Raw genomic sequence first — 72,089 nt, 5'->3', positions numbered from 1 at the left:
ACAGCCTTTATGGGGAAAAATTCGTCATGAAGATCATGACCAGGAATTAGGTGACACATGGGCTAATATTACTGTTGCAGATGCACGACAAGTTGGTGGTGCCAAGCCTGAACCCCTGATAGCGGAACTACCTGGTAGGATAGTAGATTACATGAAGACAATAATGCCTGCGATACGTGTAAATTGGGATAAGTTATCTGCATGCAAGCAAAAGAAAGAAGAAACTGTTTCAGATTTCTTCACCAGATTTGAAGAAACATTCATTGACCACAGCGGTCAAGATATGACCACAGAAGGTGGTCAGAGATTGTTTGTCGATAAATTTGTGCACAATCTGCTTCCAGACTTGTGTAGAAAATTGAAAGATTCAGAAAGCTCTTGGGCAGTCTCATCTGCAGCCCAGATATTAGCTACCGCACAGTACTACGAGAATAGAGACAAAGATGAGAAAGTAGAGAAGAAAACTAGAGAACTCAAAACGAAGGTTTTGCTACAGCAAGCCTATCCTCCACGTGGTGGTGGTAATGAAAAATAATAATGGTCCGAATCACTACCGGAACACTTTTCAGCAGCCTCAGAGAAACTTGCAGAGATTCGATTACAATCAAAACCGCGTAGGTCCCAATCAGTGTTTATACTGCAAACAAGAGGGTCATTACAAATATGACTGTCCTGCCCTGCCACAACGAACAAACAAATTTTCTGGTGTAAGAGGTCGTGGTAGTCAGCAAGCGCCCAGAGGTAGAGGGCGTGGAAACACCCCTCAGGACGCACGTCCCCTTCCACCACAAAACTCTATGAACAGGTTTGACCAGCAAAATAACGTATCTGACAGGACAGCTCAATACTACGTCGATGAGTATTACACAGAAAATGAGCAGTGGGAGAATAACGATTGCTAGGACGGCCTTAGACAAGGAGAGGGAGTTGTTTCAGTTCCAGTAGATCAGAGTGGACCTTACGTTGAGGTGATTACATCGGGTGTGTCAGAACCTTTTCTGTTGGATACTGGTGCTACAAAGAGTTTTATTATGCACTCCAAACTCCCTGGCGCACCTTTGTCTGGCGAAATGAACGTTTCCGTAGGTTTTTCTGGCGCCCCGGTTAGAAATCCGATTTCTGACCCTTTATCTCTTTCTGTTGGTCCTTGTGAATTCGAAGCACCCCTTATTTTGACAACAGGTTGTGGTGAAAATTTGCTAGGATTAGATTTGCTAAAAAGATTGTATGCGACTTTGTACTGTTCTCCCTCAGGAGTACAACTGACTTTAGGTAAGAAAGTGGTTTCTCCCATATATTTGTCGAGAAATACGCTTCCAGCAGAATTGTCACTTCTTCCAGATATTCTTTGGGCTACTGGTCCGAATGATGTAGGTCTTTTAGAAATTCCACCATATGTTGTAACATTGAAGTCGAATGTCAAAATGCCACGAATTCCCCAATACAGAATATCCAATGAGGGCGAAAAAGCTTTGCTAGCGATTGTTTACGAGTTAATTGAGAAAGACGTAATTGAGGAAACACGAGGAAATGTTTGCAATAGTCCTGTTCTGCCTGTTTTAAAACGAACTGACCCTTCTCAGCCACCTGTGTATAGATTCGTGATTGATCTTAGGGAAGTAAATAAGATAGAGGTGCCACAATTCCCAGTTGTCCCCGACATTACAACATTATTGACTATGATTCCAGCATCCGCATCCTGGTTTTCGGTGATTGACCTGAAGAATGCTTTCTTCAGTATCCCGATTGCTGAGGAAAGCAGGGATATTTTTTCCTTTAGTTTAGGTGGTCGCAGTTTTCGCTTTAAACGCGCTCCTCAAGGCTACTGTGAGAGCCCCTCAATATACAGTCAAGCTCTGAAAAGCCAGCTCGACGCGATGGTTTTGCCCAAAGGTTCCACTCTCGTACAGTACGTGGACGATTTGCTCATAGCCGCGGATACTGAGAAAATATGTAAAATGGCCACATTGGCACTACTGCGTCATCTATGTGATCTACATCACAAGGTGTCACTTTCCAAGCTCCAATATTGCCGACAAGAAGTGACCTACTTAGGTCATCTCTTATCGAAAGAGGGAAGGAAACTGACCCCAGAAAGAATTCAGGCAATAGCAAAATTAAATGTGCCAAGAACGCAGAGAGAAGTACGCGCTTTCTTGGGCATTACATCGTACTGTAGACAGTGGATTCCAAATTTTTCGTTATTAGCCAAACCTTTATTGGCACTAACGTGTACTACAAATACACCCAATCCCATTCCTTGGTCTGATGAGTGTCAGAAAAGTTTTCTCGAATTGCGCACAGCATTATGTTCGGCCCCTGTGTTAGGTAACCCCAACTACAGTAAACCTTTCACATTATACGTCCACGAGAAGGAGGGTTGTGCATTGTCTGTGCTGACTCAGTTATACGGAGATAGACAACGGCCATGCGCCTATTTTTCGTCAACTTTGGATCCGGTAGCACGAGCATTGCCAAGTTGTCTAAGGGCCACAGCAGCAGCAGCTGTGTCTATTCGACAGTCTGCAGGTCTAGTAATGAATAATACACTAATCGTGATGGTTCCGCATGCAGTAGACACATTGTTAAATAGGACCAAGACACAGCACTTAACTAGTGCTCGACTGTCCAGTTACGAATTGACGCTACTAGCAAGCCATGTGCACATCAAAAGGTGCAGTACTCTGAACATAGCCACATTGTTACCAATTGCTGAGGAATCGGATGCTTCAGAACAGCACGATTGCTTCCTCAGAACGGAGGAAGAGACGAAAGGGAGAGTTGATCTATTCGATACTCCTCTCGCTGAATGTGATGGTACATTATGGGTGGATGGTTCATGCTTTAAACTCCCAAATGGTAACGTGACTACAGCGTATGCTGTCACAACTCTGCACACAATCGTTGAAACTGCGCGAATACCACATGGTTCGGCTCAAGCCGCCGAACTCGTGGCGTTAACGAGAGCATGTGTGTTATCAAAAGGAATGAAAGTGACTGTCTATACCGACAGTCAGTATGCTTTTGGAGTGGCTCATAGTTTTGGTCGATTGTGGAGAGAACGTGGGTTCCTGACTTCGCATGGAGCTAAGATTCAGCACGGTCAGTTGGTGAATGAGCTTCTTGAATCACTGACGTTGCCCCTGAAAGTAGCAGTTGTAAAATGTAGTGCACACAAGAAAGTGATCGATGATGTTGGTCGTGGAAATGCATTTGCTGATGAAACTGCTAAAGAAACGGCAAAGAATGTGATGAGCCGAATGTATGTTGCGAGCCCAGAAAGATGGACTGGTGATGTTGGAATATGTGAAGACACAATAGAAAGTGTGAAGTCCATCCAAACTGAGGCCACGGAGAAAGAGTTAAGCATGTAGAAAGAAAGTACAGGGAGAATGGATGCAAATGGTTGTTGGATTGAATCGACAGAGCAACAAAGATGGATGTTACCCGATGCATATGTGCCTGCAGTGGTTACAATGGCTCATGGGATGGCCCATATCAGCGCGAAAGGGATTTGCGAGTTGTTGGCCCCAGTATGGAAGAATTCAGGGATTCCCAAGTGTGCAGAGAATGTTGTCAAGAATTGCATGGTATGTCTGAAACACAATCCTGGTAGGGGAACCCCAACTCCAGCTGGTCATTTCGCACCTCCTACGTATCCGTTCGAGGTTTTGCAGCTAGATTTCATACACATGGAGAGGTGCAACAACTTAAAATATGTGCTCGTGGTTGTTTGCGCCTTCTCAAGGTGGGTAGAAGCCTATCCCCTAAGGGACAATACTGCCTTGTCCACAGCGAAAGCCCTTGTGAAAGAGTTCTTCCCCAGATTCGGAATGCCTAGAATGGTCTGGTCGGACAACGGAAGTGAATTTGTGGGTTGTGTGATGAAACGAGTGTGTGAAGGGCTAGGCATTAGTCAGAAGTTCCACGCTGCAAATCACCCCCAATCAGCTGGATTAGTGGAATGTTACAATGGCACGCTTAAACTTAAATTGGCCAAAATCCAAGCGAGCACGGGTCTTAAATGGCCCGACGCTCTACCTTTAGCACTCCTATCCACCAGAATGACTGTGCATTCGCGAATGAAACTCAGCCCCTATGAAATAATCTTTGGTCGGCCAGCCAACATATGGGGAGTGCCTAGGCCCACGAAGTTTAGCGAGCTGCAACACCCCATTTTGCTCGACTATCTGTATGAATTGACGGCTAAATTGCGTGTTTTATATCAACAGGTCCACAACACCTTGCCTCCGGTTTCCGAGACACCGGGTCACTCCATTGACCCTGGCTCCTGGGTTCTGGTCAAGAATTTCCAGAGGACAAGGAACGACCAGCCCAGATGGACCGGACCACACCTCGTCCTCCTGTCTACAAGGTCGACCGTTAAAGTGGAGGGGAAGGCCAATTGGGTCCACGGGATCCATTGTAAGAAAATACCTTTCCCTCTGCCACATGACCAATGGGTCCGGACAGGAGGCACTGACTCAAAGCGCACAACTGATGAACGCGTAAAAGAAGCTAAACGTGATTGTGACAGTAAGAACATTTTTCAAGAAACTACGCCGCCATCAGAACAATTGAACTCTGTGGAACCTGAGCTACTATTTCCGGACCAGACAGCACCCGGGAAAAGACGCTATAATTTGCGACCGAGAAAAACAGACTAAAGTAAAAGTGATTTATTTTTTGATCCGAGAGAAAAACCTGTGGACTAATAAAATAATAAGTTTTTCCTTCCAAAATGCTATTTTGAAAGTGCAGATTCTCCCATCTAGGTAACTTGCTTATTTTTGGGTTTTTTTGAACCGCCATCCGGGTTCCGCTGCTAGGGTCGCGGTTGATAAAAGACTTTTGGGTGCAGCTGACAACAATAGGTTGCTGGTTCCAGTTGGTCGAAGGGAGCCACCCTAGACTGACGGAAGCATCCTTTAGCAGAAACAACCTACCGCCGCGGGCAGCACCTTAGAGAGGATGGAGTTTCCTGATGTGGAGAGAACTGCCAAACAAATGAACTTTAAGCAGAGACTTTTGAAAACAATGAGAAAGAAAATTTTTATAATGATGTGTATTTTTATGCTATTTAGCGTAATGGTGTTTTTGATAAGCTATGTTTTATTCTCTTCTCATATGACATTTACGCCTACTACATCGCCCATACCTCCCCCTACCGTTTCCTCTCATTCTTTCCACTCTTTGCCTGACCACGAATCAAATAGGAGATTAGAGTTCATTAATAACTCCTTCGGTCAGCTATTACACCAACACCAACTTGTAATGAACACAACCAACTGTTGGGTGTGTGGTCTCATGCCCCACACCACGGATAGAGGTATCCCCTATTTGGTCCTGCCATTTAGTCACAATGGGTCAGTATGGGCATATAGGACAATGTTCATATATGCACGAGAAATCCAACCCCTACGTTCTGTAAAAGACAACCTCAAGACTAGCGCCCTAGTGAAGGGTATAGTTGACATGATCAAGGAAGTGACTTCTTACGAAGATACCCCGGATGATGAGATACTTGCATATGTAGGTTGGAATGTGACCGGATATGGTACTACATTAAGTGAGAAACAGCAAGCCAAGAGATCGTCCCCTATCTGGATCGTACCCCATCAGGGTCACCTGTGTCTGCAAGGTATTGGTAGGAATACCAGAGCTCAGCTAGGGAAGAGTGTCTGCACAGAAACGTATGTTTTTGGATCTCAGACTTCCCCTGCCTTTTTAGCCGCTAAGGGTACTTATTTCATCTGCCACGATAGAGCCTATACATGGTTGCCCCCTGACTTCTCGGGCTCATGTTTTGTTTCATTCCTGTTACCTCCCACCTACACAGCAGCGGCGGATTACCATCGGACAAGGGTAGTTAGAGGTGTTTTGAGTAAAGAAGACACTGCGGGTCAAGAATTTGGTGACTTTGCAATGGGTATTCTGCCGTTCTGGGGAGCCATGGTTAACAGCAGAAACATAAGGCAATTGACAAGGGTAGTTGAATCCACCGTGATTGAAACTGCCGGTGCCCTTAGTAACCTGACTGCTGAGCTCCAGTCGGATCGACTGATGACCCTTCAGAACCGGGTCGCTTTGGATGTAATACTTGCGGACCGGGGTGGAGTATGCAAATTGATCCAGTCCAGTTGTTGCATTTTTATTCCAGATAATGCTCCAACAGTGTACGGGGCCATCTCCAAACTACATAAGATTTCCGAATCTATTCATGTGGATAAAGGAGATTGGTCATTAATGGGATGGTTCTGGGGACTGATATCTGCCTGGGGATGGAAAATTCTGATGGTCATTGGGATGGTCTTAGCCATTCTTTTCCTGTTCTGTCTATGCATACAGTGTGCTCCTGCAATATGTGGCCTCTGTGCTACATCATGTGTAAGGAAGCCTGTGTCAAGACATGAGCTCAGCACTAGAATGATGTTGCAGCAACATCTCAATGACTTTAGGAATATAGATCTGGACTCAGATTAACATGAGGATAGATTAATTGCCTATGTAAGGGCAAAAGGAGGGCCTGTGGTTCTGAAAAATGTGGATCCGTAATAGTACCGGACTCGAGAATAAAAACTTCGTCGAAATAGGACGAATTTGGTATCAAAAGACCGGAAATGACGAGTACATCAAGTACATGTATTTTCGGTATATTCGGGTGACAATTTCACCTCGAAATCGTCCTTTACCTTCTGAACCCTTAGTTGCATGTTGCCCTCTACATAGGCCTTAATCCAGTCGAATTTGATTCCACAAGGACACATACTCCTTAATCGACTTCTTCCTGACCCCAGTACAAGTTAGAACCATTGCCCCAGGCCGAGCTCGTTAGGTCAGTTCCCTCCCAGTGGCCAAGCAAAATAGTATCTAGGCCCAACCGGCCATAAAGCCATTTCAGCACGCACACCTGCCATATCTCGCTCACATCTTTCTCCACTCCTTTTCCTCACTTATTTTATGGTGGGGAGGTGACCATTTTTATTAGGGGTCCAGCGATATCTGATGAAATGTTGGGCCTTGCCGGATGATTTGTTATGGGCAGCACGACGTGAAATATGTACATGTCATCATGACTCTGCTTTCTTTTTGTAATCAGTAACCATAAATGGAATACCACGCACCCAAGGAATGTTTCGCCAAAGGGTAAATATTGTGTATAAGAAGAGAAGCCTAACTTTGTGAAAGTGTGCAGTCTCCTGAATATACTGGTATTGTACTTCTAGGACCCTGTCACCTTGGTTGCAGCCAATAAACGAATCTTTGACTTCACCTGGAAGACTCTGAAGTTTCTGTGGGTCTGACTCAGGAGAACCCGAGGTCTTTGGTGTGTTGATCCCCTGGCACCGCTGGGTTACCGGTTCGGTACCGGTTCCTAAAAACCCAGTACCTCAATGTGGACAAGCTCTAAAGGCTCTAGAACATGATACAATATTCCATTTATTTTAGGATTTGTATATGGGATTCCAACAGACATCCAGGTTCCTGACGTTCATGGCTGCAGATTCATGGTCATCTGAAAGAAGAACTGGGTTTTTAGGAAGATTCGAAGTGCGGCGCAGACCAAGACTGAAGGAGCGCCACGTCCGGGTGTCAGCGTGGTGCACCTTCCTCTCCATGGAGGGTAGGCCCGCCTCAGTACGGCTGCAGTTGGATCCAAGGAGGCATGAAGAGGTAGCGGTTGCATGAGTAGAGCATGGGTGTTCCCACGCAATACCCATGGATTTTGAAGCATTTCCTGATTTCCCATTACCGGCATTCCGAAGCACACACGGATACAGAAGAACGCCTCAAGGGGTTGTCTCTGTGCAGTAAGGTGCCCCTTCCTGCACAGAAACAATTCTACATTCAACGCGAGCATCCTTGCACCATGGTTCAAGGGTGCCGGCGCTGGCACTAGGCTCCCCATTGTGCGCTAGTGATGAGAAATTGTGATACATGTTGCCCCTTCCTGCCCATTTCCTGTAACACAGAGCAGCACAGCATGGTGACTGGCTGTGCTGCCCTGCATTGCTTTTTGGTAAGGATGCCCCTAAGTGTGGGGCCCCCTCAAATCAAAGGCATGACCACCCCATCCAGGCTACCTAGAAAAAAGGCAGAGGTGCTCTTCTCTCACTTGTCTTCAGAGAAAGCTGGTTTGCCGTCTGTTAGAAACCAGGGGCTCATTTACAAGCCCAGTGCCCTGCCAAAAAGTCACTTTTATTGACACTCTGGTGGCGCACTGGGCTTACTGATACCTACGAGGCCACGTAAATCCACCCTGCGTGGCTTTTCAAGGCCTTGTGGATATGGTGTGAGGCAAAGCAACGCAAGTCACTGCACTGCCTCACAGTGGGATGGGGTCACGCCATGGGCATTATGGTGGGTGTACCTGTAGGAAAGTGCCCCTTTTTGCTTGGTTGCCCCCACTTTTTGCCTAATGTTTATGTACTTTGACTGAGTGTGCCCTGGCTTCCTGCCAACTAGGTACCCATGGCATATGTTCTTTCTAAGCCAAACTTAAGACAGTTTTAAGACAGACTTAAGACAGACTTAAGACAAACTTAGGACAGATTTAAGACAGACTTAAGACAGACTTAAGACAAAATCCTAACTTTACTACTACTAAATGACTTCTGTGAATACCAAACGTAGTAAGTTTAGGATTTTGTCTTAAGTTAGTTCTGTGAATCGGGCCCTATATTTTTATTAATTCCATGATCAGTCTTTTGCCTAGTTTTCTAGCAAAGTTCGCTAATGCTGCCGTTGCTTTTGCAAATAAAAGTTTTCTGGCTAAAGTGGCGTGTGACCAGGAGCTATTATGTTCGAAGAGGACCCGCAGATATGAGAATCTATTGGTGAATTCAACCTTGCTGGTATTAATAAAAATGTCTCGACATTTTACACTAATGTTTCCACATTTCATGATGTATGTTTTAGTAGTATTAACTTGGAGACCTAAGTTGGTCACAAAGGTTGAAAAGCTGGAGACAGCTCTGTGTGCGCCAAGTTGTGTACGAGACATTAAAACAGCATCATCTGCATACGACAATGCTGGATTGGACGATTGTCTATGTATGGGAAATCCTGGCATTCGCTGCCTAAGACTGGACCTAGGTCATTAATATACCACTGTAAAAAGGAAAGGGGCTAACACACACCCATGTCTCACCCCTTCCTGACTGGAAGCTTGGAAGTGCACTCTGCTAGGCTTCCGTAGCGGACCCTAGCATGTGCGTCTTGATTTAGCTGCCTCAGATAGTTTATCAGTTGCATTTGAACACCCAGTTCCTCTAAAATACTCCAGAGTTTTTAATGTATAACACAATCAAATGCGCAGCTAAGATCTATGAATGCCAGGAAGAAGTTCCCTCTTTTATCTTGCGTATATTTGTAAATTGATACTTGTATAGTGCACTACTCACCAGCAAAGGTCTCAAGGCGCTTGTACGAATACCGCTGTGGAACCCATCCTGGCTTTCCCTGTGAGGTGTCCACTCCTGGGCACCCCCAAGGTGGAGGCCAGGCATCCTTAGCGTTGTGGTGGCTGTTGTGGAGAATAAAGCAAGCTATTGCCCAGAGTTGCAGAGTTGCAGAGTGGGACTCCATGATTGGAATAGGTACCGAGGCGAGAATTATCAGGTCCGTGGAATTTTGAGCCCAAGACCCACCGAGGCGGGGAATTGAACCCTGGTCCCGGGCTAGACCTCTGCATCAGGGTCTGCCGCTCTAACCATTGAGCCACACTTCTCCACTTTTGCCCCTGTTCGATAGTATCGAGTCCTTGTCGGAACCCGTATTGCAATTCCGAGATTACGCCAAGGTCCTCAGCCCACGTCTGCGGTCTAGTCAAAAGAATTCGACCGGCCACTTTTACAAAAGAATCTAATAGTGATATTGGTCGGTAGCACGTGGGATTGTGACAGTCTTGCTTCTTAAAAAAGGGATCAATATCGAACGTGACCAGGAAGGGATAAAACCTTGTTGGCAGCAGGCTTTCAAGACTAATGTTAATAATGGGCCCCAATGTAGGGTATTTGTTATATAGGTCTACGGGCAGACCATCTGGACCTGGGGCTTTACCTCCCGCTCTTGCCTTTATTGCATGGATAACTTCGTCCACCGTAATGTCAACATTAATTGGAGAAAAATTAGATGGTTCTGGGTCTGGGACTTGTCTAGAGGTTGCCAGAGGAGTCACCCGAGCATTTTCATCACACAAATTTGAAAAGTGGTCCACCCATAGGTCCTCTCCGATGGTTATCTCAATTGTTGGTAGGTTTTTGATGCTAGAAAAGGCGCGTTCGCAGCTTTCCAGAAGCATGTTTTGTCTCTAAGGGGCATATTATCAACAAATAGCGATATTTATCGCTAAGTAGGCTTAGCGGCTATTTTTGTATCGCCGCGCATCACTGGATTTTATCGCTGAGATAACGTGCTATTAGCAACGTTTATCTCAAAAGCGATAAAATTCCCGGCGATAGTGGCAAAATCCGTCAATATCGCTGGAAATCCAGCGATATTCACACATTATCGCTAACAGGGACTTAGCCAATATATCCACCTCCCATTGGATATAATGGCTAAGAACTGGTCTGGGCAGGTGTTAGTTTTTGGAGATATTCGCGCTTAAAGCGAATATTTCCATCGCTACGCCTGTGTTGCTAATAGGCGATAGCGATGTTAGCGACTCCTTTCATTCACTAACAGGTTGGGTACGCCCACTTTGCATGTCATTAGCGATAAATATCGCTGACATGCAAAGCGGGCCCCAAACCGCTCGCTATCGCCTGCAAGCTGTCTCTAACTGCTGTTAGCGACAGCTTGCTAATAGGGCGATAGAATCATCGCCCCCCTTGATAATATGCCCCTAAGTTTGGATGCTTCTTGTAGAGCCCGCCGTGATTCTTCTCTTAGAGCATCCTTTCGTTCTTTGAGGGCGCGTCTAGATGCCTTTCTAGCCATCTTAATTTCGAGCTGGTTTCTAACAGATTTGTATGTAGTGTTTTTCAAGGCCGTATGGGCTTTAGAACGCTTTGTATCAAACCACCCAGCTTTTTAATATGGGGTTTTGCATTATCCACGCATAGATTCTTCTTAATCTCGGAGGATATTCCTGAAAAGGATTTCAAAATATCAGCGTTCGCAGCGGTCTCATCGAGACAGACTGCAAAGTCTGATTTACAGTTAGCGAGAAGTGTCTTCGTAAATTCTGTAGGATCCAACCTAGACCCACGGATAGAGTATCCGTTGATCTTGTTTAAGACAAAAATCCTTAACGAGGTGTTCGGATAGGTCTTTTATGTTTAGCACATTACATGGGAAATCCAGGGTGGTGCTTAGGGGAAAGTGGTCACTTAATGCAACAGGGTGGGTTTTAAAATGATGTAATCTGGTAGAGTGTCTATCTGAGACCAGAACGCAGTCAATAAAGGAGCACGTCCCATTGAAAGTGCAACTCAATGGGACTATGGGGGAGCATAGTTCATTTGCAAGTCCAAGATCAGATGAAAACGTGATCAAGTTTACATGGTCCCCAAGTGTTGAATGAGAAAAGTGGGCAGAATAAATCCCATCGTCAGGCGTTAGACCACATACACCTCAGTTGGGGTACGGACACAAGGCAGAGTTGAAGGTCCCCCAAATTACACACATACCCTTATACATCTCGTTACGCATAATATTCAGGTCCCTTTGTAAATTTATTATGAACCCTCAACCCGATCTATGAAAGTTCAACAAGGCAGTGCGAGCTCCGTACAACCTTATGGGAAAGTCGCGGTTGGAATTTTAAAGATTAAGGTCACTTAGGAGAGGACTTTGAGCAAACGCTTTCAAACTTAGAAGGTTCTAAGGCCAGCACCCACGTGAGCACCAGACTACTTGTGTTACCTCACCCAGGGAAGCCGGGTGCATAGGGGTCAAGTGGTGTCGGGAATCTTCATTGTTTTTAATGGCGATCCGCTGCAAAGTGCTGCTGCCGTGAAGAGGAAAAGTGTCCGGTGTGATCCAAGCCTGGATCGGAGATGAGAAGAACCTGAAAGCAGAGGGGACAGAGTCTGGGTCACTTTAGGGTTACCAGGGGCTCGATAGGCAAATGCCCACGATGTCAGGTGTTTCAGGTGAAAAGAGGTGAAGCTTGACTCTGCAGCCACGGGGACCAGGAGACGTTGACGATGACCAAAGTCCTTATGTGAGCTGTCCCATGATGGATGTCAAGTGCTTGGGGGGAGGGGGGGGAGGGGGGGTCAGTGTCCGGTATGGAGACCAACAAGCCTTGGGAACTGCAATCCACGCAGTCAGAGAAAAGATGCTTCGGTGAGGACCAGCAAGGTCCTGGGGACTCCCCAAATGTTGGGGAGTCAGGACACATCTGGAGCAACCAGATAAGCTCATTGAAAGTTACAGTACCCTTCTCAGGGACCCACAGGTCGACGGGCCAGAGATCGCGAAGGGACCTCAAGAGGAATCACAAAATACCAGCCCACAGAACACTCGTGGAGTTTAGGTCGGTAATCTTTGGTAGAAACACTGCTCGGGGTCAGGACTACAAGTAGCCCAAAGCGCAGACTCAGGGATTGCCAAAAAGCATATGCTGTTGCAAATGAGCACGGTGTCCAGGGTTACGGGTTGCACAGTCCTCCACGAGGGCTGCGGGTCTCAGGTTTGCAGAGAGCACTAGTCGACCTCGCAGAAGCTTGGGAGCCCACCTCCTGTGTTGCAAAATCTTCTGAGTCCTTCAGGAGCTGCGTAGATGCAAACTGGTCAGATGCATTAAAGGTGCCTGCCTTGCAGGGCAGTAACTCTGTTACGCCAAGGGAGAATCTTCAGTTGTCCAGCAAAGTGTAGATCGTCAAAGGATACTTGGATTCTGTAGCAGAGTTTAGTCCAAGTAAAATCTAAAGTCCTTTAGTCAGGGGTTCCTACTTTATGGCCAAGGAAGGGGTGGGACAAACTCTGGGGACCCTCCTAGGGAGGGACAGGACAGAGAGGTGGCTACACCCAAGTCCTTTGTCCAGTTTTGTGCCAGAGCAGGGGCTGAGTGCCCCTGCAACCGGTTTGAGCTGGACTATGCACAGGGACACCAAATGTGCCCCCAGTGCTGACTTCAAAACACTCTCAGAGTGCACCCACCCAGCCCCAATACACTAAAGCCTGTCTGGGAGGTGGTCACACCTCCCTGTGACAGGAAACCTACTATCATGCCTTCCCCTGCTCGAGCTTGGCTCAGCAGCAGGAGGGCAGACGCGTGTCTGTGGCTGGCAGCATCCATTTTGTGATGCCAGGGTCGAGAAAACTGGTACCGGGTGTACTGGTGTAGTCATATTTCTCCCTCTAGGAGGGTGGAATCATTTCTCCCACACCAGTTACCGGTGTGGAGGTATGATTCCAAGGTGTTTGACACCAAACACAACATGTTTTCAGCCAGCCGTTTTAAAGTTAGCATTTATCGCGAGGTTATAATGCACTTAAGAGTATATGATTGGCTGCATCACAGACCAACCCTGGAGAACAGATTCCGAAGATTGCAGAGGAGCTCTGCTCATGCAAGAGCCCCTCTCACACAAAACCCGGCACCCTGCCTTCAGGACTGATGAGGCCTGCATAGGGGTGACTGATAGGTGTATATATGCAGTGATATAGGATAGATATAGTGAACCTATATCTAAGTAAGGGGTGCATGCACCACCTTACACAGGCTGCTGTAGGAGACCTGTGGTGTCAATTTGAATGGTCTCTCAGGGGTGGCATAATACATGCTTCAGCCCCTGGGAGGCCTCTGGGGTACCCCTGCCATGGGTTCATAGGATACCATATACTAGGGACTTATAAGGGTACCCCAGAATCCAATCTGTAGTGTACCTAAAGTACATACAATCAATTTAGGTAGAAAGCAGACAGATTGGGGTCCTGTTTAGCAGGATCCCAGTCAGACTAAGTCGAAAACCAGCAAAATACCAGGAAAAAAGTGGGGGTAACCATGCAGTCAGATTCCACCTTCCTACAATCTATCCTTGTGACGTTCACTCTATGGGAGACATATGAGCATACACCTCCCTTGCTCCTCCCATGAGATGATAATACCGCCCGGGAGTGAACTGTTTTATAGCCGTGTGGTAAAGTACCATACGAGCCGCTCCTGGGTATTCTTATCCGATTTTGGTTGGATGGTTGATAAAAATATCCCAGAGGCATAACTTTAATACCCGCAATCATGGGAAGTATGACATTACAACGCATGCTTTTACATCGCATTGCTTTACAATTCATTGCCAGCTCTAGTGAGAATCTCTTGAGTCAGGTGCGATGTCTTAAATGTCAGTTCTATACCGCCCCCTGCAGGTGTTTTGTAATCTCTACCGACCCGCCCAGTGGGTCCCATGATTCTTTCGCCTGAATTGGGAGGCGAGGAACATTGGCCAAAACTATTGCATATGGTGGTCCCTTCCCTCGTACGTAATACACACTCAGCTGTATCACTGTGCACAATATGTCACTTGATCACTTTTCACCTTAAAACTTCACCTTGTTGACAGGTTTTTATTGAAGGATGGGTCTACATAAACGATGTAATTTATATAAAACAACTTATTACCCATTGACCTGTGTTCTTTCGTGTGTTCCTTATGGATACCATTGGTTTGGTGTTACATTTTGAGGACCATATATAAGAAATAAGATCATTGAATTACTTGTACAAGACATTAGCTCCGCATAGCTGACAGAAGCATTGTTTTTGCGTTCGTGTGGTGTGGCAGCAGGCGGCAGCTCACGTCCAGTCTGGAACCCTCTGTGTCTGGGTCGCTTAAATGTGACGGTCGACTTTGGGGGATTGTCCCGGTGCTAAGGCTGCCGGGGCCCTTAGTTTATTGTTCTTATTTTTTTTCATGTTATTCAAATATCTATTAGGGGGAGTTGGACCTTGTCTCTGAGTCTATGGTCGGGCTGTCTATTGCCCCTGTCTTTATTTGTGGTTCATTGTAGTAAACCCCCCCTTCGTGTTTGTTCGGCGTGCCTAGGGGACAAGCTGCTACCTGGGACCCTGCTGGATTAAACGTATCAGTCCTATAATGGTCAGGATATATCCTAAGTGGTTGTTCAGCCCGTCTTCGATAGCTACCACCCTGGCTCTTGGAGTTGATAGGGCATCAGTAATTCATTTTTGTAGCCCGTCTATTTTAAGTGATAACTTGTTGGAGTCCTCAATCTGACTATTTATTTGAGTATTAGATTTGGGCAGTCCTCTTCTCCCATTATCCGACCTAGGGGCATATTATCAAGAACGGGGTTAAAACTATTGCTGCTTTAGCGGCAGGAAACTGACCCTAAAGCGGCGATAATGGGCTTGATAATATGCCCTTGTGAATTCCCACTACCTCTGATAAGGTCTTACTGCTCGCCCACACTACCACAAATAGAGAGTAAGGTTCTGTCTACTTTAACCTCTGCCCACCTCTGGGGTCACCTGGACTCTGTACACACTATGCCCTACTCTGGTATAGTGCATACAGAGCCACTTCCTACACTTCCCACGCAACACCCGTGGCATTAGACAAATTCCCATATTTTCCATGAGCTGATAACCTGGGAATGCTTCAAAAGCCTACGCCTCCCCGGGGGGTCACAGGCGTTGAGTTTGTGAAGGAAGGTGTCCCTTCCCCGGCAAAAACAACCTGCTTTTAAAAGAAGACACCCTTGCACTATCAAGCAAGGGTGCCTGTGTTGCCTCATGGCAACCATGTGTGGGCTAGCGCTGTGGAAGCGGACAGGAACGTGCTGTATTGTTAGAAATGGGATCCCTGGCTGGCCAGGGCTTTCGCCAAAGTCAGTCAGAGACCACGACCCCCAAGTCAGGGCAAGGGAGTTACACGCCAAGATAACCCCTGCTCACCCTCTAGGTAACGTGGCGCGAGCAGCAAGGCTAAACTTGGAGGCGATGTGAGTTAAGTATTTGCGCACGCACCCCAGCGACAACACCCAAGGCCCACCACAAAGGAAACTCCACACAAGGGTATATAAAAATAGCCTTTGTATTACACCAAAACACATTAGATAAAACACACACTTTACAATGTGCCAACAGGCACGGGCAGAATTTACAAGGGATGTTTACAAGACAGGGCCACCTGGACCACTGTCAGGAATAGCACTTTTAGAAATAGCACTTAGAACATAGAACATAGAATGTAAATCACTGTAGCACACAACCAGTAACTACTGGTAACCAGGACCTCACTAGCACCACCTGCACTAGGAGAAAAACAACCACCTAAGTATCACAATACCTGTAGGGGTGTAAGAACATAACACATGATGCATAACGTACATTCAGCGGTGTAAGGAAGGAAAACACATGATGCACCAACAATACATTCAGAGGTGTAAGAACAAGGCACATGACGCATAAAAACACATTCAGAGGTGCAGCAAGGAACAATTGCGCAAAAATCACCTTAGGCACCACATGTGACTGTCCCTAGGCCAACTGGCCTCTCTAGGGCTAGGACGCCCTGTGTCCCAGTGTCAGGGGCCTAAACGTGGCAGTTGCCCACAAAGTGCGGGGCAACTGGTGCAGACAATGGGGCCACACGTTGGAGCCTCGCAGGCTCTGACCAAAAGGAAATGTCCCCTAGAGCCTCTGTGGCTCTACAACCAAATGTGGGGTCGTTGAAGCCCCCCTCTGGGGCTCGAGATCGCTGAGATGGCCCCCTGAGCCTCTCCTAGGCTCTTAATTCAAGGAAATGGCGCCACGAGCCTCTCGGGCTCTGAAGACAAATGCGGTGCCTGCCTTGAGCCTCTCGGGGCTCTACGTAAAGAAAACTGCCGCCGTGATGCTAGAGCCTCGTGGGCTCTCAAGAAGGATGTGCCCCGCCGTTGGAGTCCCCCTCCCGGGGACTCGGGAATCGAAGATGCCCCCAAGAGCCTCGTGGGCTCTCTACACAAATGGGACGCCTTGAGCCCCTCGGGGCTCTGAGCCAACTGCGGCGCCCTGAGGAGCCTCTCAGGCTACAAAGAAATGATGCCCCGTCACTGGCAGAGTCCCCCTCGGGGACTCAGACTCACAATGGCCCCTGGAGCGTCCCCCTGGCCCGTTAACACTCACCGGGCTTGGTTGCGGGGAGGCTCCGACGTCGCGGCGGCTCTTGGGCTGCGAGGCTCCTCTTCAGCCTCCTGGCTGCACTCCGGGGCTCTCCCTCGGTCCCGGGAGCCCCGTGAAGGCCGGCTCCGCTCTCCTTCTGTCCCGAGGCCCCGCCTACAACCAGGCGAGCCGCGGGCACTTCCGGGTCGCGCTGCTGAGGGCAGCCAGTAGCAGCGCGGCCCTGGGGACGTGAAGGCGGCACTTCCGGGTCGCACTAGGCAGCGGCCCGGCAACGATTTTAATGCCCCTGGGCTGCGGCGGTGATTTTCGAGGGGCAATGCCAGGTGGGCACCGGCTGGTTTTTAAATAAAGAATAGATCGAGGTGGGCACTCGATCGGGGCAATCAAAAACGGCCACAGGTACGACGTGGGCAGCCGCGAACAAGCAGCAACACGCAGGGTGGGCACTTGCTTTCCTCACTCGAAATGCAGCGTGGGCAGCCGCTAGAGACAAAATAAAGCACTCTTAAGCGCTGGGGCCCCAAGATAAAGCGCTCCCAGGCGCTTCAGGGAAATGAAGCGCTTCCAGGCACTACAGGGAAAGTCCAAAGCGCTCCCAGGTGTCCTCAGCAGGGCAGAGTTCCAGCAAAGTCCTTAGGTAGGCAGGGGGCAAGGCTGGGCCCAGAGCCAGCTCACTGGGTCTCCAGGCAGGGAGGCAGTCCAAGTGGCGGTCCTCTGGCCCAGCAACAGCAGCAGCAGCCCCCTCAGGATCCTGGAAGAGAACAGTTTGTGTGGGGACACAGCCCCATTTTTATACTATGAAAACCTTTGTCTGAAGGTGCAGGGTGGGGTAGAAAGCAGTCGCAGCTGGTTTTGGAGCACCCTTGATTGCTCAATCACCCCTTTCATTCACTAGGGAGGCTAGGGTCGTTAGTCGCACCACAGGGGGTGGAACCAGTATTGTGTGGGGAAAAGCCCAGCCCCATCCAAGACACAGGTACACTCCTCCCCAGCCATCAGCATGCTAATCTCCACTCTCACCACCGGCAAGACCCATCATGACTCATGGAGCCTGGCATCCCAGCCAGCTCCAGCCAATCACACGCCAGCACCCTCACAGCACACGTACAGCCATGTCTAGAAGTGGCACTTCCACACTAGACACATACACGCCGCACATACTGTTGCGCAGCATTCACTCCCACGAGTCCGCACATACCACACTCGAGCCTGCACTCCCCACACATCAGGAACTACCAGGGACACATACATTCCCCATGCATTCCTATGGGCGGGCAGGCCTATCTCATCACATGCACTCGAAGTGCGCACGCACTTTCCACTGGGACACAGTGAAAGTGAGCAGAACCCAAAAATCACCATCACCAGGTCACCATTAAAAGCAAAAAGTCTAGGGGTGAACCTGCCAGAAGGGCCAAAGTCCAACATGTATCTTAAAGATACAGGACATTCCTATCTTTTTTTTCACGCAGGTCATCACAGTAGGAAGCCTTGAGGCGCTGCCCGACGCTAAAATACAGTAAATGAGGCCCTGTGTCTCTAGTTGGCAGAGCTGTGCACCCTGTCAAAGTAGGGACCACAATCCTAGTCAGGGTAAGCTCAATACGAATCACTGACAAAATATCGACCTACAGGAATATCGATGCAGAAATATCGAAGGCAAGAATATCGACATCCTATCTACAACATCGTAAGTACGAAAATATCGAAAAAAAATATATAGATGTTAAAAATATCGGTGATAAAAATATCGTTTTTTTCTGTAAAAATATAAATGTAAAATAAAGTAAATAACACTAATAAATAAAATAAACATAGTTAAACATATCTATTAACGTTTAAAATTAATACATAAAACATATATAATAATAATACATTAATTAAACATACACAGAAAGTATATAGAAAAGGAGAAAAGGACGAGCAGTGAGTATTCTGAACTCTGACACTGGGAAAAGGAGGAGCAGAGAGTATATAATATATACACACTTAACAATAAGTTGTAATAATTATTTTAATAGTTTATAAATTAATAAAAAATATAAATTACAAATACATTTACAAACATAAACATAAACATAAATAAAAAGTAAAGAATTATGTTTAATACATTAAAAAAATTAAATATACCTTTAATATTTTTAAAATTAATAATATACTACATTATCTAAATTTATACAAAAAAAATTAAATAGCTAAATAAATAAAAATACTATTCAAAATCCATAAGTAAAAAAAATACATAAATAAAAATGTAGGATAGCATAAAACTTAAAATTACCAGAGAGCACAATAGTAGAGAAACCGTTGTATAAGCGTAGGGGTAACAATTACTATTCCAACTCCAGAGAGTGCAACAGTAGGGAAAGCGTTGGATAGCGTAGGGGTAAAAATTACTATTACTCCCCGGGCCCTGTGTCCAGTCCTCAGGCCCCCTGTCCACTCCCCAGGCCAAGTGTCCAGTCCCCGGGCCCTGTGTCCAGTCCTCAGGTCCCGTGTTCACTCCCCGGGCCCTGTGTCCACTCCCCGGGCCCCATGTCCAGTTGTCAGGCCCCGTGTCCACTCCCCGGACCCTGTGTCCAGTCCTGGGGCCCTGTGTCCAGTCCTGGGGCCCCGTGTCCAGTCCTCAGGCCCCGTGTCCACTCCCCGGGCCCCGTGTCCACTCCCAGGCCCCGTGTCCAGGCCTGGGGCCCCGTGTCCACTCCCCGGGCCCCGTGTCCACTCCCCGGGCCTGTGTCCAGTCCTCAGGCCCGTGTCCACTCCCCGGTGCCCGTGTCAGGCCCTTTGCCCTCCATGCCAGCCTCCTCGCCCTCTGCCCTCGGCGCTGACGTCTGTGTACACAGGGCTCTGGCCGCCCTCTTGGGTTGGACTTGGACCCGGTGACAGGGGTCAGTGTCCGGCGCTCGAAGCTTCTCTTCACTTCTGGAGCCGCGGGGACGAGCGAGAGGCCGAAGACTGAGGACTGTGGAGTGCGAGAGAGAGAGAGCGGCTAGAGGCGAGACCCAGAGAGCGCCTGGAGGCGAGACCCAGAGAGCGCCTGGAGGCGAGAGAAGAGTCGACACCAGGTAGGAACCGTGGAGGGGGGCTAGGGGGGCTGACGGCCAGGCAGGGGAAGGGGGCAGGCTAGAGAGAGAGAGACTAGACATTGAGGAGTCCGAGGACCGAGAGAGCGCCTGGAGGCGAGAGAAGAGGCGACCCCCGGTAGGGACCGTGGAGGGAGGGGCTGAGGGCCTGGCAGGGGAGGAGGGGGTTGGGGGGGCAGGCTAGAGAGGGAGAGACCAGAGAGTGAGGAGTCCGAGGACCGAGAAAGCGCCTGGAGGCGAGACACGAGGAGCCTAGAAAAGACGAGGCGACAGCCGGTAGGAACTGTGGAGGCGGGGCTGGGGGGGAGGGGGGCACGGCCAAGAGAGTTAGAGACCAGAGACAGCGCCTTGAGGCGAGAGAAGAGGCGACACCTGGGAGGAACCATGGAAGGAGGGGCCCGGGGCCAAGAAACAGGCACCCAAGGGGATCACAGGGGAAGAGACGACCGGGGATCAGAGGAAGAGGCCGGGGATCAGAATACTGTCGTCTCGTCCTTTTCTCCCAGTGTCAGAGGTCAGAATACTCACAGCTCCTCCTTTTCTCCCAGTGTCAGAGTGCAGCATACTCACTGCTCCTCCTTTTCTCTCAGTGTCACAGTGCAGAATACTCCCTGCTCCTCCTTTTCTCCCAGTGTCAGAGTTCCAAATACTCACTGCTCCTCCTTTTCCCAGTGTCAGAGTTCAGAATACTCACTGCTCCTCCTTTTCTCCCAGTGTCAGAGTTCCGAATACTCACTGCTCCCCCTTTTCTCCCAGTGTCAGAGTTCAGAATACTCACTGCTCCTCCTTTTCTCCCAGTGTCAGAGTTCATTATACTCACTGCTCTTCCTTTTCTCCCAGTGTGAGAGTGCAGAATATTCACTGCTCCTCCTTTTCCCAGTGTCAGAGTTCAGAATACTCACTGCTCCTCCTTTTCTCCCAGTGTCAGAGTGCAGAATACTCACTGCTCCTCCTTTTCCCAGTGTCAGAGTTCAGAATACTCACTGCTCCTCCTTTTCTCCCAGTGTCAGAGTTCATTATACTCACTGCTCGTCCTTTTCTCCCAGTGTCAGAGTTCAGAATACTCACTGCTCCTCCTTTTCCCCCAGTGTCAGAGTGCAGAATACTCACTGCTCCTCCTTTTCTCCCAGTGTCAGAGTGCAGAATACTCACTGCTCCTCCTTTTCCCAGTGTCAGAGTTCAGAATACTCACTGCTCCTCCTTTTCCCAGTGTCAGAGTTCATTATACTCACTGCTCGTCCTTTTCTCCCAGTGTCAGAGTTCAGAATACTCACTGCTCCTCCTTTTCCCCCAGTGTCAGAGTGCAGAATACTCACTGCTCGTCCTTTTCTCCCAGTGTCAGAGTTCAGAATACTCACTGCTCCTCCTTTTCTCCCAGTGCCAGAGTTCAGAATACTCACTGCTCCTCCTTTTCCCAGTGTCAGAGTTCAGAATACTCACGGCTCCTCCTTTTCTCCCAGTGTCAGAGTTCATTATACTCACTGCTCCTCCTTTTCTCCCAGTGTCAGAGTTCAGAATACTCACTGCTCCTCCTTTTCTCCCAGTGCCAGAGTTCAGAATACTCACTGCTCCTCCTTTTCCCAGTGTCAGAGTTCAGAATACTCACGGCTCCTCCTTTTCTCCCAGTGTCAGAGTTCATTATACTCACTGCTCCTCCTTTTCTCCCAGTGTCAGAGTTCAGAATACTCACTGCTCCTCCTTTTCTCCCAGTGTCAGAGTTCATTATACTCACTGTTCCTCCTTTTCTTCCAGCGTCACCGGTGGACTCGGTGTAGCCATGCACCCTTGTGTGGCGGTCACGGTTTTCCTGCTCCTCGCAGTCTGCTCAGGTAACTACAGGTTTAAAGAGGATTCTCCCACAGCTGCTTCCTTGTCCTCATCCTGCAGACGACCATGTGTCATCTCACAGTCCCTCTCACCTCTGTCTCCCTTGTATCCCTACCTTGATTCGCTCCTCTCTCAGTGCCCTGACCCAGGCATGCCAGGGCTTGGTGGGGCCAGGGTCTAACACATGAGATGGGGCCCTGCACAGCAAGAACATCCCGTCCTCCAGGGAAGGTGAGTCCTGGCAGCTCCAGGACCCGGTGACACGAGGGAGAGGAGCCTTTCTGGCTTCTTGAACCGTGACCAGTGACCAGTCAGGGCAGGCTTGGCCTCATCGTGACCAGTCAGAGCAGGCTTGGCCTCACCGTGACCAGTTAGAGCAGGCTTGGCCTCATCGTGACCAGTCAGGGCAGGCTTGGCCTCATCGTGAACAGTCAGAGCAGGCTTGACCTCACCGTGACCAGTCAGGGCAGGCTTGGGTTCATCGTGACCAGTCAGAGCAGGCTTGGTCTCACCGTGACCAGTCAGGGCAGGCTTGGCTTCACCGTGACCAGTCAGAGCAGGCTTGGGTTCATCGTGACCAGTCAGGACAGGCTTGGCCTCATTGTGACCAGTCAGAGCAGGCTTGGGTTCATCGTGACCAGTCAGGACAGGCTTGGCCTCATTGTGACCAGTCAGAGCAGGCTTGGCCTCATCGTGACCAGTCAGGGCAGGCTTGGCCTCATCGTGACTAGTCAGTGCAGGCTTGGCCTCATCGTGACCAGTCAGGGCAGGCTTGGCCTCACTGTGACCAGTCAGGGCAGGCTTGGCTCCACCAGTCAGGGCAGGCTTGGCCTCACTGTGACCAGTCAGGGCAGGCTCGGCTCCACCAGTCAGGGCAGGCTTGGCCTTACTGTGACCAGTCAGGGCAGGCTTGGCTCCACCAGTCAGGGCAGGCTTGGCCTCACTGTGACCAGTCAGGGCAGGCTTGGCCTCATCGTGACCAGTCAGGGCAGGCTTGGTCTCACCGTGACCAGTCAGGGCAGGCTTGGCCTCACCGTGACCAGTCAGAGCAGGCTTGGCCTCACCGTGACCAGTCAGAGCAGGCTTGGCCTCACCGTGACCAGTCAGGGCTGGCTTGGGTTCATCGTGACCAGTCAGGGCAGGCTTGGCCTCACCGTGACCAGTTAGAGCAGGCTTGGCCTCACCGTGACCAGTCAGGGCAGGCTTGGCCTCATCGTGACCAGTCAGAGCAGGCTTGGCCTCATCGTGAACAGTCAGGACAGGCTTGGCCTCATCGTGAACAGTCAGAGCAGGCTTGGCCTCACCGTGATCAGTCAGAGCAGGCTTGGCCTCATCGTGACCAGTCAGGGCAGGCTTGGCCTCACCATGACCAGTCAGAGCAGGCTTGGCCTCACCGTGACCAGTCAGGGCAGGCTTGGCCTCATCATGACCAGTCAGGGCAGGCTTGGCTCCATCATGACCAGTCAGGGCAGTCTTGGCCTCATCGTGACCAGTCAGGGCAGGCTTGGCCTCACCGTGACCAGTCAGAGCAGGCTTGGCCTCACCGTGAACAGTCAGGACAGGCTTGGCCTCACCGTGATCAGTCAGAGCAGGCTTGGCCTCACCGTGATCAGTCAGAGCAGGCTTGGCCTCACCGTGATCAGTCAGGACAGGCTTGGCCTCATCGTGAACAGTCAGAGCAGGCTTGGCCTCACCGTGATCAGTCAGGACAGGCTTGGCCTCATCGTGACCAGTCAGAGCAGGCTTGGCCTCATCGTGAACAGTCAGAGCAGGCTTGGCCTCACCGTGACCAGTTAGAGCAGGCTTGGCCTCATCGTGACCAGTCAGGGCAGGCTTGGCCTCATCGTGAACAGTCAGAGCAGGCTTGACCTCACCGTGACCAGTCAGGGCAGGCTTGGGTTCATCGTGACCAGTCAGAGCAGGCTTGGTCTCACCGTGACCAGTCAGGGCAGGCTTGGCTTCACCGTGACCAGTCAGAGCAGGCTTGGGTTCATCGTGACCAGTCAGGACAGGCTTGGCCTCATTGTGACCAGTCAGAGCAGGCTTGGGTTCATCGTGACCAGTCAGGACAGGCTTGGCCTCATTGTGACCAGTCAGAGCAGGCTTGGCCTCATCGTGACCAGTCAGGGCAGGCTTGGCCTCATCGTGACTAGTCAGTGCAGGCTTGGCCTCATCGTGACCAGTCAGGGCAGGCTTGGCCTCACTGTGACCAGTCAGGGCAGGCTTGGCTCCACCAGTCAGGGCAGGCTTGGCCTCACTGTGACCAGTCAGGGCAGGCTCGGCTCCACCAGTCAGGGCAGGCTTGGCCTTACTGTGACCAGTCAGGGCAGGCTTGGCTCCACCAGTCAGGGCAGGCTTGGCCTCACTGTGACCAGTCAGGGCAGGCTTGGCCTCATCGTGACCAGTCAGGGCAGGCTTGGTCTCACCGTGACCAGTCAGGGCAGGCTTGGCCTCACCGTGACCAGTCAGAGCAGGCTTGGCCTCACCGTGACCAGTCAGAGCAGGCTTGGCCTCACCGTGACCAGTCAGGGCTGGCTTGGGTTCATCGTGACCAGTCAGGGCAGGCTTGGCCTCACCGTGACCAGTTAGAGCAGGCTTGGCCTCACCGTGACCAGTCAGGGCAGGCTTGGCCTCATCGTGACCAGTCAGAGCAGGCTTGGCCTCATCGTGAACAGTCAGGACAGGCTTGGCCTCATCGTGAACAGTCAGAGCAGGCTTGGCCTCACCGTGATCAGTCAGAGCAGGCTTGGCCTCATCGTGACCAGTCAGGGCAGGCTTGGCCTCACCATGACCAGTCAGAGCAGGCTTGGCCTCACCGTGACCAGTCAGGGCAGGCTTGGCCTCATCATGACCAGTCAGGGCAGGCTTGGCTCCATCATGACCAGTCAGGGCAGTCTTGGCCTCATCGTGACCAGTCAGGGCAGGCTTGGCCTCACCGTGACCAGTCAGAGCAGGCTTGGCCTCACCGTGAACAGTCAGGACAGGCTTGGCCTCACCGTGATCAGTCAGAGCAGGCTTGGCCTCACCGTGATCAGTCAGAGCAGGCTTGGCCTCACCGTGATCAGTCAGGACAGGCTTGGCCTCATCGTGAACAGTCAGAGCAGGCTTGGCCTCACTGTGATCAGTCAGAGCAGGCTTGGCCTCATCGTGACCAGTCAGGGCAGGCTTGGCCTCACAATGACCAGTCAGAGCAGGCTTGGCCTCACCGTGACCAGTCAGGCCGGCTTGGCCTCATCCTGACCAGTCAGAGCAGGCTTGGCCTCATCGTGACCAGTCAGAGCAGGCTTGGCCTCACCGTGATCAGTCAGGGCAGGCTTGGCCTCACCATGACCAGTCAGAGCAAGCTTGGCCTCACCGTGACCAGTCAGGGCAGGCTTGGCCTCACCTTGACCAGTCAGGGCAGGCTTGGCCTCATCGTGACCAGTCAGGGCAGGCTTGGCTCCACCAGGAGGGAGGCGGATCATAGGTGCCTGGTCGGTTGATGGAAGGTCATGAATTTGTTTAGGTATGTTGTTCCTTCGTTGTGCAGGGCTTTGTACGCGTGTCAGCATCTTGAACTGCCATCTCTTCCGGATCGGGAGCCAACAGGTACACTGAAGCAATTCCCCTAAGGATAACCATTACACCTGCTGTGGCCAAGGCTCTCCTTGGTATTTTTACTATGGTTGGCTTTCCGGAGAAGGTTCTATCAGACAGAGGTACAAACTTTATGTCTGCATACATGAAACACATGTGGGCTGAATGTGGGTGACCTTTTGGTTCACTACACCATACCACCCATAGACAAATGGGCTTGTTGAAAGATTTAACAAGACCCAAATTGGTGAGCTCCCTGAAAAACTCAGAAGGAGATGGGATGTCCTGCTACCCTGTATGCCTTTTGCTTACAGAGAAGTGCACAAAAGGGTGTGGGATCTTCCCCCTTTGAACTTTTGTTTGGACACCCTATAAGAGGACCCCTCTGCCTTGAAGGAAGGATAGGACAGACGGCTCAAGGATATAAAGCAGGACATTGTGGATTACGTACTTGGGCTTTGTTCAAGGATAACTGAGTACATGAAAAAAAACTAAATAAAACATTGAGGCCAGCCAAGAGCTCAGAAGCTCTGGTATAATCAACAGGCTGCCATGGTTGAGTTTAAGCCTGGGCAATGAATTTGGCTCTGGAAGTTGGTGAAATTTGATAACTTCCCATTTCATTAAAAACACAGAAATCATGCAAGAATGACCACTCCATCACGCAATGCCGTTATCTACTGTAACCACAACCCTTTGGTAAATCACCTTTACATGTTCCAAAGCATAAAACCAATTCACTAAAGTGAACTTTGAAAAACATCAGGTAAAGAAAGAGGTGATGCTTTTGGGGGCATCCCTTACCTAGGGGGAGGGCAAGCAGATGCCTTGAACACAAAGAGCACATCATGCTGAACGATTTGGTGGTGGTCGCAACCTCCTAGGACCACCAGAAGCAAAGTTATGGGCAAAAATACAATGCCAACCAAAGGCTCAGGAAAGCATTATGGGGCGAGATTCTAGAGTTTAATGAATATTATAGTATTAGCTCTCAGCTGAGCCTGAGTGCCTGCCCCTTGAGCAATGTTTTGATATTGGACACTATAATATTCACTGCACTGTAGAATATTGTCCCATAATGCTTTGCAGGGCCTTTGGTTGGGATTGTATTTTTGCCCATAACTGTGCTTGGTGTGTTCCTAGAAGGATGGGACCACCACCGAATCGTTCAGCGCGATGTGCTCTTTGTGTTCAAGGCATCTGCTTGGTTCTCCCCCATAGGTTAGGGAAGACCCCAAAATCGCTGGATTTTCGTTTTCACTTTTGTGAGATGATTATTTGTATTTTAGCATATAATACTAGAGTTACTTGTGAGGTTTCAGTTTTATAAATTGTGGTGAGACGGAGTAGAGTTGCGGAGCGGAATTCACAGAGTTTTTGATCAGTTCCACTGAATTCTGTGTAGTGGTACTCTGCCAACTATGCCCACCCTTAGTAGAGTTCCAGATAGGGCAGAAGATGTGGATTTTGGAGTCTGTGACACATAATTGCCTCCAGGATAAATGGACTGGGCACTACCCTATCCCTGAGAGAGAATAGGGGAGGTCACATATTTGATTGACCTTGGCACATGTAAAAACCCCACCAGGGTGATACATGTAATTGTCTTCACCCCTACAATGTCAGGGCTAATGCCACCATGCTCATGCTCACAGATGAAGAACAGGAGGCAGAGAGTGAGCCTCTCCCCGATCTACACTCTCACAGCCCTAAAGATGGATCCCGTTGATGGAGTGGCCTTTTCAGACACCCTCACAGCCCAACGGCAGACTGATTTCAGGCGAGGCCTCAACCAGTTTGCTGAGCTCTTTCCTTTGGCTCTTGAACAGATGTACACGTGATGTGGTAACACTGGTGGCAGCCTACACATCATAAACAAAATATACAGGCAGCCTGATCATGTCAAGGAAAGCATCAACGCTGAGGGAAGCAACATGCTGGCGTTGGGTGTCATTGAACCCTCAGAGAGCCCCAGAGCCTCATAGCCAGCCCACTTGTGTTAATCCCCAAGCCTCATTCCCAGGGTGGAAAAAAGAAATCAGGTTTTGTGTGGATCTCAGGGGCCTCAATGCAGTTACCAAGACAGATGCACATCCAACCCCAAGAGCTGGTGAGCTCATAAACAGGTTAGGAGCAGCAACATATCTGATCACTGTGGATACCCCATCAGGGTACTGGCAGATAGGTCTGACCACTGGAGCAAAAGAACAAATCAGTGGTTTCCACTCCAGATGGGCACTTCCAGTTCACTGTGATGCCCTTTGGTTTGAAGAATGCCCCGGTCACCTTTCAGAGGCTGGTGAATAGAGTCCCTGCTGGATTGGAAGCCTAGAGCGGCGCTTATCCTGATGAAATTGCTGTCTTTAGCTCCACCTGGCAGGGTCACCTGATCCACTGACAAAAGGTACTGGAGATCTGAGAAGTGCAGGGCTCACTATCAAGGTAAGCAAGTGCCAGATAGGGCAGGGCACTGACGTTTACTTGGGCCACCTTGTTGGTGGAGGCCTGGTACAGCCCTTACAGCCCAAAATCCAGACCATTCTGGATTGGGCAGCCCCAACCACCAAGACCCAAGTCAGGGCATTCCTTGTCTTAACTGGGTACTAAAGGAGCTTTGTGAAGGGGTATGGGTCCATTGTGACTTCCCTCACAGAACTCACCTCCAAGAAAATGCCCTAGAAGATTAACTGGACAGTTAGTGGCCAAAGGGCTTTTGGGACCCTGAAAGAAGCAATGTGCTCAGCACCAATTCCAAAGGCTCCAGATTATGCCATGCAGTTCATAGTGCAGACTGATGCCTCAGAGCCGGGGGTAGGAACGGTCCTATCCCATACCAATGATGACGGCCAAGACCAACCTGTTGCTTTTATTAGCAGAAGGCTTGACCCCAGGGAGCAGCGTTGGAGTGCCATTGAGAGGGAGGCCTTTGCTGTGTTTTGGTCCCTGAAGAAGCTGAAACCATACTTGTTTGGTTCGCACTTCCTTGTCCAAACTGACCGCAGACCTCTCAGATGGCTCATGCAGATGAAAGGGGAATGCCCCAAACTCTTGAGGTGGTCCATCTCCCTACAAGGAATGGACTTTACAGGGGATCACAGACCTGGCACTGACCATGCCAGTGCAGATGGCCTTTCCAGGCTCTTCCACTTAACAGATGAAGGGGCATTTTATCAACAGATTGCGATAATTATTGCAAAACGCGCTTAGCGTGCTTTTTATAATCACCGGCTTTCGGTGGATTTCATCGCCGTGGTAGCGCGTTATTAACAACGCTTTGCTCCAAGGCGATATGAAATCCAGGCACAGCCTTGAGATCATGCTTTATCGTGAGAAAACAAGAGATAATTTTCCAGCGATACTGAAATCCTTGCTAATAGGCATGTTTGGACTTAGCCTTGCGATAAAGGGGGATTAGCGCGGATTTCATTCCGCATCACGGGTCCGGTGCAGCTGTGTTAGCGAGTGTTTGTCATGGTGTTGTTTGAAGGATCGCCCCCTTTGCATGTCATTAGCGATAAATATAGCTGACATGCAAAGTGGCAAAAAAACGGCTGCTAACTCAAAGTAACAAGCACTAATGCTTGTTAGCGAGTCCTTGTTAATAGTGTGATAGAAAAATCGCCATTTTGTGGCGATATGTGCTGAGAAAAGCGGCGATACTTCTCTTGATAATATGCCCTGAAGACTCTGTAGGAAAAGTTTCGTCTCGTCCTCTTTCGTTTGGAGGGGGGTCATGTAGGAAAGTGCACTTTTGACATGGTCAGCCCCGTGAATCGCCTGATGTGAATTGAACAGTAAGTGCACTGAGGCCCTGCTGGCCAGGCTCCCAGTGCAAGATCTCCTTTTACAACACACAGTACCATGATTGGCACAACTTCAGCTACTCCTGTGAGTCCCTAGTAAGTGGTAACCCTGGTACCGAGGGCGTGGGGACTGAAGAGGGTCCCCTGGGGCTGCAGCACTGGTGGTACCACCCCAGGGCCCCCTCACCTGGTGACCAGCCTGTCTTCGACAGAGGTGGTCGCTCCCTTCTGGCCCCTGGCATCTCCTCGCTGCTGAAGCTGTGATCCAGTGCCTGTGCCCCCTGGTATCGTAGCGCTGTGCTCCACGTTGCTGCTTTGTTAATTCTGAGTTTATATCGCCTGTGCTGACCTGCGCTTTGCATTGCTAGAACTTCTGACTGTTGTTGTTGACCCCGGTATAGTCGTGTTTACCTTGTTTGTTACTGCCATTTTGTTGTGTCCCCAGCCCGTCCCTCCCCCCACGCTACCGCCTCCCTGCTGCCCTCCCACGCTCCGCCCCCTCCACTCTCCATTTGAGACAGATGTCTCAACGCGCAGCGTCCACGCGCAGCGGTCGCGCCGAAGGTGCGCCAAAGGTAAGCCCGTCTACGACCGTCCGCGCCGGGACCGCACCCAGCGCCTGTCCCCCTGGTCCCCGCTACATCCAACCCACTAGAGTCACATATGATGCCACAACTCTCCTCGCCCTCAACCCCGGACGCACACCACAATGCTGCGAGGCCACCCCAGGACGTACCCACGGCCCATTCGCCTGCCTCTCCTGCAAGTTCAACCGCTTCAGGACCCTCACCAAATCAACTTCCTCCATACACAGCTCCGACTCTAACCACCTGAAGTGCTTCCTGCTGAACACCCGCTCGGTCCACAGACACGCAACTGCACTCTGGGACCTACTCGACACTGCGTCACCGGACATCGCCTTCCTTACAGAAACATGGATGAACACATCATCAGCACCCGACATCGCCATAGCCATACCGAACGCATACAAGATTATCCGAAAAGACCGTACCAATCAAACAGGAGGAGGCATCGCCATCATCCATAGGAACACCATCAAAATAACGACAAGCTCCGACGATAATCTTGCAACCGCCGAACATCTCCACTTCCAGATCCACACCGACCCTAGGACCACACTTAGAGGTACCCTCATCTACAGGCCTCCAGGAACCCGCACTCATTTCAGCGATGACATCACTGACTTCGTCAGCCCACATGCCCTCGCCACCGAGAACTACATTCTCTTAGGAGACCTCAACTACCACCTTGAAAACAAACACGACAGCAACACCTCCACCCTTCTGGACAACCTGGCCAATCTCGGACCCAAACAACTTGTTAACACCCCCACCCATTTAGCCGGACACACGCTCGACCCTATCTTCACCTCCAGCAAGCACATTTCCTTCGACCGCACCACAGCTCTCCATTGGACGGACCACAGTTGTGTTCACTTCAGCTACAAAACCACCTTGACCCACAACCACCCACAACCTATTCCTCGGAGAAACTGGAACAAAATCACCTCCGACCAACTCCTCACATCACTCAACCAAAACCCTCCCACCCCCTCATCGGACCCAAACCAAGCGGCCACCAATCTCAAGCAATGGATCACCCACAGTGCTGATGAATTAGCACCCCTGAAAAAGCACCAGATCAAATCAGGCAGCAAAAAGGCTCCCTGGTTCAATGATGACCTTAAAAAATCCAAGAATCTATGCCGCACCCTGGAGAAAACATGGAGAAAAAACCCAATCACCGACAACATGGCCTCCCTCAAGGCAGCCACCCGCAAACACCACCAACTGATTCGATCCGCCAGGAAATCAGCATTCAAGGATCGTCTAGACAACATCACCCACAACAGCAAGGAACTTTTCAACATCGTCAAGGAATTCACCAACCCCACCGCAACATCTAACGACATCACTCCCTCCCAAGACCTCTGCGATGCGTTATCCTCCTTCTTCTACAACAAAATTGCCGACATTCACAACAGCTTCAAGAACACTCCCAGCGATCAACCCTCCCCACCCCCCTCAGATCCCACACCGCCAACTAACAACCTCAGCGCCTGGAACCCAATCACTACTGAAGACACCATCCGCCTAATGAACTCAATCCACTCTGGCTCACCAACCGACCCCTGCCCCCACCACATCTTCAACAAAGCTGACTCCATCATCGCACCCCATCTCCGTGATGTCATCAACTGCTCGTTCAACTCTGCCACCTTCCCAGAAAGCTGGAAACACGCCGAACTCAGCGCCCTCTTGAAAAAACCCACAGCAGACCCCTCTGAACTTAAAAACTACCGACCCATATCCCTCCTCCCTTTCCCCGCCAAAGTTATTGAGAAAGCCGCCAACAGCCAGCTCGCCGCCTTCCTTGAATCCAACAACTCCCTCGATCCCTCTCAATCCGGATTTCGAGCCAAACACAGCACCGAAACCGCCCTCATTGCAGCGACAGACGACATCCGAACACTACTGGATAACGGAGAAACAGCAGCCCTCATTCTACTCGACCTCTCCGCCGCTTTCGACACAGTCTGCCACAGCACCCTTATACAACGCCTCAGCAACATCGGCATACAAGGAAAAGCCTTGAGCTGGATCATCTCATTCCTCGCCGGGAGAACTCAAAGAGTCCGACTTCCCCCATTCAACTCAGAAGCCACTGAAGTCATCTGTGGAGTACCACAAGGATCATCACTCAGTCCCACCCTCTTCAACGTTTACATGAGCCCACTCGCATCCATCGCGCGCCAACACAACCTCAACATCATCTCTCACGCCGACGACACCCAGTTAATCCTTTCCCTCACCAAAGACCCTAACACCGCCAAAACCAATCTTCACGAAGGCATGAAAGAAGTAGCCGAATGGATGAAACATAGCCGCCTAAAACTCAACTCAGACAAAACGGAGGTGCTCATTCTAGGATCTTCCCCCTCTGCCTGGGACGACTCTTGGTGGCTTTCCGCCCTGGGCACAGCACCCACACCCACAGACCACGCACGTAACCTTGGCTTCATCCTAGACTCCTCTCTCTCGATGTCCAGACAAGTCAACGCAGTCTCATCCTCCTGCTTCAACGTACTTCGCATTCTCAAAAAGATCTTCCGCTGGATCCCCCTCGAGACAAGAAAGACTCTCACCCACGCACTGGTCACGAGTCGACTGGATTATGGTAACACACTATACGCTGGAATCACAGCAAAATTACAGAAAAAACTCCAACGCATCCAAAACGCATCAGCGAGACTCATATTGGACATCCCTCGCCAAGATCACATCACCGGACACCTAAAAGACCTCCACTGGCTTCCCGTCAACAAGAGAATTACGTTCCGTCTTCTCACCCACGCACACAAGGCACTCTACAACCTAGGACCCGAATGCCTCAACACTCGACTGTCCTTCTACACACCCACCCGCCAACTAAGATCGTCAAATCAAGCCCTCACCGCAGTCCCGCGCATCCGAAAATCCACCATGGGTGGCAGATCCTTCTCCTTCCTAGCTGCCAAGACCTGGAACTCACTCCCCACCCACCTCCGCCATACTCAAAACCACATCTCCTTCAGAAAAGAACTTAAAACCTGGCTATTCGACAAATATTGAACCCCTTCCCCAAGCGCCTTGAGACCCTACGGGTGAGTAGTGCGCTATACAAATGCCCGAACTTGAACTTGAACTTGCCCTCTGTCACTGCGGGCTGCGTGTCTTGTGTAGGAAAATCTGAAGAGTCAAGGCGGGGCTGTGTGCCACACCTCCCGTGAACTGCATAAGATATAGATAAGTCACCCCTACTGTGGGCCTTGAGCCCTAAGGCAGGGTGCACTATATCCTATGTGTGGGCATCTCAGCATGAGCAGATACGCCCCTCCAATGTCCAGTCCATTCCGTGACGTTGTAAGTGAACAGCGACGCCGTAGAGAGTACAAGGGCTGGATACTTGTCAACACGACTTCACTAGCTCCATGATGGCGTCTCAAAATTCTAAAATGTTTGGTCTCAAACATCTTGGGCCTGATTCACAAAGGTAAAGTTAGACCAAGAGTCTAAGTTTCTTTCGACCTAAATCTAACTTAGACCAAAAGTCTAACTTTAGTAGTAGTAAACGTAGTCTTCATGTCTACACTTAGACGATTGGTCCACGTTTACCTTTGTGAATCCGGCCCCTTTCATTCTCACTGATGCCAGTGATGGATTTATTGATAAATTCACATCAGAGACCCGTTTGACGGGGGTCACTGAAAACCTACTGAGCACTGGTGTGGTCCCTGACTGGTTTTCGTCAGCCTGCCACCACCAGGCACGGTTCTGACCGCACGGGGTGAGGGCCCGCGCTCTCAGAGGACAGAGGCAAAGCCTACGCTGGGCGGGGGTCTTTCACACCTCCTCCAAGATTGGATGGCCTTCCTGGGAGTGAAACCTCAAAGACAACGCTGCCTTTGAAATACAAAATAGGAACCCCCAGACAGTAGGGGAGACCAAGCCCTGAGGTAACGGGTTTTTAGGAACCCGTTGGTGCCAGGGGATAACACCCGAAGACCTCTGAGTTCTCCCTTGTTCCGGACCACAGAAACACGGAGTCTTCTAGTCGCAGTCAAAGATCAAGTTTTATTGGTAGCTACCAAGTAACACGTGTCCCAGAAGTACACCACACGGATAGTAGGTTCTCGGGAGACTGTTCGTTTTTACAGAACCAGCCTTCTCCTTATATACAAAAATAATAGCTTCGAGCAAGAATTCTTGAGTTTATGATATGGCTATACACATATTTCTACAATAATACAAAGAGCGAAGTCATGTAAGCAAGCCCATATTTTAGATGTCCAGTTCGTTGATAGATTACCCAGTTAGGCCCGGAACTCCCATCAGATATCGATGAAACCTCAATAAAGAAGGGCACCTCCTAGTCATAAAACTGGCCATAAACAAGGAACGTGGACAGGTGCATGTTTGCAGAAAGCATGGTCTGTGTGTAGTGAATGGTTTGTGGAATGTTATGCATTGATGCTATCGTATTCGGCCACTGGGCGAGGAGCTGCCCAAACAGGTCTGGCTGAAGGCAGTGGAGTCAGTTGGGACAGGTCAGGGGGAAGTCAGGGAAGGTGGACGTGTCCTTTTGGATCAAGCTCGACCTTTAATTGACTTATCATGAGGGCAAGGCACAAGATGGATGCTGCTTACAAAATGGAGTTTAAAGGGTCGGAACGGAAACTATGATTTAGGGGTGTTGGCAACCTCCGATCATGACGCAAATGCATAGGGATGATGTCCTAGTCATTATCGGTTTGTCGATACTAAATTCGTCATGGTATGTTGATGTTTTGTGACACGGGTATTGGACCTCGATATCGGGATAACAACAGGGTCCGGATTTTCAGAACCACAGACCCTCCTTTTGCCCTTATGTAAGGCAATAACTCACGTTAATCTGAGTCGAAATCGGTATGGAGAAATTCGTGGAGATGCTGCTGTAGCATCATTCTGTTACTCCGTTCGTCCCTTGACACAGGCTTCCGTACACAGGAAGTAGCACAGAGGCCACATAGTGCAGGAGCGCACTGTACACATAGGCAGAACATGAACAGAAGTGCTAAGATCATCCCAATGAAGATCAGTGTTTTCCATCCCTAGCCGGTGATCAGTTCCCAGAACCACCCCACCAAGGACCAATCCCCTTTCTCAACGTGAAGGGAACCAGATATTTCATGTAGTTTAGAGATGTCCTGGTACACTGTCGGCGCATTATCAGGGATGAATATACAACAACTGGATTGGATAACTCTACACACACCACCACGATCGGCGAGTATGATATCTAGGGCAACTCGGTTCTGAAGGGTCATAAGTCGATCCGACTGAAGCTCGGTTGTCAGATTTCCAAGGGCTCCGGCCGTTGTAATCACGGCGGATTCAACTATCCTCGATAACTGACGAATATTCCTGCTGTTCACCATAGGACCCCAAAATGGCAGAAAACCTTAGGCGAAGTCAGCGAATTCCTGACCCGCGGTGTCGTCTTTACTCACGACACCCCTAGCTGTCCTTGTCCGATGGTAATCTGCTCTGGCCGTGTAGGTGGGAGGCAGCAGAAATGAGATGAAACATGTACCTGAAAAGTCAGGGGGCAACCACGTGTAGGCTTGGTCGTGGCAGACGAAATATGCGCCTTTGGCTGCTAGGAGTATAGGGGAAGTTCAGGAAGCGAACACATATGTTTCTGTGCAAATGCTCTTTCCTAACTGTGCCGTGGGATCCCTACCAATACCCTGTAAACATAAATGACCTCGGTGGGGCACTACCCAAACTGGGCGGGATTTCTTTGCTGCCTGGCTCTTGATCAGGTAAACCCCATGTTTGGTCACGTTCCAACGGGTGTAGGGACCGAGTTAATCTTTGGGGATTGTCAGATATGTGTCGATATCCCTACTCATATTTCTTATCCCTGCAATTAGTGCCTTGTTACTGGAATCGCTCTCAGTGGAACGGGTCGGGTATGGTTCTATGGCGAATAGGAACATGGTCTGGAAAGCCCACAGAGAGCCATAGTAACTGAATGGCAGAATGAAGTATGGGATCCCCTTATCGGTTGTGTGTGGCATGAGTCCGCATATCCAACAGTTCGAGGTGTTCATTATGGACTGGTGTTGGTGTAGAAGTTGAATGAAGGAGTTGTTTACAAATTCGAGTCTTCGGGCAGACTCGTGTTCAGGTAGAGGGTGAAAGTAGTGTGGAGAAATAGTAGTAGGAGGTGGTGGCTGGGTGTCATTCAAAAAGGTAACTTTAAATACGAATAGTGTATAACCAGTCAAAAACACAACTATGCTACATGACATTAAAACACATATTATCAGGAATCTTCTTTTGGACATTATCGTGCATAACTGTTTTTCAAAGTTCGTGAGTCTGATAGGTCTCTCTACCCTAGGAAACTCCATCCTCTAGTTGCTGCCCGCGGTGGTAGATTGATTCTGCCAGGGAGCGCGCTCTGTTCAGTCCGGGGTAACTCCCGTGGACCAACCAGAACCGTGGACCTAAAACTTCCCCAGTTGCACTCCCCAGACTTCAACCGCGACCCTAGCAGCAGAACCGGATGGCGGTTCGAAAATCAAAAATGAGCAAGTTCCCTGGGACGAGAGAGCTGAAAAATCAAAAATAGTTCTTAGGGGAAAAGAAATTTACATTAGTTTGTATTTTTATTAGTCTCTTTGTCTAGACCGTAGGTTGTACCGTCGTTTCCCAGGTACGGTGTGGTCTTCAAACAATGTCTCAGGTTCGGTAGTGTCCAATTGCATAGACGGTGACACAAGTCCTTGTAAAATATGATCACTCTCCTTTTCGGTACTAGTTTCTTTCAAACGTGCATCGCTGAAAGGGATGAAGCGAGGTATGGATTCTGTCTCGGAGTCGGCAAGTCCTTTATTGACCCACCGGTCGTATGGAAGGGGTAGAGGGACCCGTTTACAATGGGTCCCATGTACCCAGTTCTTTTTGCCTTCCACCCGAACAGCTGATCTCGTTGAAAGAAGCACCAGGTGTGGTCCGGTCCACCTCGGCTGTCCGTTGTTGGTGCGCTGGAAATTCCGCACCAGGACCCACGTGCCAGGTTCGATGAGGTGGCCTGGATCGTCAGAGGCTGGCGGAGAGGAACTGTGAACCTGTTGGTGTAAAACACGCAATTTAGTTGTCAATTCGCACAAATAGTCAAGCAGTACAGGGTGTTCTATTTCACTGAGTTTCTTTGGTCTTGGCACGCCCCAGACGTTGGCTGGGCGGCCAAACACTATCTCGTGGGGGCTAAGTCCTAATCTGGAATGCACAGTCATTCTGGTTGACAAGAGTGCTAGAGGCAAGGCGTCTGGCCATTTAAGACCTGTACTGGCTTGGATCTTGGCTAGTTTGAGTTTTAAAGTGCCATTGTAGCACTCTACTAATCCAGCTGATTGGGGGTGATTTGCAGCGTGGAATTTTTGGTGTATGCCTAGACACTCACACACTCTCTTCATCACGCATCCTACGAATTCACTTCCGTTATCACTCCAGACAATTCTAGGCATACCAAACCTCGGGAAGAACTCTTTGACAAGGGCTTTGGCAGTTGACAAGGCGGTATTGTCCTTAAGGGGGTATGCTTCCACCCACCTGGAGAAGGCGCAAACAACGACGAGCACATACTTCAGATTGTTGCACCTCTCCATGTGGATGAAATCGAGCTGCAAAACCTCGAACGGATAAGTTGGAGGCGCAAAATGACCAGCTGGAGTTGGGGTTCCCCTACCGGGATTGTACTTCAAACACACCATACAGTTTCTGACCACATTCTCTGCATATTTTGGGATATTACTATTCTGCCATACTGGGGCCAATAGTTTACATATTCCTTTCGAACTGATGTGCGCAATTCCGTGAGCCATCGTTACTACTGCAAGTACGTATGCATTAGGCAATAGCCATCGCTGGTGTTCTGATAGTTCGACCCGAAAACCATTCGTATCTAATATGCCTGTACTTTCTCTCCATTCATTCACCTCGTTCTCAGTGGCCTCGGCTTGTATCGATTTCACGCTGTCAATGGTGTCCTCACACATTCCCACATCAGTAATCCATCTAGCGGGACCCACAACATACATTCGACTCATTGTGTTCCTTGCAGTTTCTTTCGCAACCTCGTCTGCAAATGCATTCCCGCGGCCAACATCATCCTGAATCTTTTTGTGTGCACTGCATTTTATGATGGCAACTTGTAGCGGTAAGGTCAGTGACTCAAGGAGCTCATTAACTAGCTGACCATGTTGTATCTTTGCACCATGTGACGTAAAGAACCCACGTTCACGCCACAATCTCCCAAAACTGTGAGCCACACCAAAGGCGTATTGGCTGTCAGTGTACACATTCACTCGCTTTCCTTTCGCCAACACACATGCTCTGGTGAGTGCAATAAGTTCTGCGGCTTGTGCAGAATTGTGGTAAATACGCGCGGTCTCTATAATGGTGTGTAATGTCGTTACGGCATATGCTGTAGTCGTATCACCATTCGGCAACTTGAAGCATGAACCATCAACCCATAAAGTATCGTTGCATTCAGGAAGGGGAGTGTCCTGTAAGTCTACTCTCCCTTTTGTCTCTTCTTCTGTCCTAAAGCAGCAGTCATGGTTATCAATTTTGTCTGTGTCTGTTTCTGTCGGGATGGGAAGTAGCGTAGCGGGGTTGAGTGTATCACACCTCTTTATGTGGATGTGACTTGCTAGTAGTGTAAGTTCGTAACTGGATAGTCGAGCGCTAGTGAGGTGTTGTGTCTTTGTCCTATTTAGCAAAATGTCTACTGCATGCGGAACCATAACGATCAGAGTATTATTCATGACTAATCCAGCAGACTGTCGAATGCAGACAGCTGCTGCGGCGGTTGCTCTCAGACAACTTGGAAGGGCTTTAGCCACAGGATCTAGAGTTGCCGAAAAATATGCGCATGGGCGCTGTTTGTCCCCAAAGTATTGCGTTAAGACTGATAATGCACAACCTTCCTTTTCGTGGACATATAATGTAAAAGGCTTACTGTAGTTGGGGTTTCCCAACACAGGTGCCGAACATAATGCATCACGCAACTCGTGGAAACTCGTCTGACAATCTTCAGACCAGGGCATAGGATTAGGCGTGTCTTTACAGAGTAGTGCCAGCAAGGGTTTAGCTAGTAGTGAGAAATTCGGTATCCATTGTCTACAGTACGATGTAATGCCCAAGAAGGCTCGAACCTCTCTCTGTGTCCTTAGGGCACTTAGTTCTGCGATTGCCTGTATTCTTTCTGGTGTCAGTCTCCTTCCCTCCTTCGATAAGATGTGACCTAAGTAGGTTACGTCTTGTCGACAAAATTGTAGTTTGGAAAGAGAGACTTTGTGCTTCATGTCACATAAATGATGCAATAATGACAACGTAGCTTGTTTGCAAATTTCTTCAGTGTCTGCAGCGATCAGCAGATCGTCTACGTACTGAATCAAAGTTGACCCATCTGGCAGCACAATTGTGTCTAGTTGTGTTTTCAGAGCCTGACTGAATATTGATGGGCTTTCGCAGTAGCCTTGAGGAGCGCACTTGAAGCGGAAGCTTCGTCCTCCTAAATTGAAGCCGAAAAGGTCTCTACTCTCTTCAGCAATCGGGATGCTGAAGAAAGCGTTCTTCAGATCAATCACCGAGAACCAAGCTGCTGAAGCTGGAACCATTGTCAATAAAGCAGTAATGTCGGGGACAACTGGAAACTGTGGGATAACTACCTTATTTACTTCTCTGAGGTCAATCACAAACCTATACACAGGGGGCTGTGAAGGATCAGTACGTTTTAAGACTGGCAAAACTGGACTGTTACAAACGTTACCTGTTGTTTCTTCGATAACATCTTTATCGATCAGATCATAAACGATCGTTAACAACGCCTTTTCGCATTCGCTAGATATTTTGTATTGGGGAATACGTGGCAACCTAATGTTGGCTTTCAAAGTTATGACATACGGTGCTATCTCCAAACGACCGACATCATTAGAACCATTAGCCCAAAGTATATCAGGGAGTGATGACAATTCAGTTGGAATATTTTCCTTTGACAAATACATTGGAGAAATGACTTTCTTACCTAAAGTAAGTTGTACTCCCAAGGGGGAACAGTATAAAGTCGCATATAACCTTTTTAGCAAGTCCAAACCTAACAAATTTTCACCGCAACCTGTTGTAAGAATGAGGGGTGCTTCCAACTCGCGTGGGCCAACAGAAAGTAAAATAGGACTAGAGATCGGATTTCTAACAGGGGCGCCAGAGAAACCTACTGAGACATTCATTTCGCCAGACAAAGGTGCGCCAGGAAGTTTCGAGTGCATAATAGAACTTTTTGTAGCACCAGTATCCAGCAGAAATGGCTCTGACACTCCTGAGGCAATTACCTCGACAAAAGGTCCATTCTGATCTACTGGAACTGAAACGACTCCCTCTCTTTGTCCATGGCTGTCCTAGCAATCGTTACCCTCAGTATCGTGTTCGGTGTAATAGTCGTCAGCATAGTACTGAGCTGACCTAGACAATGCATTATTCTGTTGGTCAAAGCTATTCATGGAATTCTGAGGCGGAAAAGAAGCTGTGTTCTGGGAGAAATTTCGACGGCCCCTACCTCTAGGGGCATGTTGAACACCTCTTCCCCTTACACCTGAAACACCGTTCAAGCGTCGCGCAAGAGCCGGACAATTACTTTTGAAGTGACCCTCTTCCTTGCAATACGCACATTGATTCGGGCCATACGGAACACGCTGATGGGAAAATTTGTTTCCTTGCGCGTTTCTCGAATACTGCTGTTGTTGCTGATAATTGGGCTGACTAGCCATACGAGGCGGATAGGCCTGCTGGAGAAGAACTTTAGTTTTCAAATCTTTCGTCTTTTTGTTTGCCTTATCTAGCTCGTCTTTGCGCCTATTTTCATAGTACTGGGCCGTTGCTAAAATCTGTGCTGACGTAGAGACAGCCCAAGCACTTTCCGAATCTTTTAGTTTAGTACACAGTTCAGGAAGCAAATTATGTACAAATTTGTCTACGAACAATCTTTGGCCACCCTCGGTAGCCATATCCTGACCACTATGGTCGGTGAAAGTTTCCTCAAATCTCGTGAAAAAGTCAGACACATTCTCATCTTTCTTTTGCTTGCACGCAGAGAGTTTGTCCCAGTTTACGCGTACTTCAGGCATTATTGTCTTCATGTATGCTATAATTCTACCGGGAAGTTCAGCTATTAATGGCTCAGGTTTAAAACCACCGACTTGTCTAGCATCTGTAGTTGTAATGTTCGCCCACGAGTCACCTAATTCTTGGTCATGATCCGTATGACGAATTTTACTCCATAAAGGATGTGGAACAACGTTCCCAAACAACATGTCTATATCCGCTAAATTCATTATACATGAGCTTGCAGTTTGCGACAACTCCTTATAATACCCAGTCGGGTTTTTACGGGGATCGGGTAGTGTCTGCTTGAGTGCTAAAACTTCGGATATTTTCCAGGGGACATGTACCCATACACGCTGGAAATGAGGCGGAATTGGCGGTACTGCATTTGCATCGCCTTCCCTCCAAACCGGAGGAACCTCTCTCATGGGGTACTGTCTCGCTCTTTTCCTACCAGATGTACCAAATTCAGATGATGACCCAGAATTACCACCCGTACTTCGATGTGATAATAATATCTCAACTGCTTTTTCAACATCGGGACCTACGATCATACCCTCCCCAAATTTAAATCGTACACTACACAACTCTTGCTGGTTGCTCTTCTGACCATTATCTTCCAAATCCTCACACAGAAAAACACACATCTGCTCAAAGACGTATCTTTGCGTTGGTTCATCCCATTGACGGAAGACGTTCATGACAGACTCTACATCATATCTCGCTGTATCCATAGCCCAATTTCGTGCTAACTTATTCAATGACTCCCTTTTCTGATAATCAGGCATTTGGCTTCGTAATTGTCTTCGTTCCGTATTAGGGGTCGTTTTAGGCGACCGAAAAAGTGGTGAAGGAAAGTTAGTAACAATGCTGGCCATTTTATGCCAGACGGAAGGTGAAAGTGGAGGAATAACTGGTGGTAGAACAGAGTCACGCAGAGCAGAAACAGAAACATTCGTAGAACGAGTATCAGAGAAAATAGAAGGTGCGCTAGGCGAAGTTGTAGAAGGAACAGTAGGAGAAGTAGATGTGATCGGTGAGCCTTGAGGAGGCTGCGCCAGAGAAACAGGAGCCAGCTGAAGAACAGCTGGTGGGTGCTGTGAAGGAGCCGGTATAACAGCTACCAGAGGCGCAACTAAAGGTTGCGGAGGTGCTGTGGCATTTTGTGCATAGGGTGGTGGCGAATTTAATAAGTGGGACATTAATGGATCTTTCTCGGATCTTTCCTCTTGACCTTGTCCCTTATTTGGTAGCATCGGGTAACATTTATCTACTGCTAGTTTCTTTCTCCTAAGTGTTTGTTCGCTTTCCTGCTCTTCCTCGTTATCTCTGTATGCAATGGCAGCTTGTACCATTGACATTCCTCTTTTATTCTTTTTTGCTAATTTTATTTCTTTCTGTTTGGCTTCTTTGCGCCATAAGCGAAAAGAGTCAAACATCGCCGGCCGGGCTTTCTTCTTGAACAATTTGACCTCTAAGTTGTCTAATATTTCTGGATCAAAACTACCATATTGGGGCCATTTTAAAACACCATCCTTGCGGGTGTATTTTATCCATGCTTCATTATATGCGATAGGACCTACGGCGTGCTTTACATAGAGCTCATATGTTGGAGTTCCAATTGGAGGAACCGGACAAGAATCCTCTAATCGGGAGTCCTTACTACAACCAAGACAAAACAAGTTTCCAAGTCTGCTAAAACCAGGCATCTTCGCTCACTAGTCTAGCTTCAAACTTCAAAGGATGATCTATTACGATACTTCTCGTGAATACACGAGTCCTTCGGCTTTGGGGCTTGCAAGTACCAAATCAAAGCGTATCTCAAGGATACCAAAAACTAAGGACAAACTAAGGACTGGGAGACGCTCCACTTATACTTAACTGAAGTATTTGAAGATCGATGACGTCGCTAGAAGACTCGTCTATCATTTCGCTCTACCAAGGATCACTGGGTCCAAAACAAGGCGATAGTCAGGACAGCAGTCCTTCGTAGCCGTCGGGACGCGGGGAACCACGTCGACATACAGGGTCGCTGGAGTGGCTGGCCGTCGTCTGGAATTTTCACATGAAGCTCCTCACGAACATCTGGCTTGGACCGTCGCCGCTTGATATCGCCCCGAGTTGGGCGCCAACTGAGGTAACGGGTTTTTAGGAACCCGTTGGTGCCAGGGGATAACACCCGAAGACCTCTGAGTTCTCCCTTGTTCCGGACCACAGAAACACTGAGTCTTCTAGTCGCAGTCAAAGATCAAGTTTTATTGGTAGCTACCAAGTAACACGTGTCCCAAAAGTACACCACACAGATAGTAGGTTCTCGGGAGACTGTTCGTTTTTACAGAACCAGCCTTCTCCTTATATACAAAAATAATAGCTTCGAGCAAGAATTCTTGAGTTTATGATATGGCTATACACATATTTCTACAATAATACAAAGAGCGAAGTCATGTAAGCAAGCCCATATTTTAGATGTCCAGTTTGTTGATAGATTACCCAGTTAGGCCCGGAACTCCCATCAGATATCGATGAAACCTCAATAAAGAAGGGCACCTCCTAGTCATAAAACTGGCCATAAACAAGGAACGTGGACAGGTGCATGTTTGCAGAAAGCATGGTCTGTGTGTAGTGAATGGTTTGTGGAATGTTATGCATTGATGCTATCGTATTCGGCCACTGGGCGAGGAGCTGCCCAAACAGGTCTGGCTGAAGGCAGTGGAGTCAGTTGGGACAGGTCAGGGGGAAGTCAGGGAAGGTGGACGTGTCCTTTTGGATCAAGCTCGACCTTTAATTGACTTATCATAAGGGCAAGGCACAAGATGGATGCTGCTTACAAAATGGAGTTTAAAGGGTCGGAACGGAAACTATGATTTAGGGGTGTTGGCAACCTCCGATCATGACGCAAATGCATAGGGATGATGTCCTAGTCATTATCGGTTCGTCAATACTAAATTCGTCATGGTATGTTGATGTTTTGTGACACGGTATTGGACCTTGATATCGGGATAACAACAGGGTCCGGATTTTCAGAACCACAGCCCCCTCTCCTGCTCCACGCTAAGCCCCCTTTCCTGCTCCACTTTCGACAGGAGGAAAGGCAGCAAAACTATTTAGATAAGGAGAAGGGTCCTCCCTTAGCCTGTACCACCCCCAGGGTGCGGGAGGCGAGGTGAGCCCCTCTCCTATAATTCCACTATCTTGAAATGGTAAAAAAAAACTCATATCAGGGTTAGGGTAGGGCCTCTTCACACAGGAAGTGGTCAATAGAGTGTGTAGACACTCTAAAGGTAAGTAGCCCTTTGAGTATTTAGGTGGCTCCCGGAGACCTGAACCCTAGATTCATTGGAATAAAAAAGATGAGGATGAAGAAAACCCACTGCACGAGAACTGAAGGCCTGCAGCCAAAGAAAAAGGCAGCAAACCCTGCCAGCTGCTCCAAGGACTCTTTCATTGCTGCCTTCTGGGCCTTTCTGAAGCTGTAAGGAATCTAAGAACCCCGGAGCACCTACAGCCACTAAGAAATCGCAGAGAAGCTGCCTTGGAGTGAAGGTATCACCCCCCTGCACACCGCAGGCACCAGTTTGTCAACTTGCTGCTTCCCAACAACGTCGACACAGCACTGAAGCAAGAAGAAGTAGAACGGCTACGGATGGTCACATCTGCGTCTCCACCAATTTTGGAGGCACCAGAACCTACCGAAGCCACGGCGTACCAATACCCAGGGTACTGCACCCCCAACGGGGAAAACCAAGAAGAAGACTCCACTCCGGGCTCCCAGAGCACCAGAAGCAAGCACCTGTTGAGGGACATCAAGGCCCGACAGATATACTTCCTGAGTGGCCCAGCTGTCCTGAGATCGCGTTTTCAAGTTGCCTGCTCCTGACCGCAAGGCCCCTGAAGACGAACAATGCCCTTGCTGACCTCAGCTCTGCACAAAGCCCAACTGGCCCTAGCACCGACTAATCAGCTGTGCTCCCATGGTCCCCAGGCCCTTGGAACCTCCCCCCTCTACGGAGACCCACCGAACGTACCTGTAAGTCTCCCTGTGCGGTGCTTTTTTAAGTGTCACCCTTCGTCTTTGTGCACTATCTTCCAAGACCTCAGCACTCTGCTCCCCGCCGATTCCGGACGCTCCTGAACTTCTCCTGCTGGAACTTTGGACCTGGTCCCGACATCGACCAAAAACGAGAAGGTGAACTTCATGAAAGAATTGCCTGAATTTACATGCATTTTTCTTCTTTTTCCCCGTTGTTTTAACCGGTGGGTACAAAAGTGATATTATTCAGAACTTTAAAAAATTGTAACTCAGAAAATACTTTTATTTTTTTGCAGAGTTTTATATAGCGCAAACTTGATCCAAATCGGGTATCAGAGCGCTTTACAAAGCACCAGTTGTGTTACATGAGGACAGACATTCATTTTTACCTTACCTTAGAACTATGTTCTTGGTCTTAAAAAATATGTTAAAATAATGTTAATATTATAAAATGGTCTCAACTTTATTCTTGATTGTGTTCCTCATTTCTTGCCCCTGTGAGTGTAACAGATGCTTAGCACTAGCCTCCGATAAGCCTAACTGCTCGCCCGCGCTACCACAAAGAGAGGGTGAGACTCATCTGCTTCCACCTCTGCTCACCCCTTGGGTCTCACTGGAGTCTGCACAGTGCACCTCACTTTAGTGCATACGGAGAGCCGGCTTCCTACTGTCGCTCGTTCCCTCTTTGTTCCCTCCACTCTCGTGCCGGCTGCAAACACGTGCACAATGCTGATCACAAAGTCCATTTAATGTACATTGGTCCGGTACTGCTTTTGTCAGAGAGATCCTTTTGTTACTTGCCGTTTCTAAGTTTAAATCCTAACATAGAGCCGTGAGTTATTAACCGTCATCAAAGAGCTGCGTGCAAAGTGCAAGGTATAGGTTAGAGTGTTATATGATTTCTTCCCCAGTCTTTCACTATCCTAATGTTTCAAAAAGGGTTCCTTTTGATAGGTATCAAATCTTATCATTAACCCCAACCATGGTGGAACGTTTTAAATTCTGCGTGTGTGCCTCTCCAGACCGAGCACTTTTAAACTATCTGCTACCTGGACGGGTGACGTGCGACCCCTACACCTTGTAGTCATCTGTCTTATGTATGGGTTTGGTTCATATACACTGATTCACACGCCTATGATTGACTGTTTCTGTGTAACTTGTGTGTGATGTGAAGTGCTATGATGCCCTACACTGGTATGAGTGGCGCTATATATCTCGTTAATCGTATCTGAGAGAGAGAGTGGTTATGGAGACTCCGGGCACTGTTAAAGGGGGGTAGTTTGCACCCGCATGGCTAAAGCCGGCCCTGGCATCTCTCCTCCTTTCTCCCACTCCCTCCTGCACTCTCTTTCTCTCCCTCTCAGTACACACCCCTCTCCCGTAAGACCCTCTTGACGAGAGTGGTCTCAGGGCATCTCCCCCGCACCCCTCCTAAGGTGTGTGCCACTCACTCCCCCTCTCCTCCTCCCTCCCCCATGCCCCCTCCGGTGAGTGTCACTCACTCCCCCTCTCCTCCTCTCCCCCCAGGACGCACCCCCCCTCCGGTGTGTGTCACTCACTCCCCCTCTCCTCCTCCCTCGCCCATGCCCCCCCTCCGGTGAGTGCCACTCACTCCCCCTCTCCTCCTCCCTCCCCCCAGGGCACACCCCCCCTCCGGTGTGTGTCACTCACTCCCCCTCTCCTTCCCTCCCCCCATGTCCCCCCTCCGGTGTGTGTCACTCACTCCCCCTCTCCTTCCCTCCCCCCATGCCCCCCCTCCGGTGTGTGTCACTCACTCCCCCTCTCCTCCTCCCTCCCCCATGCCCCCCCTCCGGTGTGTGTCACTCACTCCCCCTCTCCTTCCCTCCCCCCATGCCCCCCCTCCGGTGTGTGTCACTCACTCCCCCTCTCCTTCCCTCCCCCCATGCCCCCCTCCGGTGTGTGTCACTCACTCCCCCTCTCCTTTCTCCTTCCCTCCCCCATGCCCCCCCTCCCATGTGTGTCACTCACTCCCCCTCTCCTCCTCTCCCCCAGGGCGCACCCCACCTTCCGGTGTGTGTCACTCACTCCCCCTCTCCTCCTCCCTCCCCTGCCCCCCCTCCGGTGTGTGTCACTCACTCCCCCTCTCCTTCCCTCCCCCCATGCCCCCCCTCCAGTGTGTGTCACTCACTCCCCCTCTCCTTCCCTCCCCCCATGCCCCCCCTCCGGTGTGTGCCACTCACTCCCCCTCTCCTCCTCCCTCCCCCATGCCCCCCCTCCGGTGTGTGTCACTCACTCCCCCTCTCCTTCCCTCCCCCCATGCCCCCCCTCCAGTGTGTGTCACTCACTCCCCCTCTCCTCCTCCCTCCCCCATGCCCCCCCTCCAGTGTGTGTCACTCACTCCCCCTCTCCTTCCCTCCCCCATGCCCCCCTTCCGGTGTGTGTCACTCACTCCCCCTCTCCTCCCCCCTCCCCCCATGCCCCCCTCCGGTGTGTCACTCACCCCCCTCTCCTCCTCTCTCTTTCCAGGGGCAGAGGGGCGCCGCCTCCAGAAGAGGGAGGAGCCTGCGGGGTACCTGGAGCAGGTGCAGGGGATGCTCAGCTCCTCCCAGGAGACCATCAGCTCCTGGGCCCAGCACCTACTGGACAAGGTCAAAGAGGTCGGCGTGGAGCAGCGGCTGATGTGAGTACCACCCCGGCTCTACCATCACCCCCTCACAGACTGACCTGGCTCTACCCTCACCCCCTCACAGACTGGCTCTACCCTCACCCCCCTCACAGACTGGCACTACCCTCACCCCCTCACATATGGGCTCTACCCTCACCCCCCTCACAGACCGGCTCTACCCTCACCCCCCTCACAGACTGGCACTACCCTCACCCCCTCACAGATGGGCTCTACCCTCACCCCCCTCACAGACCGGCTCTACCCTCACCCCCTCACAGACTGGCTCTACCCTCACCCCCTCCCAGACTGGCACTACCCTCACCCCCTCACAGACGGGCTATACCCTCACCCCCTCACAGACTGACCTGGCTCTACCCTCACCCCCTCACAGACTAGCTCCACACTCACCTCCCTCAAAGACCGGCTCTACCCTCACCCCCTCACAGACTGGCTCTGCCCTCACCCCCCTCACAGACCGGCTCTACCCTCACCCCCTCACAGACTGGCACTACCCTCACCCCCCTCACAGACTGGCACTACCCTCACCCCCTCACAGATGGGCTCTACCCTCACCCCCCTCACAGACCGGCTCTACCCTCACCCCCTCACAGACTGGCTCTACCCTCACCCCCCTCCCAGACTGGCACTACCCTCACCCCCTCACAGATGGGCTCTACCCTCACCCCCCTCACAGACCGGCTCTACCCTCACCCCCCTCACAGACTGGCACTACCCTCACCCCCTCACAGATGGGCTCTACCCTCACCCCCCTCACAGACCGGCTCTACCCTCACCCCCTCACAGACTGGCTCTACCCTCACCCCCCTCCCAGACTGGCACTACCCTCACCCCCTCACAGACGGGCTATACCCTCACCCCCTCACAGACTGACCTGGCTCTACCCTCACCCCCTCACAGACTGGCTCTACCCTCACCCCCCTCCCAGACTGGCACTACCCTCACCCCCTCACAGACGGGCTATACCCTCACCCCCTCACAGACTGACCTGGCTCTACCCTCACCCCCTCACAGACTAGCTCCACACTCACCTCCCTCAAAGACCGGCTCTACCCTCACCCCCTCACAGACTGGCTCTACCCTTACCCCCTCACAGACTGGCTCTACCCTCACCCCCCTCACAGACTGGCTCTGCCCTCACCCCCCTCACAGACCGGCTCTACCCTCACCCCCTCACAGACTGGCTCTACCCTTACCCCCTCACAGACTGGCTCTACCCTCACCCCCCTCACAGACTGGCTCTACCCTCACCCCCCTCACAGACTGGCTCTACCCTTACCCCCTCACAGACTGGCTCTACCCTCACCCCCCTCACAGACTGGCTCTACCCTCACCCCCCTCACAGACTGGCTCTACCCTTACCCCCTCACAGACTGGCTCTACCCTCACCTGCCTCACAGATTGACCTGGCTCTACCCTCACTCCCCTCACAGACTGACCTAGCTCCACCCTCACCTCCCTCACAGACCGGCTCTACCCTCACCCCCTCACAGAGTGGCCTGCTACTGTCCTGGCTACCAGGCTGGGGAGGTTGAGCTCCGTTTGTGGCATGATTCATTTAGTAGTTAGTAATCTTAAATATATTCGGTGAATACCAATAGTAGTAAGTTCACTCTGTGAATCCCGAAAGCAGTAAGTGCATTCTGTGAATACCAAATAGTAGTAAGTTTAGGATTTAGTATTAAGTTCATTCTGTGAATCGGGCCCGTTGATTCTTTGTGTGTTTATGACCCCACACCACCGTCCCACCATCATGCACCACAACCACCACAACACCTTTCCTTTCATAACACTTTATTCGGTTTTTACAAGGAAAAACACAATAGTCAAAAACACACATTAAAAAAATCTATATCAAGAACAGGGAAGTCTAAGTTGCGGAAAATACCTTATTGGGGCACCATAAAATACAGAATTAATCGTGGGAACTATATCAGGTGCAATAAAAACATCCATCACAACCTCAAAAGATACAAAATTGTTGCTGTAAACCCTTTTAAAACCCAATCCCTATTACCGCAGTGTCAGGTAGTTGCCCTGAGGGTTAATCACAGCTGGACCTAAGCCTAAGGGCAGCCCTTGAAAAGCTAAGAACATGCAAAACTGAAAGTCTAGATAGCAGTTGTAAAAAAAATAAAAGCAGGTCTAACCAGACTAAAACTGTTTTTTTAACCCCTTCGCTGCGGCGACAATTCCGCCGCAGCGCTAGGGGTGCGGGGGGCCGAGCGGCCCTCGCATGCTCGTGACGGAGCCGCTCCGTCATGAGCCGCGGTTGAGCTGTGCTCGTGACGGAGCGGTTCCGTCATGGCCCCGCCCGCTCAATAGAACGCGCCGCGCAGGCGCGAAATCAGCGCCGCGCAGGCGCGGCGGCAGGGCCATGACGGAACCGCTCCATCATGAGCACAGCTCAGCCGATGCTCATGACGGAGCGGCTCCGTCATGAGCATGGGAGGGGTTAAAGACGAGGAGTGATAAAAGACTTTCTGGGAAGCTCATAAAAACCACAGAACATTAAAAAGTGCATCATATCCCCTAGATACTTTCTGTCACAGCCACAGGGTGGACGCAGTGCCCTCTGTAACCCCTCGAGGACGGCCAGGATGAAATGGATAAGATGCAATCAAAATCTAGTCAATAAAAAACAGTCATGGATAGATTTAATCCATGCAAGACAGGGTTCGATTGATGGCCCAGTTTTCAACAAATGGTACCTACATACGAATGTATGACGTTGCAACGCATAGCTTTACAATGCATGCCTTTACAATGCAGTTTTTACATCGCAACATCCTTCACAACGCACTCCATTACATTGCATGCCACTACAACGCGTTTTTAGAAACTACCATTACAACGCATACCATTAATTTAATTTAATTTAATTTAATTGTGGGTTTATATAGCGCTAGAATCGACTCCCGGAGGAGTATCTCCGCGCTTCGACCGCTGGGGAACCCGTCCTGGCTCACCCTGAGAGATGGTCCCTAATGGGTATCTCTAAGGTGCGACCAAGCATCCCCGGCGGTCTGGGGGGGCCGTTGTGAAGATGAGGCAAGCTAATGCCCAGAGTTGCCGAGTGTGGTCCCTGACTGGAGTAGGCACCGAGGCGAGAATTATCGAGCCCGCTGACCCTGGTCCACGACCCTGCCGCGTCGGGAATCGAACCCTGGTCCCGGGCCGTCCTCTGCTTACGGGTCTGCCGCCTCTAACCAGTGAGCCACACCACTCCACTACGTTGCGTTTAAGGTAAGTATTGGCTAGTGTAGGGGTGAAAATGACTATTCTAACTCCAGGGGGTGCAGCAGTAGGGTATGTGTTGGATAGTGTATGGGTACTATGCATTGTAATGGTATGTGTTGTAGTGACATGCAATGTAATGACTGCGTTGTAGTGACATGCGTTGTAAAGGATGTTGCGTTGTAATAACTGCATTGTAAATGTAGTGCGATGAAATGACTGCGTTGTAAAGGTTGTTTACCCCGACATACACTAGACTTCCTCAGCTCCTCTTCTGCTCGCCTACACACACTTCTTAGGAAGGTTCTCCTTCACCCAGGTCATATCCCTACTACAAATTTCCTCTGAGTTATCAAATAAATCCGCCCTTCCCAGGCCGGAGAGGCGTCTCAAATGTTCTTACACAAATACGATTCACCTGATCGAGGGAGACGATCCCCTAAAACTTCCTTACTAAGGGCATTTTCCTTCTTGTTCCAGATTTTCACCTATTGCGATGGGGGTGAAATGCCAACACTTCTGAGAGGCAGGCCACTCCTAGCTCTTCATGCGCGACAAACAATGGGGTACCCTGCACCTCACCACCTTTTAAAGTGTTTTTGTGTTGGTGATTTCTACTGTGTCGCCTGCGGGCAGTGCTGCCTCTGCGTTTCTTGCGGTGCGGCAATGCTGCCTCTGCGTTTCTTGCGGTGCGGCAATGCTGCTCTGCGTTTCTTGCGGTGCGGTAATGCTGTATAATGTTTCCGCTCTCTTTCCGTGCAGGGAGATGTACAATAAAGGAAGCAGCGCTGTGGGGACCTACACCAACATCCTGTCCGACCAGATTTACCACATGTGGCAGGGGGCGTGACGTGTGAGACGGGCAGCTGCCAGCGGGGGGCGCCACCCAGCACCGCCCCATTCACCTCCTGCTTGAGAGATGTCCACATGTTTCTGAGCCCCCTTGTCTAAAACAAATAAACAGATTTCTTTCAGTAAATGTGTGTTTTTGTGGGGGTCCGGGCCAGTGAGGGACCTGGCACTGAGCAACCAGGGGAACTCCAGACTCATGCTGAAAACAACACTGAGGAGGACTTCACTCACACAGCAGCACTGAGGATGACTTCACTCCCACAGCAGCACTGAGGGACTTCACTCACACAGCAGCACTGAGGGACTTCACTCACAGAGCAACACTGAGGACGACTTCACTCACACAGCAACACTGAAGATGACTTCACTCACACAGCAACACTGAGAACTACTTCACTCACACAGCAACACTGAGGATGACTTCACTCGCACAGCAACACTGAGAACTACTTCACTCACACAGCAACACTGAGGAGGACTTCACTCACACAGCAGCACTGAGGATGACTTCACTCCCACAGCAGCACTGAGGGACTTCACTCACAGAGCAACACTGAGGACGACTTCACTCACACAGCAACACTGAGGATGACTTCACTCACACAGCAACACTGAAGATGACTTCACTCACACAGCAACACTGAGGATGACTTCACTCACACAGCAACACTGAGGATGACTTCACTCACACAGCAACACTGAGGATGACTTCACTCACACAGCAGCACTGAGGACTACTTCACTCACACAGCAACACTGAGGGACTTCACTCACACAGCAGCACTGAGGATGACTTCACTCCCACAGCAACACCGAGGACGACTTCACTCCCACAGCAACACTGAGGGACTTCACTCACACAGCAGCACTGAGGGACTTTACTCACACAGCAGCACTGAGGGACTTCACTCACACAGCAGCACTGAGGGACTTCACTCACACAGCAACACTGAGGAGGACTTTACTCACACAGCAACACTGAGGATGACTTCACTCAAACAGCAACACTGAAGACGAATTCACTCACATAGCAGCACTGAGGGACTTCACTCAAACAGCAACACTGAAGATGAATTCACTCACACAGCAACACTGAGGAGAACTTTACTCACACAGCAACACTGAGGATGACTTCACTCAAACAGCAACACTGAGGTGACTTCACTCACATAGCAGCACTGAAGACGAATTCACTCACATAGCAGCACTGAGGGACGTCACTCACACAGCAACACTGAGGATGACTTCACTCACACAGCAACACGGAGGACGACTTTACTCACACAGCAACACTGAGGGACTTCACTCACACAGCAACACTGAGAACTACTTCACTCACACAGCAACACTGAGAACTACTTCACTCACACAGCAACACTGAGGATGACTTCACTCACACAGCAACACTGAGGACGACTTCACTCACACAGCAACACTGAGGACGACTTCACTCACACAGCAACACTGAGGATGACTTCACTCCCACAGCAGCACTGAGGGACTTCACTCACACAGCAGCACTGAGGGACTTCACTCACAGAGCAACACTGAGGACGACTCACTCACACAACAACACTGAGGATGACTTCACTCACACAGCAACACTGAAGATGACTTCACTCACACAGCAACACTGAGGATGACTTCACTCACACAGCAACACTGAGGATGACTTCACTCACACAGCAACACTGAGGATGACTTCACTCACACAGCAACACTGAGAACTACTTCACTCACACAGCAACACTGAGGATGACTTCACTCACACAGCAACACTGAGGACGACTTCACTCACACAGCAACACTGAGGACGACTTCACTCACACAGCAACACTGAGGAGAACTTCACTCACACAGCAACACTGAGGGACTTCACTCACACAGCAACACTGAAGACAAATTCACTCACACAGCAATACTGAGGACGACTTCACTCACACAGCAACACTGAGGACGACTTCACTCACACAGCAACACTGAAGACAAATTCACTCACATAGCAGCACTGAGGGACTTCACTCGCACAGCAACACTGAGGAGGACTTTATTCACACAGCAGCACTGAGGGATTTCACTCACACAGCAACACTGAGGGATATCACTCACACAGCAACACTGAGGGACTTCACTCACACAACAACACTGAGGACGACTTCACTCACACAGCAGCACTGAGGGACTTCACTCACACAGCAACACAGAGGGACTTCACTCACACAGCAACACTGGGGACGACTTCACTCACATAGCAGCACTTAGGGACTTCACTCACACAGCAACACTGAGGACAACTTCACTCACACAGCAGCACTGAGAGACTTCACTCACATAGCAACACTGAGGATGACTTACCTCACACAGCAACACTGAGGACGACTTCACTCACACAGCAACACTGTGGACGACTTCACTCACACAGCAGCACTGAGGACGACTTCACTCACACAGCAACACTGAGGACAACTTCACTCACACAGCAACACTGAGGATGACTTCACTCACACAGCAACACTGAGGATGACTTCACTCACACAGCAACACTGAGGATGACTTCACTCACACAGCAACACTGAGGACGACTTCACTCACACAGCAACACTGAAGACAAATTCACTCACATAGCAGCACTGAGGGACTTCACTCGCACAGCAACACTGAGGAGGACTTTATTCACACAGCAACACTGAGGATGACTTCACTCACACAAAATTTAATCGTCCTGTTGTTTAATAAGTAGAGGATAGAGAGGACACCGGACAGGGTATTGGCCATTTACCTGTAGACAACGCTCCCTCTCCTCTTTCTGTTTTATTTCCTTCATTTCTTTATTTTTCATTTCCTGCGCTTTCATGTAGATATTTTTGCGCTGTTCTTTGTCTGCTAAATCTTGCTCTTTTCTCACTCTCTCATGCGCTTCTTTCTCCCACATTCGTACACAGTCAAACATATCTTGTCTACTTTTGTACTTAAACACACATTGTTCCACATACTGAATCTTTCTAAGATCAAATGACCCATTTATTGGCCATCGTAAATCAGGATCCCTTCTAGTGTGTTTGTTCCACAGTGCACTATACATTATGGACGAAATACCGTTTTTAATATACATATACCTATGTGGTGTTCCGTCAGGGGGGGCCGGCTGACTTCATTCTAAATCCATTTTGGTACCTCCAAGAAAGCAACACATCCTATGCAGCGTGCTAGTGACAGGCATGTCGTAAATATTACAGTAAATAATATTATAACAAAATAGTACTTATCACAAATACAGTACTTTTCATAGAGTCAAAAGTTAGAGAAACATCTTCTCATTGCCTATCTATGTATGTTGCAACACATATATTACCGAAACCAAACCAGAATTTTGGCCAAAAATCAAGAGTGCCGCTTTAGCGGCCTTACCGAGCTAAAATCTCCAGCCTCCAACTGCCAAGCTCTGAATCGACCTAATGGTCACTGTAAGACGAACGCCAAAGGGATATCAGTCGAGGACCGGTCACCTCCTGGAGGGTCAAATCGGGAAAATCGGAAAAGCACTTCGGTCTGCAAAGACAAGGGTTTCCTTCATGCAGCGTACATCCTTAGCGCGATTCCAAACCTCTGTCAAGACCACTCAGCCGGGCAGCCGTGTCTCCGATGAGCCCCACCTAAAGGGCGTCAATTTGTGGGAGCGAGCCTTTTCAAGGGCCCACTGGTGCAGGGGTTCACCCTTCTTTGTCCTCAAGTCCTTAGACCAACGAAATAGAGATTGGCACGGAAGCTGTAACAGTAAACACATATTTTATTATCAACACTCATGAGTGGGGACTGCATCGATACATAACCCTCAGGCAATGTATGAGGTAGCACATGGAGTAGAGGAACCATGGTGCTTATACACTGTGCTAGTTGCGGTGTAAGCATGGAGGTTCGAAAAGAGGCAGTACAAGTATACACACAAATAGCTGTTCACATATAAGGGTACGTGAGAATCACTTAGTCAACAGAGTGGGAGGAGTTACAGAGTTGCTGACATCAGTTAAAATAGCCTGACCGTTAAGTCTGTAACAGGTGCAGTCTAGGAGCTACAGGTCTCTCTGAGCATGCGCAGTGCTCAGGCGCAGTGCTCATGCGCAGTGCTCAGGCGCAGTGCTCAGGCTCAGTGCTCAGGCGCAGTGCTCAGGCTCAGTGCTCATGCGCAGTGCTCAGGCTCAGTGCTCAGGCGCAGTGCTCAGGCTCAGTGCTCAGGCTCAGTGCTCAAGGGCAGTGCTCAGGCTCAGTGCTGCAGGAGCTAAATACAGATGATGGCTCTGGCGTAATAGACAAGCAGGCAACAGCGAAGACGGGGAAGCACATGGCAAACACGTGGCTAACTAAAATGGATGCCACAGACAAAATGGCTTTAGCTCATGCTAACAGCGATCTCTGCTTGTTTCCACAGCTGGATATTCCTGGCCAGGGCCGGCTCACCAGGCGCTGAGCTTGTTGGGCGCTGCATTTTGAAATATTTTATAGGGTTTAAAGCACCTGCTACAGACTTCCTTGTGTGTCCAGCAGCTTTTAGACCGTAATAACAATGTCAAGATAACTCTGGTGAATAATGTCCCTGTTGGAGAGATCAGATTTTTGTCTGGTTGCAGTTTTGACTGATCATGAAATAGAGAAGCGGGTTAAAGTGCCTGCTGCGAAGCATGTGGCACATGCAGGTCACAGAATTGCACTTTCTGTAGATAGCTCAGAGGGTGACTGCTTTTGTCACAGAGATCTCTTTGTTACTTGCAGTTCATGAATCATAATTCTTCTAATATAGCACAGTGAGCTATGAACTGGCATCGAGGAGCTGCATGCAAGTGGAAAGGCAAAGTCTTAGAACCTTCTTTTCCCCAGTCTTTCGTTGGTAAGAAGGGTTTGTATGGGCAGAAACGCATTCTGATTAGCAAAAGCGAACCACACTATTGTGTTACATTATAAATCCTGAGTTTGTCCTTCTCCAGACCCAGCACGCTTGAAATATAGCGCCTCCCAGACCGGATGACACGCGGCTCCTACACCTTGTAGTCCTCATTGTCGCGTGTAACATTTCCTGTACATTGATTTACACACTTATGATTCGTTGTCTGTGTCTTATGTGTGTGTGATATAAAGTGCTCCAACAGCCTACAATGATATGAATAGCGCTATAAAAGAAATGAAATAGATGTAAGAGGGGCTATGGAGAGCCGAGGGGCATCCTTGTAGGGTGATAGTGAGGGAATGAATCGTGGGCACGGAGGTCATGGGGGCACCAACAAAGATTGTCGCACTGGGCGCGACCAGCACTAAAGCCAGCCCTGTCTGTCATCAGACACGCTGGAGGGATGTATGACGGTACAACGCATACATTTACATCGCGGTATATTACATTGCGGTTTTTACAACGCATGTCGTTACAACGACTTGCGTTGGAGGGTGCTGGACTTAGGAGTAGTAGAATTTACTATTCCAACTCCAGTCTACGTACAGTAGGGAAGGTGTTGGATAGTAAATTATACTATTCCGTGTCCTAGAGTGCCATCTAGTGCAAGTCGTTGTAACGACTTGCGTTGTGAAAAACGCAATGTAATAGCATCGCGATGTAATCCCCGCGTTGTAAACAATGTTTTCCCCGCTGGGGTGATCCGGGGAGACAAGCGGCTGGTCCCACCCACCTAAGGGGCCATTTCACATTGAACAACACAGATTGAGGTTCCAGTCTTTGTCCCAAAGATCGATCTAATGGCTACGGGACGAATAATCGACAGCGCCACACATGAACGGGCTAATTGAAGACTAATAAAGGACCCTGTACTCCTCTCTCACACGTCACAGGCCACGCCTCCACGCCTCCTCCCTCCAGCTTCAAGAATGTCTGAGACAACGACCAGCCGCCATCTTGTGCACAAGAACAGGCCCCAGGGGGTCTCCAATACTTTGGTTTCACTCGTGCACACTATGCAAGTATCATGCAGCCCATAAACACACACAACATGTACATGGGCCATTAGCACTCAGAAGGGGAACTTGGCAGGAGTGGGCCTGTGGGCCTCCACTTCAGTGACAAAGATAAAAAGGTCTGGTCACTTCTACGGATTCACAAAACACGGTGCGCTGCCGCCACCACCACCCTATGCATAAATCCACGACAGGGCCCGGAGCTCACTGTCAGAGCACTGAGGGACGCTTTGTGCACCCCTCCACGTCCAGGACAGATCTGGACCTCACTAGAGAGAAGGAACAGGCCTGGGCCTCTGCAGACGCGCTGGATTAACATCACGCCAGGGTACCACAGCACCGCTCGTCCACGGGGTGTCTTAGGTGTGCTCCCCAACAGATATTTCTTATGAAATCAAATGTTGAAAAGTTTAGATGTTCAGCAAACATAAAAATATCTCAAAATGTGTCCACTTGTGGAGTTTTTCCAAAGCTGCAGGCCCAGATCACACCCTGACTTTAATCAATCAATCAATCAATCAACTCGGATTTATAGAGTGTGTCTAATCACCTGAGAGGGTATCAGGCGCTGGGTTCTTGCTGCGAGCAGTCTCAGAGCCCGGTCTTGGGTCCCTTTCTGACTTTAGGGATAGAGAATTGTTCGGAGGTGAAGGTCGTTCCAGGACCTGTGTCGAGGTAGGAGAAGGACCGTCCTCCACTCTAGCTCCACCGGATGCGGGGAGTGTGCGCGAGGGAGAGGGAGGCAGCGCGCAGGTGTGTACCAGGTTGGATGAAGTTCAGCTGGTGGTTGACGTATGCTGCTCCTTGGTCGTGGAGGGCCTTTTAGGCACGTATCAGAATCTTGAACTGGCATCTCTTCAGGACGGGAGTCAGTAGCGGTTCCTGAGGTGGGGGGTGATGTGAGTCCATTGGGGAGGTTGAGCTTGAGTCTGGCAGCTGAGTCTGTTTTGTTTGGAGTCTCTTCAGAAGTTGGGTGGTGATTCCTGTGCAGAGCCTGTTGCCGTCGTCCAGCCAGCTGGTGGCCAGGGCTTGAGTGACAGTTTTCCTGGTGTTGACAGGGATCCATTTAAAGATCTTTCAGAGCATGAGGTGGGTGTGGAAGCAGGCGGAGGCGACTGCGTTGATCTGGCGTTTCATGGTGAGTTGCTGTCCAGGATGATGTCGAGGTTGTGGGTGTGGTCTCTCCACGGGGAGGTGTTGTTCCCAAAAATCGGCACTTCCATCTTGTCCGTCTTGTCCGTCTCGCACTCCAGGCAGTTGTTCTTCTGAGAGCGAGAGGGGGTCGTCGTCTGTAGGATATGATGTTGAGGGTGACGATGTATCAGAGAATGAAAAACTTTCAGAATCCACACTTGTAACAAGGCTAGTGAGGGTGATCCTGAAACTGAGTATTGGCGCCCTCACAACCTAGACTGGCACGAAGTGGAGCCACTTTCAACCCAGAAGGAATCGATTCAGGAACTTAACATTGGTTATCCCACATCACGCTCCCTCTCTCTCTCTCTCTCTCTCTCTTTATCCTCTCTCTCTCTTCTTCTCTTTCTTTCTCTTTATCTGTCTCCCTCTCTCCCCTATCCTCTCTCTTTCAGTATCTGCAGTCTTGCCCGCTTCTCCATTCTTTTTATTTCTTTGATTTTCTCCCTCTCTATCTTCTCTTCTCTATCTTCTCACCTCCCTGTGGCCCTCTCTCCTTCTCTATATGTATATTCTTTTCTCTATTTTCACTGCATCTGTCTCCCTCCTTCCCTCTCTCTCCCTCCCTCCACTCTCTCCACTTTCTGACATTCACTCTCTCTGGAGAGTGAGGCATTTCAGGTCACCGCCTTTCCTATTTCTTGTTATCTACATAACAACTTTGGCAATGACATGTAAAAAGATGTTTATTTCCCAAAAGCTGTGACATCTGACCACTCACAATCTCAGCCTAAAATAACAAACCAGAGCAGCTTTCCCAGGAAGCCAAGGTCACCCAGGGAACATTCGCTACATCTGGTGCAGTGCATGCTGGGACAGGTGTCAGGGACAGGACAGGCTGTCCCTGGTGCAGTGCATGCTGGGACAGGTGTCTGGGACAGGACAGGCTGTCCCTGGAGCAGTGCATGCTGGGACAGGTGTCAGGGACAGGACAGGCTGTCCCTGGAGCATAGCATGCTGGGACAGGTGTCAGGGACAGGACAGGCTGTCCCTGGTGCAGTGCATGCTGGGACAGGTGTCTGGGACAGGACAGGCTGTACCTGGAGCAGTGCATGCTGGGACAGGTGTCAGGGACAGGACAGGCTGTACCTGGAGCAGTGCATGCTGCGACAGGTGTCAGGGACAGGACAGGCTGTCCCTGGTGCAGTGCATGCTGGGACAGGTGTCTGGGACAGGACAGGCTGTCCCTGGTGCAGTGCATGCTGGGACAGGTGTCTGGGACAGGACAGGCTGTCCCTGGTGCAGTGCATGCTGGGACAGGTGTCAGGGACAGGACAGGCTGTCCCTGGTGCAGTGCATGCTGGGACAGGTGTCTGGGACAGGACAGGCTGTCCCTGGTGCAGTGCATGCTGGGACAGGTGTCAGGGACAGGACAGGCTGTCCCTGGTGCAGTGCATGCTGGGACAGGTGTCTGGGACAGGACAGGCTGTACCTGGAGCAGTGCATGCTGGGACAGGTGTCAGGGACAGGACAGGCTGTCCCTGGTGCAGTGCATGCTGGGACAGGTGCCTGGGACAGGACAGGCTGTACCTGGAGCAGTGCATGCTGGGACAGGTGTCAGGGACAGGACAGGCTGTCCCTGGTGCAGTGCATGCTGGGACAGGTGTCTGGGACAGGACAGGCTGTCCCTGGTGCAGTGCATGCTGGGACAGGTGTCAGGGACAGGACAGGCTGTACCTGGAGCAGTGCATTCTGGGACAGGTGTCAGGGACAGGACAGGCTGTACCTGGAGCAGTGCATGCTGGGACAGGTGCCTGGGACAGGACAGGCTGTACCTGGAGCAGTGCATGCTGGGACAGGTGTTAGGGACAGGACAGGCTGTCCCTGGTGCAGTGCATGCTGGGACAGGTGCCTGGGACAGGACAGGCTGTACCTGGAGCAGTGCATGCTGGGACAGGTGTTAGGGACAGGACAGGCTGTCCCTGGTGCAGTGCATGCTGGGACAGGTGTCAGGGACAGGACAGGCTGTCCCTGGTGCAGTGCATGCTGGGACAGGTGTCTGGGACAGGACAGGCTGTACCTGGAGCAGTGCATGCTGGGACAGGTGTCAGGGACAGGACAGGCTGTCCCTGGTGCAGTGCATGCTGGGACAGGTGCCTGGGACAGGACAGGCTGTACCTGGAGCAGTGCATGCTGGGACAGGTGTCAGGGACAGGACAGGCTGTCCCTGGTGCAGTGCATGCTGGGACAGGTGTCTGGGACAGGACAGGCTGTACCTGGAGCAGTGCATGCTGGGACAGGTGCCTGGGACAGGACAGGCTGTACCTGGAGCAGTGCATGCTGGGACAGGTGTTAGGGACAGGACAGGCTGTCCCTGGTGCAGTGCATGCTGGGACAGGTGCCTGGGACAGGACAGGCTGTACCTGGAGCAGTGCATGCTGGGACAGGTGTTAGGGACAGGACAGGCTGTCCCTGGTGCAGTGTATGCTGGGACAGGTGTCTGGGACAGGACAGGCTGTCCCTGGTGCAGTGCATGCTGGGACAGGTGTCAGGGACAGGACAGGCTGTACCTGGTGCAGTGCATGCTGGGACAGGTGTCAGGGACAGGACAGGCTGTCCCTGGTGCAGTGCATGCTGGGACAGGTGCCTGGGACAGGACAGGCTGTCCCTGGTGCAGTGCATGCTGGGACAGGTGTCTGGGACAGGACAGGCTGTACCTGGAGCAGTGCATGCTGGGACAGGTGTCAGGGACAGGACAGGCTGTACCTGGTGCAGTGCATGCTGGGACAGGTGTCAGGGACAGGACAGGCTGTACCTGGAGCAGTGCATGCTGGGACAGGTGTCTGGGACAGGACAGGCTGTCCCTGGTGCAGTGCATGCTGGGACAGGTGTCAGGGACAGGACAGGCTGTCCCTGGTGCAGTGCATGCTGGGACAGGTGTCAGGGACAGGACAGGCTGTCCCTGGTGCAGTGCATGCTGGGACAGGTGTCAGGGACAGGACAGGCTGTACCTGGTGCAGTGCATGCTGGGACAGGTGTCTGGGACAGGACAGGCTGTCCCTGGTGCAGTGCATGCTGGGACAGGTGTCTGGGACAGGACAGGCTGTCCCTGGTGCAGTGCATGCTGGGACAGGTGCCTGGGGCAGGCTGTGTCTGCTCTGCAGCTCTGCTAGCAGGGGCCAGACCTCGGAAAGACTTCAAAGGCTCAGGGAGGTCTGTTCTCAGGAGACGTTAATCCATTCAGGCCTTGAAGGACATTGGACTCTGATGCAGTACGCCCCCCCCCCTCCCCCCCCACGTTATGCCCGGTATCGGGTGCAACTTTGACTGAAAGTGTGCTGAGTTCCTGCTAACCAGGTCCCCAGCACCAATGTTCTTTCCCTAAACTGTACGATTGTTCCACGATTGGCACCCCTTGAGGATCCCTGTAAGTCCCCAGTAAGTGGTACCCCTGGTGCCTAGGGCCTTGGAACTAAAGAGGGTCCCTAAGGGCTGCAGCACTAACCTTGCCCCCCCAAAGGGGCCCCACACCAAGCTCATGCTGCCTGTCATTTCAGCCTTCGTGTCTCTGTGCAGAGAAAAATGAAGAGTCAACATGACACACATGCCTGTTTGCCATGCCTGCCCAGCACTACACGTGGTAGAGATAAGTCACCCCTAGGGCAGGCCTTACAGCCCTAAGGCAAGGTGCACCATACCCCATGCGTGGGCATATCTGCGTGCGTGGATGTGTCCCTGTGATATCTAAGTTCACCCTTGGATACTACGAGTGCACGGGGAAGCCATGCTGAGTACATGGGCTCGACACCCCAGCTACATGATGGCTTCACTGTACCCCAAGGTGTTAGGTGCCAAGGAAGGCTTCAACGGTCATCTCCTGTGTGCTTGATACCCTCAAGTTGAGGTACCTGTCCACAGTCCGGACTTGCCTGTAGAACCTACCCGCACGTTGGGGGAGGGAGAGAGACCGGAGACCATACACGTCTACACTCTCCCTAAAACCCGCATACCCACATGCACCAATTGGCAGGAACAAAAGATCTCCGATAAAGAGCCCCTTTATGGGAGCCCGTCAGACATTGCAGCGCCAGTTTGACGAGGAGCAAAACCCAAATGATGAAGCATGACACCTAGCTTGCTGGGTGTGTGAGGGTTTTAGTTTCAGAAGGGGAATCCCCCTCCCCCCCTTTTTTTGTGCCTTACCGTTTGGTTGGGCTTGGTTACGCACTCCTTCACCCTCATTCTCCCCAGGGAACAGCGTCTATCTTTTGTTGTTGCAGTTCTAGGGCCCTTACGCTGGACCCCTTTAAATATTCGCCCTTTCAATCCCCTTGATTGTTAATTACTCCTGAGGTGAGAGCCTTCACTCTCACAGGCGAGGATCGAAGCCTGCTCCATGCAGGGTGTGCATTCCAGGGCGGGAAGCGTCAAAGGCCCTGACACCTTCGTTCTGTGACCCCGGCCTCTCTAGATAGTGGAGACCCCCAACCCACTGTCCGGCTCCCACTTTTTGGTGGCAAGACAGGTGGAAAATTAGTAAGGTTAGGAGCTGTGCCCACATTCATCCGTCACAACTCCTAGGGCGGGCCCGCTGATGTGGACTCCACTTTTCAGATTCCTCCATCTTGTTGTGGACATAGGGTCAGGGTTATGCCCACTACCCACAGGAAGTGGGCATATAGAGGCTAAAAAACCCTAAAGCAGAGTTCTTCAATCTGTGGGGGAGACCCCCAGGGGGGCCATGGAGTCTTGGGAAGGGCGGGCAGCCATGCCTCAGCTTCTTCAGCTGAGTATCAGTCAGGGACTCTCCTGTGCTGTAAAACCAACGCTGGGCTGGCAGCTAAACACACCTTTCTGCCACCGTGCTGCAGCTAAACACACCTTTCTGCCACTGCGCTGCAGCTAAACACACCTTTCTGCCACTGCGCTGCAGCTAAACACACCTTTCTGCCACTGCGCTGCAGCTAAACACACCTTTCTGCCACTGCGCTGCAGCTAAACACACCTTTCTGCCACTGCGCTGCAGCTAAACACACCTTTCTGCCACTGCGCTGCAGCTAAACACACCTTTCTGCCGCCGCGCTGCAGCTAAACACACCTTTCTGACGCTGCGCTGCAGCTAAACACACCATTCTGCCACTGCGCTGCAGCTAAACACACCATTCTGCCACTGCGCTGCAGCTAAACACACCTTTCTGCCACTGCGCTGCAGCGAAACACACCTTTCTGCCACCGCGCTGCAGCTAAACACACCTTTCTGCCACCGCGCTGCAGCTAAACACACCTTTCTGCCACCGCGCTGCAGCTAAACACACCTTTCTGCCACTGCGCTGCAGCTAAACACACCTTTCTGCCACTGCGCTGCAGCTAAACACACCTTTCTGCCACCGCGCTGCAGCTAAACACACCTTTCTGCCACCGCGCTGCAGCTAAACACACCTTTCTGCCACTGCGCTGCAGCTAAACACACCTTTCTGCCACTGCGCTGCAGCTAAACACACCTTTCTGCCACTGCGCTGCAGCTAAACACACCTTACTGCCACTGCGCTGCAGCTAAACACACCTTTCTGCCGCTGCGCTGCAGCTAAACACACCTTTCTGCCGCCGCGCTGCAGCTAAACACACCTTACTGCCGCTGCGCTGCAGCTAAACACACCTTTCTGCCGCTGCGCTGCAGCTAAACACACCTTTCTGCCGCCGCGCTGCAGCTAAACACTCCTTTCTCCCGCCGCGCTGCAGCTAAACACACCTTTCTCCTGCCGCGCTGCAGCTAAACACACCTTTCTGCCACTGCGCTGCAGCTAAACACACATTTCTGCCACCGCGCTGCAGCTAAACACACCTTTCTGCCACCGCGCTGCAGCTAAGCACACCTTTCTGCCACTGCGCTGCAGCTAAACACACCTTTCTGCCACTGCGCTGCAGCTAAACACACCTTTCTGCCACTGCGCTGCAGCTAAACACACCTTTCTGCCGCTGTGCTGCAGCTAAACACACCTTTCTGCCACTGTGCTGCAGCTAAACACACCTTTCTGCCACTGCGCTGCAGCTAAACACACCTTTCTGCCACTGCGCTGCAGCTAAACACACCTTTCTGCCACCGCGCTGCAGCTAAACACTCCTTTCTGCCACCGCGCTGCAGCTAAACACACCTTTCTGCCGCTGCGCTGCAGCTAAACACACCTTTCTGCCGCTGCGCTGCAGCTAAACACACCTTTCTGCCACTGCGCTGCAGCTAAACACACCTTTCTGCCACCGCGCTGCAGCTAAACACACCTTTCTGCCACTGCGCTGCAGCTAAACACACCTTTCTGCCACCGCGCTGCAGCTAAACACACCTTTCTGCCGCTGCGCTTCAGCTAAACACACCTTTCTGCCACCGTGCTGCAGCTAAACACACCTTTCTGCCACAGCGCTGCAGCTAAACACACCTTTCTGCCGCCGCGCTGCAGCTAAACACACCTTTCTGCCACTGCGCTGCAGCTAAACACACCTTTCTGCCACTGCGCTGCAGCTAAACACACCTTTCTGCCACCGCGCTGCAGCTAAACACACCTTTCTGCCGCCGCGCTGCAGCTAAACACACCTTTCTGCCGCTGCGCTGCAGCTAAACACACCTTTCTGCCACCGCGATGCAGCTAAGCACACCTTTCTGCCACCGCGCTGCAGCTAAACACACCTTTCTGCCACTGCGCTGCAGCTAAACACACCTTTCTGCCACCGCGCTGCAGCTAAACACACCTTTCTGCCACCGCGCTGCAGCTAAACACACCTTTCTGCCACCGCGCTGCAGCTAAACACACCTTTCTGCCACCGCGCTGCAGCTAAACACACCTTTCTGCCACTGCGCTGCAGCTAAACACACCTTTCTGCCACTGCGCTGCAGCTAAACACACCTTTCTGCCACTGCGCTGCAGCTAAACACACCTTTCTGCCGCTGCGCTGCAGCTAAACACACCTTTCTGCCACTGCGCTGCAGCTAAACACACCTTTCTGCCACCGCGCTGCAGCTAAACACACCTTTCTGCCGCTGCGCTGCAGCTAAACACACCCTTCTGCCACTGCGCTGCAGCTAAACACACCTTTCTGCCACCGCGCTGCAGCTAAACACACCTTTCTGCCACTGCGCTGCAGCTAAACACACCTTTCTGCCACCGCGCTGCAGCTAAACACACATTTCTGCCACTGCGCTGCAGCTAAACACACCTTTCTGCCACCGCGCTGCAGCTAAACACACCTTTCTGCCACCGCGCTGCAGCTAAGCACACCTTTCTGCCACTGCGCTGCAGCTAAACACACCCTTCTGCCACTGCGCTGCAGCTAAACACACCTTTCTGCCACCGCGCTGCAGCTAAACACACCTTTCTGCCGCCGCGCTGCAGCTAAACACACCTTTCTGCCACTGCGCTGCAGCTAAACACACCTTTCTGCCGCTGCGCTGCAGCTAAACACACCTTTCTGCCACCGCGCTGCAGCTAAACACACCTTTCTGCCATTGCGCCGCTTGCCTAAAAGAAATGCAGATGTACACAACGACTTCATCTGTAATTGTGAAGGGAACTCTGTAGATGTGGAGGATGCTTGGGGGCCGGCACTGGCTTTCATTGATCCAATCCCTTGAAGCTTTGTGATGACAAAGATTGATTCTTTTTGAGTGGTAGTGCAAAGGGTTAACAACTGAGCTGTGAAGTGCGTGCTTTTAAATTTACACAGCGCTTACTATCCCTGAGGAGGTGTTCAAGCGACAGTTAAGTAAATAAATGTAGCATTACGCACAGTCTGGGTATTACTAAAATCTATGTCTTGGAAGCACCATTTTACCGTAAAACGTTTTGCACATTTGATATCAATCCATCTTATACTGTGTTCAAAGTGAGAATAAAATAATGACTTGCGTATTCACAGGACTTTCAGTCACAGGTCGTGACCTTCTAGCACTAAAAATACACAATAACTATTCCCCACTGCATCAACCACAGTTGAATGCTGTCTACACACAGATCTCTGCAGAGCGTTAACTTATAAAGGTTTCATAATCTACCGTAGTGCATTTCCCGCTGAGTAACAACTTTTTATATTTGTTTATTTTTCTTTTATGCGGCCTGTTATTTTATATGCAGCACCTGATGGGGAAAGACCAATAAAAACGTACAGAATATTTTGTTTTTAGCGACACCTTTGACTACGCCCCCATGTGCAGACTCTGAAGGCCCTCGATCCCCCAAACACGACACAGCTTAAGTTGTCCAAAATGTACATGGAGGAGGCTTTGGCAATAGAGGCCCCCAAGTTAAGGGGTTGAAGATGTTTGCATTTAATGGAGCAAAAATACACATTTATAGAAATCATCGGGTGCATGCATTATTAGAAATACAGGACAAAATCAATACTAGATTCTAACACATAAGACATTGTTCTCCGTGACTTTTTGCCTCCTTCTGCAACTGGGCAAAGAGCCCCATATGACCAAAAACGAAGAAGAAAAAAACTTCAAAAATTGTAGGGAAGGCTTCCCATTTGATTTAATTTGACTTCGTGAAGGTGTCCTACAAAACAACCTTTCCATCCTGATGAAAGCCATCGACTCATAGGGCGCAAAGTTGGCTGAAACATGTTGATCTGGTTTTTCCAGAGTCAGATGTGAGAGACACCTAATACCTCTCTTTTCACATCTCTCATTTTTTAATCATACCACTACCTTTGATCTTCTTAGTGAAATGTGTCCTTTCTGAAGGTAGGAAGTATTTTTAGACCTTTTTTCCTCACATGGTGGATTTCATATGGTATCAGATTCAATAGACAATCACTCCTAGTGGAGGAAAAGACCCAATGATGTAACGATCAGTGGCTGAGAACGCCAACGGGAGACAAACCTTTGGTGGACCAACACTGTTGAGGGTCTTACAACAATGTTGGTGTTGCCCCCTCCTGTCCCCGTCTCAACACAACTCCTCCACTCCTTTAGATTTGACAGGTAATATCAAGGAACCACCACTGAATCTCTTGCTGCTGTGGATTGTCAGTGAAAGTGTCAGATTTTCCTGACACAAGCTCATCTGTTTAGAAACTGGTGTGGTGTAAAGGGGTCAAGAAAACCACCCCAGGAAGGAGACAGGTTGTGGGCCAACAGATGTGGAGTGTGATCTTCAGCCTTTGAAACATCTCATAAAATATATCTACAATTTAATGTGAAGCAGGTCGTTGTGGGGAGTGATAAGAGATGGGTGCTCTGGTCAGCAGAAAGTTGCTATAATGAAGTATGTAAACATTGTAAACATGTAACATACCCCACATGTATGTTACAAGTAAACACACCACATATCTGTGTGAAAAGTAAACACGCCACATGTGTGTGTCAAGTAAGTACACTATTCATGTATGTGACAATTGAACACACCACACATGTGGGTGTCACATAAACACACCACAAATGTATGTGACAAGTAAACTCACCACACATGTGACAAGTAAACACACCACACATGTATTTGACAAGTAAACACATTGCACATGTGTATTACCAGTAAACATTGTACATATGTGGAGAAGCGTGGCTCAGTGGTTAGAGGCGGCAGACCCAGAAGCTGAGATCGACCGTGGACCAGGGTTCGATTCCCCGCCTCGGCGGGTCTCGGGCTCAAAATTCCACGGACTCGACAATTCTCGCTCTGGTGCCTACTCAACTCACGGGGTCACACTCTGCGACTCTGGGCAATAGCTTGCTTAATCTCCACTACGGCCCCTCGCGGCGGGATGCCTGGCTTTCACCTTGTGGACACCCTGCCGTGGGTTTCTCACAGGGGAATACCAGGACGGGTTCCCTAAGCAAGCGCCGGGACGCTTACGGGCAGCCGTGCGCTTTACAAGTCCAATACATTTACATTTACATTACATTTACATTACATATGTAACACACCACACATGTATGTGACAAGTAAACATGCCATACATCTGTGTGACAAGTAAACAAACCACAAGTGTGCGACAAGTAAACACACCATGCATGTATGTGACAAGTAAAAGATATCATACATCTGTGTGGCAAGTAAACACACCACTCATGTATGTGATACGTAAACACACCATGCATGTATGTGATAAGTAAACATATCATACATCTGTGTGGCAAGTAAACACACCACTCATGCATGTGATAAGTAAGCACACCAAACAAGTGAGTCACAAGTGAACACACCACACATGTGGGTAACACATAAACACACCACAAATGTATGTGACAAGTAAGCACACCACACATCTGTGTGACAGGTAAACATGACAAATGTGTGTGACAAGTAAGTACACTACGCATGTATTTTACAACTAAACACACTGCAAATGTGCACTGCAAGTAAACATTGTACTTATGCAACACACCACACATTTATGAGACAAGTAAACATACCACACATCTGTATGACAAGTAAACAAACCACACGTGTGTGACTAGTAAACACATCACTCATTTATGTGATAAGTAAAGATACCAAACAAGTGTGTGACAAGTGAACACACCACACATGTTGGTGACACATAAACACACCACAAATGTATGTGACAAGTAACCGCACCACACATCTGTGTGACAAGTAAACACACTATACAAGTGTGTGACAAGTGAACACATCGCACATGCCACAAAAAATCCTTAATGATGCCAGTGGGATATTTATTAATAAATGCACACAAGAGACCCTTTAGATGGTCCCCTGAAACTTACCAAGCACTGGAGTGTTCTCCGACTAGTCATAGGCAGCCTGCCACCACCAGACATGTTTCTAATCTCATGAGGTGGGAGCCAGCGCGCTCAGAGGCCAGGAAGAATGACTGCTCTGCGCAGAGGTGCTTCACGCCTCCACCAGGCCGGAGTGCCCTTCTAACGCGGGAAGCCTCAGAGTGTTGAAATGTAGTTTGTGAACTGAACATCATCTGCGCCTACTTGTCCATTTCCTCAGACTCACGCACAAGTATGCACAACAGCCATTTTAGGTGCCATGGCCTCTCTGCCTACTGCCGATAGCCAGCGCGTCTCTCCCCCTCACTCCCCGTCCTCGCAAGCACCCCCCCCCGCGCGCCCTGACGGCACCCGGTCTCTCCTGCTTGGGCCCTAAACACACCTCCAGCGCGACCCTACCTCCGAGCCACATCCCGTGCTGAAACCCCACACTCTTTCATCTCATTCATAAAACAGGCCCTTTGATAACCTCTTCCTCCTTGCCCGATTGTCCGGCCTGATCCCAGGCCATCATTTAGCCCAACAGATGCAGTTTATTGCCCCTACAGTAGGACCTCGCCTCACATCAAAGGAGCGGGGATTAATCAATGCCCTCACACCCCTAGATCCGACCGATCACCCGCATTTCTGTTCCCAGTGGAATGTCCAGCTGCGCGATAGCCATCATGCTGAGATTAGGGGTGGGGACTCCTAATGTAGATATGTGTGGGAATGGGCCTGAACCGGGGATTCCAAAGATGCCTTTTCCGTACTTCAAAGCAATACCACGGATGTCACAAATGTAATAAAGCCATAAAACTGTGTATAAGAGGCCAGGCCTCAGAGATGCGGGTAGAGCACCTCGAAACGATACCTCGTTGTCTGATCTGATGTGTTCTGCTGCGTCGGAAATAAACTCCTGTTTCCTGCCTTCCAGTCTCCAGCGCCTGCCTCTGTATTTGATAATCGTGAGTTGGGTGAGAAGCGGCTAACGCCGGGCAAACCTTGAAAAGGGGTAATCGACCTGATCTGCCTGAACCCTTTGTTTACAAGAGGTGCTGCCACCTTTGAAGATCAGCCCAGGCTTTCCCAGAAAGGGGGAAGGTCAACCACCCCTATTCTGCTCCACATTTGACAGAAGGACAGAGGGGGAAATTAGTTAGAAATAAGAGAAGTGTCCACATTCAGCCAGCACCACCCCTAGGGTGGGACAGGCGATGTGAACCCCTCTCTTCAAAATCCACCTTCTTGGGATGTGGGGGAAACCCCCTATCAGGGCTAGGGTATTACCTCATCCCACAGGAAGTGGTCCCTTAGTGGGTGTAGACACCCTAATGGTAGGTGGCTCATTGGCTACTACCTGCCTCCTCCGTAACGCCCATAAATTCTGTATTAATGTGGCATCCCTAGACTTGGAACTAAGATTCGACAGAGAAAAAGATGATCAGGACAACGAAGAGTCGATGTGTGGGAACTGAAGCCCTGTTGCAGAAGAACATTGATGCCAAACCCTGCCTGCTGCCTCCAGGACTCGACAATCATGGCACGAGGTGCTGTCCTGAATCAGTGAAGACTCCTGGAACCCCGGAGATCCTCCAGTCTTCAAAACATCACCAAGAACCTCCCTTGGAGTGAAGATGTCACTCCCCTGCACACCGCAGGCACCGATACCACTGAGTCCAGCTAGTCAACATGCTGCTCCCCGACACCTTCGATGCAGCACCTGCACCAAAAGAGGTACACCAGCTCCGGAGGTCAGATCTGTCTTCTCACCAAGTTTGGAAACACCAGGATATACCAGAGCTGCACCGAACCAATACCTGGGCCACCGGACCCCCTACAGTAAACAGTGGGATGAAGAGTCCACAGCAGACTCTCACGATAACAGAAGCAAGCAACTGTCAAGAGACATTTAGACCCCTGAGACCCACATCCTGAGTGGCCCAGCTGTCCTGAAAGTACCTCTGAACGTTGCCTGGTACTGAACGCGAGGACTTCTCGAAGCATGACGCCCGACTGACCAATTTGTTCTGCACACGGGCCAATCAGCCCCGGTAATGACAAAACCACTGTGCTTCTAGAGTCCTGCAATCAATGCAACCTCTTTCCTCCAGTGGGACCCACCAGACTTACCTCTGAGTCCTCTAGTGTAGTGTCGTTCCAGGGGACTCCCTTCGTTATAGCGCACCAATGACCAACACCTTCAGTGCCTTGCTCCCGGCCCATTCCGGGATGCTCCCGATCTCCTGCTGGAACTTTGAACCTGGTCCTGCTATCAACCTAAAATGACAAGGTGAACTTTGTGAAAGCACTGCCTGAATTTATATGCATTTTTCTGCTTTTCTCCATTGACTTCAATGGTGCGTAATTGCGCACAAAAGTGATGTATTTTCCTAACTTAATAATCTAAATTCTAAAGTATTTACTGTAGATCAAA

At 50.2% G+C, this 72,089-nt stretch overlaps 1 protein-coding gene across 1 annotated transcript; it reads left to right on the top strand.

Moving 5' to 3' along the window:
* Positions 1-19,965: 19,965 nt before the first annotated feature.
* Positions 19,966-51,976, top strand: APOC2 (apolipoprotein C2). Its single transcript, XM_078651264.1, has 4 exons — positions 19,966-20,145; positions 21,916-21,992; positions 47,604-47,757; positions 51,760-51,976. Exons 2-4 carry the CDS (start codon positions 21,941-21,943, stop codon positions 51,845-51,847), a joined length of 294 nt encoding a protein of 97 aa, XP_078507390.1. The 5' UTR covers positions 19,966-20,145; positions 21,916-21,940; the 3' UTR covers positions 51,848-51,976.
* Positions 51,977-72,089: the final 20,113 nt, after the last annotated feature.

Source organism: Lissotriton helveticus, chromosome 7 (assembly GCF_964261635.1).
Source record: "Lissotriton helveticus chromosome 7, aLisHel1.1, whole genome shotgun sequence".
Taxonomy (NCBI): Eukaryota; Metazoa; Chordata; class Amphibia; order Caudata; family Salamandridae; genus Lissotriton; species Lissotriton helveticus.
This window is presented reverse-complemented; position numbering and strand designations above follow the sequence as displayed.

Coding starts and splice junctions, on each gene's coding strand:
- APOC2 (XM_078651264.1), top strand. CDS start 21,941: ATGCACCCTTGTGTGGCGGTCACGGTTTTCCTGCTCCTCGCAGTCTGC. Junction 21,993..47,603: donor GCTCCTCGCAGTCTGCTCAG/GTAACTACAGGT, acceptor CTCTCTTTCCAG/GGGCAGAGGGGCGCCGCCTC. Junction 47,758..51,759: donor GGCGTGGAGCAGCGGCTGAT/GTGAGTACCACC, acceptor CTTTCCGTGCAG/GGAGATGTACAATAAAGGAA.